Here is a 72,089-nt window from a genome sequence, read left to right on the forward strand (position 1 = left end):
CCCAGAGGGGTATCAGTGGGCTTTTGGCATAGCTGCTGTGGAGACGGAAGAAATTAAACAGCTGTCCATTTTGCCTGGTCTCTCGGAGGATCCTTCCGTTGTGGGGTTGCTGAGGGTTGAAGAACAACAGGTGCCAATCGCGACCACAACGGTGCACCGGCGACAGTATCGTACCAACCGAGACTCCCTTCTCCCCATTCATCAGCTGATCCGCCAGCTGGAGAGTCAAGGAGTGATCACCAAAACTCGCTCACCCTTTAATAGTCCCATATGGCCAGTAAGAAAATCTACTGGAGAGTGGAGACTGACAATAGACTACCGTGGCCTGAATGAAGTCACACCACCACTGAGTGCTGCCGTGCCAGACATGCTAGAACTTCAATATCAGCTGGAGTCAAAGGCAGCCAAGTGGTACGCTACAATTGACATTGCTAATGCATTCTTCTCCATCCCTTTGGCAGCAGAGTGCAGGCCACAGTTTGCTTTCACCTGGAGGGGCATCCGGTACACCTGGAATCGACTGCCCCAGGGGTGGAAACACAGTCCCACCATTTGCCATGGACTAATCCAGACTGCACTGGAAAAGGGTGAAGCCCCAGAACATCTGCAGTACATCGATGACATCATTATATGGGGCGACACAGCGGAGGAGGTTTTTGAGAAAGGGGAGAAAATAGTTCAGATCCTTCTGAAAGCCGGTTTCGCCATTAAGCGAAGTAAAGTCAAGGGACCTGCGCAAGAGATCCAGTTTTTGGGAATAAAATGGCAGGATGGGCGCCGTCAAATCCCAATGGATGTCATCAACAAAATAGCAGCTATGTCTCCACCAACCAGCAAAAAGGAAGCACAGGCCTTCCTGGGTGTTGTGGGTTTTTGGAGGATGCACATCCCAAATTACAGCCAGATTGTGAGTCCTCTGTACCACGTGACCCGGAAGAAGAATGATTTTGAATGGGGCCCTGAGCAACGACAGGCATTTGAACAGATTAAACGGGAGATAGTTCATGCCGTAGCCCTTGGTCCAGTCCGGTCAGGGCAAGATGTTAAAAACGTGCTCTACACCGCAGCCGGGGAGAATGGCCCAACCTGGAGTCTCTGGCAGAAAGCACCAGGGGAGACTCGAGGTCGACCCCTGGGGTTCTGGAGCCGGGGATACAAAGGATCTGAGGCCCGCTATACTTCCACTGAAAAAGAGATTCTGGCAGCATATGAAGGTGTTCGAGCTGCTTCAGAAGTGGTCGGCACTGAAGCACAGCTCTTCCTAGCTCCACGATTGCCGGTCCTGGGCTGGATGTTCAAAGAGAGGGTCCCCTCTACGCATCATGCCACCGATGCTACTTGGAGTAAGTGGGTCGCTCTGATCACCCAGCGTGCCCGAATGGGAAACCCCAGTAGCCCAGGAATTCTGGAGGTCATCATGGACTGGCCAGAAGGCAAAGATTTTGGAGCATCGCCAGAGGAGGAGGTGACACGTGCTGAAGAGGCCCCACTGTATAACCAGCTGCCAGAAGATAAGAAACAGTATGCCCTGTTCACGGATGGGTCCTGTCGCATTGTGGGGAAGCAGCGGAGGTGGAAGGCTGCTGTATGGAGCCCTACACGACAAGTCGCGGAAACTGCCGAGGGAGAAGGTGAGTCCAGCCAGTTTGCAGAGGTGAAAGCCATCCAGCTGGCTTTAGACATTGCCAGTCGAGAGAAGTGGCCAGTGCTCTATCTTTACACTGACTCTTGGATGGTGGCCAATGCCTTGTGGGGGTGGCTGCAGCAATGGAAGAAGAACAACTGGCAGCGCAGAGGCAAACCTATCTGGGCTGCCCCATTGTGGCAAGATATTGCTGCCCGGCTGGAGCAGTTGGCTGTAAAAGTCTGTCACGTGGACGCCCACGTCCCTAAGAGTCTGGCCACTGAAGAACATCAAAACAACCACCAGGTAGATCAGGCTGCTAAGATTGAAGTGGCTCAGGTGGATCTGGACTGGCAACATAAGGGTGAACTGTTTATAGCTCGGTGGGCCCATGACACCTCGGGCCACCAAGGAAGAGACGCGACATACCGATGGGCTCGTGACCGAGGGGTGGACTTGGCTATGGATACCATCACACAGGTTATCCATGAATGTGAAACATGCGCTGCAATCAAGCAAGCCAAGCGGGTAAAGCCTCAGTGGTATGGAGGACGATGGCTAAAATATAAATACGGGAAGGCTTGGCAGATTGACTACATCACACTGCCACAAACCCGCCAGGGCAAGCGCTATGCGCTCACAATGGTGGAGGCCACCACCGGATGGCTGGAAACCTACCCTGTGCCCCATGCCACTGCCCGGAATACCATCCTGGGCCTGGAAAAACAAGTCCTGTGGCGACATGGCACTCCTGAAAGAATTGAGTCGGACAACGGGACTCATTTTCGCAACAGCCTCATAGACACCTGGGCCAAAGAACACGGTATTGAGTGGGTGTATCACATCCCCTACCATGCACCAGCCTCTGGAAAGATCGAACGTTACAATGGGCTGCTAAAAACCACTTTGAGGGCAATGGGGGGTGGGACTTTCAAAAATTGGGATACCCATTTAGCAAAGGCCACCTGGTTGGTTAACACCAGAGGGTCCACCAACCGGGCTGGTCCTGCCCAGTCAAAACCTCAGCGCCCCGTAGAAGGGGATAAAGTCCCTGTAGTGCACATGCGGAACATGTTAGGGAAGACGGTTTGGGTTAGTCCTGCCTCAGGCAAAGGCAAGCCCGTCCGCGGGATTGCTTTTGCTCAAGGACCTGGGTGTACCTGGTGGGTAATGCGGAAGGATGGGGAAGTCCGATGTGTACCTCATGGGGATTTAATTTTGGGCGAGAATAGTCCATAAATAAATTGTATAAAGTTAATTGTTAAATAACCCTGTCACTGTCTGTTATCACTGTTATAATTGTTATATTTTGTACCAGTAGTAGCATAGTAAGAATCGTCCAGATTAAAGAAGGATGGACTTTTTCGATGAAAACCTAGCAGAGCACAGTGATGATGGAACTGGACCTGGTTTTCAACAACTGGTATTCAGCAACTTCATCAAGATCAACATCTCCTGCAGACTGTGGGCACGGGCCGCACCAGATACATCAGCCGTGAGCTCCGGATGCAGCAAGTGACCGCCCATCACCACACATCACCTCCCCTGCCACGGAAGACCATAACGACAGATGGAGCCTGAAGTCATGGATTAAATGAACTCAATGGACACTTTAGAGTGATGATCCATAGACTAAAGGAATGATATCTGGAGACAGGAGAAGTGGTGGTGATCAACTGGACAATGGGGGACCTGGGCATGACGTAGATGGTATGGAATAAGGGGTGGATAATGTCCTGGGTTTGGCCAGAACAGGGTTTATTTTCACCGGAATCCAGGAAGGGGCACAGCCGGGGGGGTGGGGGCTGACCCCACCTGGCCAAACAGAGCCCGGTGTTCCATACCATGTGACGTCACGCTGGGTTCCGGTGGGGGGGGGAGCGGCGCGGCGGGAACGCACTCGCAGCTTGGGCGGGCGCAGCGCCGGTCCGGTTTCGGGAGAGCGGCTGTTGTACGGTTCGTGGTTGTGTTTTCTCCTTATTTGTATCGTTGTTGTTCCTGTTTTCCCTCTGTTTGCTGTTCTGTTAAACTGCCCTTATCCCGACCCACCAGTTTCTGCCTCTTTCTTTCCATTCCCCTCCGCACGCCGGCGGGGGGAGGGGCGGCCGCGTGGCGCTTTTGTTGCCGGCGGCAGCCGAAACCAAGACACTCAGCCTCATCTGCCCATGGCACTGCTCGCACAGAGGCACAGAGACTGGGGCTGCTTGCTTGTCTTGCCACCTCAAACTTCAAAAGTATCTTAGGTGGTCCGTGCAGGGCACCTCCGGCAGCCCTGCTCCGAAAATGCGAACGTCTGCAGATAGCTCGCAGCCAGAAAAAGGTACCCTGGAAAGTTTTTGCTCCGCCTCATCTGCCCATGGCACTGCTCGCACAGAGGCACAGAGACTGGGGCTGCTTGCTTGTCTTGCCCCCTCAAACTTCAAACGTAGCTTAGGTGGTCCGTGCCGGGCGCCCGCGACAGCCCTACTCCCAAAATGCGAACGTCTGCAGATAGCTCGCAGCCAGAAAGGGCTAGCCTTGAAAGCTGTTGCTCAGCCTCATCTGACATGGCACTGCTCGCACAGAGGCACAGAGACTGGGGCTGCTTGCTTGTCTTGGCACCTCAAACTTCAAACGTAGTTTTGGGGGTCCGTGCAGGGGCCCTCCGTCAGCCCTGCTCTGAAAATGAGAACGTCTTCAGATAGCTGGCAGCCAGAAGGAGCTAGCCTGGAAAGCTGTTGCTCAGCCTCATCTGCCCATGGCACTGCTCGCACAGAGGCACAGAGACTGGGGCTGCTTGCTTGTCTTGCCACCTCAAACTTGAAACGTAGCTTAGATGTTCCGTGCCGGGGGCCTCCCGCAGCCCTGCTCTGAAAATGCGAACGTCTGCAGATAGCTCACAGCTTAACAGGAAGAATGATGTGGGGTGTTGGAAACGTAAGAATGGGTCATTCCTCCCTTTTCCCCACCGCTGTTTGAGCAGGAGCGGAGTGTAATTCCGCAGGCATTTGTGACCAGCTGCAGTTCGCTTAACGCACTTTCCATGGGTCTCGCACCACAGATGGGGAAGATACTGCGGAAAAGTCACCTGCTGTGCTTACACGTGACAGGTAGTGATGGTCTGGGGCTGTGACTGCCCTGAGGTAGGGGTTCTCGCTGCTGCAGAAAGCCAGCAGCAGGCAGTTAATACAGAGTTGTTGCAAAGTGTTTCCTCCTCATCCCTCCCAAATGAATAGAGACAGTGTTTATTAGGGAACTCGGTCACCAAGATGTGTGGGTTTTTTATTCTTTCAACCCTCAGACTTACGGCAAGAGCTAGCAGTACGGGAGAGGCAACAAGAAGTCACCCGAAAGTCAGCGCCCAGTTCTCCGACTCTAGACTGTGAAAAGATGGATTCGGCTGTCCAGGCATCTCTCTCCTTGCCAGCTACACCTGTTGGAAAAGGATTGGAAAATAGTTTTCCTTCCCCAAAATGTATAATTTGTAGAAACTGTGTCTAGTTGTTAGGCAGTACCTGCAGCTTGTTAACAAACAATTTCAGGCCAGGTGCTTGTTGGTGAACTTGAAGTAAGTGTAGGTAGGTGTGGATCCCACCTGCATTGGATCAGGTGTGTTTAAATCCTGGGGCAGTATCAGGTGCATTTAAGGAGTATAATCAGTAAGCAGCATGGAGAAGCAGGACGGTGAAGCTTAGATACTGCTTTTACCAGGGCAAGGGTTTGTGCTCTGCAGTGGATGCCTGCAGCAGAGCTCTGAAGACCTTTGAGATCGCAGGGAAGTGCAGTGGCTGATATTTCTGCTTAAATGTGGAGCAGCAGTGGTGAGTAAATGGTGGGCAATAATTCAAACAGTCTAGACTGCCCCTGTTACAACACATACTTTTTGGGGGTCTTGTTTTCTCTATGAGGCAGCAGGGTGTTAGTCCAGTCTGCTTCCCTGTCTGGAAGGCTCTGGACAACTGCAAGGATTAATAAGTTATTTTTCAAATTAGAAAGAATAGATTCCATGGGAAGCTCTGGCTGGATTAGATGGATTGCGGGCAATAGCCTTGCAGATGGAGAGTGCGAGAACTCTGTGTGTAGTTCTAATGGGAAAGAGGGCAGTGGACAGGAATTAAGCTTTTTCGTTTTTCCATGGCTAGTCATCATGTAGTCTGCGTGTTATTGTGGGGTAATTGTGTGAATAGCCTGCAGTAGGATTTTAGATTTACTTTTTTACGTTGGAGTTGATTTATTGAAATTGAAACAAACAAACAAAAAAAAAATAAAAAAACCTGTGGAGAAGTGGAGCAGGTAATAAAATGTGTCTGTGTTTGCAGCTATACCAAATGGATTTGGTACCAGCCCCCTTACTCCTTCAGCTAGAATATCTGCGCTCAACATTGTGGGAGATCTGTTGCGGAAAGTGGGGGTGAGTGCTCTGAACTGAAGTATTCCTGTCTCGGTGGGGTTGTCACTGAGCTTTCATCCTTGTGCACAATCACAAGGTCTTGGCCTGTGCTGTAGTTTCCAAAGCATCCATATTCAGTGTTTAGTATGTGATAATGTATTTTTTTTAATGATCTTGATTTGTAAAGCATATTACTAAGGTTCCGATTCCAACTTTGGGTGATGAAATTCATATTTGGAGTAAGAAGTTTCTCAAGCACTTTGGTGTATGGGGTTAGACACTGTCAGCCACTTGTTCTTACCTCAGTTGTGGCCTGTGGCTTCCTCTCTAGTGAGACCCAGATGCAGAACTGGCACTCAGACTCTGGGTGCCTGCTGCACAGTAACTGTGTGTCATGGGAGGGGAGCTGAGATCATGCCTGGGGAGATATGCAACAGGTGCTGAAAACAGAAAAAAAAGTAGAAGCCTGTGCTAAGAAAGTGAGAAAATAAATCAGGAGAAAGCCAAATGTTCCCATCTGTAGTTGATGGGGAAGTGAAATGCGTGAGCCTTTAAAGGGATTACCACAATAAGCAAGGAAGAAGTGGTTTAAACATCTGTTACAGTGTTGTTTAGGATGCCAGGCTTTCCAGTTGAATGAAGGCGACTCTTGAGTTATGAGAAGCTTGTTGACGTGCCTCAGTGGCTGGTGTTCTGAGTGGAAGCATGGGTAGCCTCCGTGTCTCGCCGCCGGTGCTGGCTTTCCTCTGTCTCTTGTGGTTAGCACTGAGAACAGCAATAGCTGCAGTACAGAGAGTTGTTTTAGCAAAGTTTGAAATTAAAAATTAACTCATTGTTCATGTTTGGAGTCGGTGAGCTCGTAGCTGGTTTGAAAGGGCAGCAGGATAACTCGGGGTTATGGAGTGACATGTTTAAAATGGGATCATTGTGAGTAAGAGTCTGCAGGGGATTTAGAGAGCTTAAGCACAATCCCGTGTGATTACTCTGCAAGGACAGGAAATGCCAAATAAGCATGGTTGTTCCCAGCCTGCTCCGAGACACACGCTCTGCCAGTGGTACAAAATTCCAGCTCATGCATTTGTTCAGTAATGATTAGAGGATGTTTAGCATTTCTGTGGCTTTGGCTACTCATAAGATGCCTCATCCTGAGCCTCAGACTCCATTTCTCTGCAAGAAGTTTCCCCTCAGCTTTCTTGCATGCAGCTGAGATAGTCACTTGGCACAGATCACACAGGCTATTTCCAGCTGATAGGTGCTTTGAGACCAAGAGGTAGGTAGTTATCTATATCTCACAGGGTCACAGAATGGTGGGGGTTGGAAGGGACCTCTGTGGGTCACCCGGTCCAGCCCCCTGCCGAAGCAGGGTCACCCAGAGCAGGCTGCACAGGACCTTGTCCAGGAGGGTTTGAGTATCTCTAGAGAAGGAGACTCCACAGCCTCTCTGGGTAGCCTGTTCTAGTGCTCTGTCACCCTCAGAGTGAAGAAGTTGTTCTTCATGTTCAGCTGGAACTTCCTATTCTTCAATTTGTGCCTGTTGCCCCTTGTCGCTGGGCACCACTGAAAAGAATCTGACCACATCCTCTTGACACCGACCCTGAAGATGTTTCTAGGCAGTTATAAGGTCTCCTCTCTGCCTTCTCTTCTCCAGGCTGAACAAGCCCAGCTCCCTTAGCCTCTCCTCGTAGGAGAGATGCTCCCGTCCCCTCACCATCTTTGCAGCCCTCCGCTGGACTCTCTCCAGTAGCTCCTCATCTTTCTTGAACTGGGGAGCCCAGAACTGGACAGAGTACTGCAGATGGGGCCTCACTAGGACCAAGTAGAGGGGAAGGAGAACCTCCCTCGACCTGCTGACCACAATATATCTGCCTATATAGCCACTGAGTAAGCTTGCATGGATTTCTAGAACACTGTGTAGTGTTCACTTACTTGTGATAGCATGCCAGTGTCTTATCAGTGGAATATTTTTCTACGTGGAATGGGACCAAGCCCCGTGTTTGGGGAGATGAGGTTTTGTCTCCGCTGTATGCATTTGCAAGTGTATGAATGCTCCCATGCACAGGGTGGATGTAATAAATTGTTGCAAGGACTTTCTGCTAGACCGGACTGCTATTGAAGCAAAGCCTCAGTTTGTGACAGACAGCAGAAAGGGCAGGGGGTGTGCTGCAGTGAAGGAGAGAATCAGGATTTTGGCCTCCCTTCTGGCAGGAGTCAGCAGATGAGGCAGAGACTGTCACCTTGTACAGGGGAACAAGATCTCACCAGGCTTGCTGCGAAGTAGTACAGGTGAGGTACAGACCACAGAGACAGGCTTAGTTGCTGCCTTGGGTTCCTCACCTGATGCTGTAGCACTTCTTGTTCTGAAGCATACCAATGGCACTTAAGAAACTGGCTTTGTTTTGCAGGCCAAAATTAAGAAAGAAATGCTAGAAGGCATTGCCCTGGAGAAAAAAATTCGAATTTCCAAATACAAAGTCCCAAATACAAAGTCCCTCGCAAAACTTGAGGATTCTGCTTTAGGCTCTGTCTTAGACTTCTGATTAGCTTATGCCAGCCTTACTGCAGCTGCTGAAGCAGGAAGTTTTGATAACTTCTGCTAGGAATTGGCTTCCTTATTTTAGGTAATTAATTGAGTGTTGATATGTTGTAAAATTTGAGCCCTGATGGAACTGAGTCACGCGTGGCAGTCTGCGTCAGCGTCTCGTTGTGTGGGTTTCCTTTGTGGTTGGATGACAGAGAAAATGACAGCTTTGTTCCCATTCAGTTCAGCTTTCGCCAAAGGTGATCACACTGGGTTCCTGATCGTGGTGATCTTGGGGTCATGACAAAGCCTGAACTTGAGCAGCAAAATACTTCCTCTTAAAGGTATTACTTTTTTGACGTCATTTTTTTTTTCCCCTTTCACAGGCCTTAGAATCCAAATTAGCTGCTTGCAGAAATTTTGCAAAGGACCAGGCATCACGGAAATCCTACATTTCAGGGAATGTTAACAGCGGCGTGATGAACAGCAATGGCACAAAGTACCCTCATCCGGGACATACTTCTTTCTTTGACAAAGGGTAAGTAAGGATATGCTTTTATCCTGAAAGGGAGTGTGTTTCAGGATGCTACTTGGAGCAGAAGTTATTCTTGGTTTGTCTTTAGCCCACCACAGCTTTCATCCTATAGGACAAATAAATTGTGGAGCCAGTCTCAAGGGGATGGGGAGGGTGACAGTGCTGATTTCTGTAAAGCACAGAGCAAAGCAAGCGTGATTGTCTCGTAGCTGGCAGGGTGTCAGTGCCTGTCCTGTCCCTCTGCTGCCGAATCTCTTGGCAGCTGCATCTCAGGTAATTAAAAAATCAACCGAGGCAGCAAACCTGCTGGTGAAGTGAATGTGCACTTCGAAAGGATCTCAAGTAAGTAGCGGTGCAGTTGCCATAGCTACTGGTGTGCTCACACGGGGGAAGTACGTGATGGCAAATCTGGAGGTTCCCTTGGTGAGAACAGCTGAGTGCAGGCAGCAAATGCTCGCTTGGAGGGTGGTGCCCTGTTTGCTCTACTTCCCCCTCTATGAGGGGAAAAAGAAAACGTCATTAAGGGCATAGTTCTGGCTGATCGAGGGAGCAACTGCTTCCATGCTGTCTGTGCTGTGCGTCAGCCGTGAAGCCAGAAACTGCTTTCACAGGAGAAACGACCCCGTGTGTCTCCCGTGACTCGCCCGTGGTCAGGTCTTTCCGCACATCCTCAATACAGAATTCATTTTGGAGAAGTAAATGAGCAGTTGCCGACCTGAAGAGTGCCGTATACAGAGCAGACAAGCTGAGCTTCCTACGATCATTCTTCTTTGAGCTGAATTGTGTTGCTACGTGGGTAGCGGGGCAAGTTGCATCTTAGAAACTGGTATTCAGAGTTTTTTTAGAGTCACTGTTGTTTGCTGGTTTTGGAATAGAAGAGTTTGGAGACATAACAAAGTCAGTGTCCTGTGCAAATCGGACAGACTTTTGGGTCGTCTGTGCACTGCAAGGCTGGCTGGGGTCTGTGCATCACCACGGCAGCTCACACTTGCAGGGCACGGGCGAAATTTCAGGTACAAGCTGTCAGGGTAGTTGCTAGGGAGAGATTATAGCTGTTCTTAGGAGGCAGCATGGCTATATCGAGTTGTGGTGTGACAAATAAGCTGATTGCTGTGTGGGGTGGGGTCACTTTTAATTATCTGGATTGTCATCACACTTGCTATCTGGGCTGGCTGCCTGGAGTTACCAGCAGGTGGTAGCTGAAAAAGATTTAGAAACCCACCCTCCTGAAAACTAACTTCTACAGCAGAGCTGGAGGATGTTAGTGGGCTAGAAAAGGGGGTGGAAATGACTGACGTCCTTATCGGCAGGTTGTTAGAGATCCCTGCCGTCCTGTCCTCCTCCTCTGCGCGCCCACATGCTGTTGACAGCGGATGGCCTGTGCCTCTTCCCCGCATCGGCTCCTGCTCAATCTTGCTGCCCCTGTGGAGGTCTCTGAGTGCTGGGGCTGATCGCAGTGTCTGTGCTGGGCACGCGTCTCCGCGGCTGCCGTGTAAAACCTGTACAACTTTGCACGTGTAAGCTGAACCGAGCTCTGAACTGCAACGTGGTCAGCCCCATCACGCCCGCACGCTGCAGCAGCCACCCAGCTCCAGCTGCGCTGGCAGGAGTCGGACCTGGAGCATGCGGCGGTGGCTGGGCACGAGGGGCTGAGGCAAGGCATGCCTTGCTTATCCCCTCTCCTCCTCTCTCCCCAGCCCCTGTACTCTCCTCCCTGCCCCTCATTGTTGCTGGAGCCTGAAACAGCCACATGTGATTGTAGATGCCATCCCATCTGCAGCCGCTGCCTAAAGAGCAGCCCGTGGTTGGGTGGTGGGAATGGGACAGAGGTAACTCAGCTGTAGCATTACATTTCCACTTACTTTCCTTCCTCTGCCATTTTGTTGGTTAAAGTGTTTGGCCAGTCTCCATCTCCTGTCAAACATCTGCTCTTTGCTTGCTGAGCGGAGCTGAGCAGGCAGCCGAAGACAGCGATGGGCAGGAGCTGACATAGGGGAGCGTCACTTTAGCAGAGGCCTGGAGGACAGCTGGGCCTGCAGCGAGGCTTTGCTGGGGAATTGGAAGAGTCAGGACTTGCCTACTTTTTCAAAACTCAGTGTCTGCTGTGAGATTAGATTCCTGCAGACTTGTTCCTTCAGGAATGTGCTGTTACTGTTCGGATGCCCGGGCATGGCCGAACAGCACCTGAGGATGTTCTCGAATAGATACTTGTTTTTTTTGGTGTTGTAATATTTCTTAATTGGTTATTAACTTCGATCCAGTTGGGGAACAAAATGGCTCTGACTTTGATGGGCTCTGCAGAGCCTTGGCACTTGAACAGCAGAGCTGAGGCAGCATGTGAGCCAGCATGTAGTGTTTGTTGCTTGAGGCATGAACTCCGTGTTCACTGCTCCCCCACTCCCCTGTCTGCACTCTTATCAAAGTCCTTGTAGATGGTGTTTATGCTTAGGTTATTTTGGTCAATCTGCTGGGCTTTGTTTTATTCAAACAAGCTCAGGTTTGAATGTGAGAAGCACCTCTGCTTGCACACTTGTAGCAGTCCCGTGAAGCACGTAGGGATATTTACACAGTGCACACAGTTACCCCAACCCTGATCGTAATACATCAGGCAGTGAAAGCAGGGCGGTCTTCCCGTTCCCTAGTCCGCCTTATGAAAAAGTTTTCCTGGAAAAGAGGGACGTGTGGGTACCTTGGATGCAGGTGAGTAATCCCATGTCCTGTAACGTGCTTTGCAATGCTCCAGGCTTTTATCTGGGTCACGCACTTGCGGCCGTGGAGTATGGTGGGAGTGCTGGTTGTCGCTGAAATAGGACCCCTCGTCTGCCCGGGCAGAGGTGGAAGGGGAGAGGTCTGGTGAGGTTCAGCTGAACACCTTTGCTTTGCCCCATTCCTTGTGTTCAGGGCTATGGCCAAGAATGTCTTTATCGTGTGCATAAACTGTTTCAATTTTTCTCCACTAGGCGTGAAAAGGTCGTATTCCCCACCTTGGTCATGGGTAAATGAATTCATTTGCAATGATAAGCTGCATGCGTTTTAACTCGGTGCTTGGAGGTGCAGAGTCGGTGGTTGTGCTAACTGCATGGGGTAGTTCTCTCAGCGTTACAAACTAATGGTCCATGATCAAAGCCTGAGGCCGCAATCCCTCTCTTTCTCCTTACTTTAGATAAACTCCTCTGCTGCTGTGACCTGTTGCAAACATAAGATTGAGTGCTGCTTGCTTTCTTGATCTAATCAATAGTTCTTCAAATACATGCATGGTTCTGATTGAATCAGTCACATCAGAGATAGAGGATGAAGTATCCCTGCTGTTAATTTAGTGAATTTTGAAAGTTAGTTTGCCCTTTGGTCGTGTTTTTCCTTCGACGTTTCGTTGCTGTCGTCTTGTCGATGCTCGGTTGCCGTGGTTCTGGCCGATGGGAAAGCCAACAAAGGCACAGATGTGCTGGGAGCCGGCCAGGGTTGCAGAGCAGGGGCGGAGGACGGTGTGATCAGCAGCGTGCGCGTCGAGACAGCAGTGCTCCGGCTCGGTGCCACCGTCCCTGCCCGCCACAGCCGTGCCAGCTGGAAGCAGCCTGCGCAGACCCCGGGGTCCCGGGCTCTGTGGGGGGATCCTGGGCACAGGGGCTCGGTGCAGGCACCACCTCCAGCATCCAAGGGTCTGGCTCGTCTCCCTCATCTGCCTCTCGAGGGAGCGCGGAGGGTTCCCTGTGCTGTCGAAAGGTGCAGGTCCCTGCCAGCTTCATCTGCCACAGCCTTGTCCCCATCTTCCTCCTTGCATCTCCGTGCTGGACGTTCCTCTGCCTCCTTGTGCTGTTACTGCTGCTTGGGTGTGTTTCAAAGCACTGCCCTGCCTGAAAACTCCCTTTTCCTTTTGTTTTATTGGGGGGCTGGTCTCCAAGCATGCTTTGAGCCCATCCATTTACTCCTCAGCCTGGGCTATTCAGCAACAGGAGAATTTTCTGCTGAGGCTTTGTTGGATACTTAGAGTTGAGAGAGTCTTGGAGATAAGGTGCCAAGCACAAAATACAGCTTGGAATAAAGATTAATATGTAAAAATCTGTCTTTAGCAATCACAGGGCAGAGAGAGCAGTTGGAAACGGGCACAAGGTCCACGCCACTGCACGGGCAGGCAGTCAGGAGCATCCATCAGAAACCACTGCTGGGGCTGTTCCCAGCAGGGACTGGGGCTTCGGCTCCCTGTGAAGCACCCCTGAGCCCAGTTTCTTAGGAAGCCCAGAGCAAGGGCGCAGCGCGGGCCCCACAGAGTGGGTCGGGTCTGAGGGATGGCAAAATGAGGCAGAAGCAGCAGGCAAGTGATCTGTCTGGGATTAATGGCTGTGGGCAGGTCTCCAGGCTGTCGGGCAGCGTCAGCTGCATGCAGGAGCCCCGCGCCTGTGTCAGGCCTGGGCAGAGCGGCTGAAGGCTGGAGCGATGCGTGTGCTCCTCCCGGCACTGTCGGAGACCTTGGAGACCGGGCGCAAGGACTTCTCTTCCCCGCTCTCCTCTGGGAGGTTAGCCAGGAGTCATCCAGCATACTTTATTTGTTATTTTTCACAGTTCCTCTGTTTAATGTATTTTAATTTCAGAGAATCACAGAATGGTAGGGGTTGCAAGGGACCTCTGTGGGTCTCCAGCCCAACCCCCTGCCCAAGCAGGGTCACCCAGAGCAGGCTGCACAGCACCGCATCCAGGCGGGTCTGGAATATCTCCAGAGAAGGAGACTCCACAGCCTCCCTGGGCAGCCTGGGCCAGGGCTCCGTCACCCTCAGAGTGAAGAAGTTCTTCCTCGTGTTCAGCTGGAGCTTCCTCTGCTTCAGTTTGTGCCCATTGCCCCTTGTCCTGTCGCTGGGCACCTACTTACTGCAGGGGGTTGGGCTAGATGGCCTCTGAAGGTCCCTTCCAACCCAAACCATTCTGTGAAAGAGCAGCCCGGAGTTTAGTGCAGGAAACGTGACAGAGCTGTAGAGCTGGGTTTGAACGCAGCTCATCAGACCTGAGCACACCCAGGCTGCTGACGTGGAATGCCACTTTTCTCTGATCCCTTCAGAAGGGAGCAAAGTACCACGTTTTAATCCAGTTTGGGTTGGTTTTTTTTGTTGTTGTTTGGTTTTGTTTCCCCCCCCCGTCCTACTTGTCAGAGGTGCTTCCGAGCTGTTAACTAATTTGCAGAGTCGTGTCGGGATCAGGTTGGCTTCATGGCCCGTCATCCAAATGTAGACAGTGAGATACGTCTGCCCCTGAGCTTCTTCCAGCAGCTTTTTACTGCGTGCAGCCAGGGAGGCACCTCCCTGTGTCAAGGCAATGCTCGAATGGGAGCTGAAGTTTCCAGCTCAATGGGGAGGAGGTGGGAAAGGTGGTTTCTCCCTGCTCTGAGCCAGGCTGTGCTAGTGTGGGTGTTTAACAGCGAGGCTTTCGACACGGTTTCCCATAACATCCTTATAGGGAAGCTCAGGAAGTGTGGACTGGAGAAGTGCTCGGTGCGGTGGATTGAGAACTGGCTGAATGGCAGAGCTCAGCGGGTTGTCATCAGTGGTGCTGAGTCTAGTTGAAGGCCAGTAACTAGTGGTGTCCCCCAGGGGTCAGTACTGGGCCCAGCCTTGTTCAACTTCTTCATCAATGACCTGTATGAAGAGACTGAGGGTACCCTCAGCAAGTTTGCTGATGACACCAAACTGGGAGGTGTGATAGACACACCGGAAGGCTGTGCTGCCATTCAGTGTGACCTGGACAGGCTGGAGAGCTGGGCAGAGAGGAACCTGATGAGGTTCAACAAGGGCAAGTGCAGGGTCCTGCACCTGGGGAGGAATAACCCCACGCACCAGTACAGGCTGGGGCGGACCTGCTGGAGAGCAGCTCTGCAGAGAGGGACCTGGGTGTCCTGGTGGATGCAGGGTGACCATGAGCCAACAGTGTGCCCTGGCTGCCAAGAAGGTCAATGGGCTCCTGGGGTGCATTAGGAGGAGTGTGGGCAGCAGGGCGAGGGAGGTTCTCCTTCCCCTCTACTCTGCCCTGGTGAGGCCCCATCTGGAGTGCTGTGTCCAGTTCTGGGCTCACCAGTTCAAGAAAGATGAAGAGCTACTGGAGAGAGTCCAGCGGAGGGTTACGAGGATGGTGAGGGGACTGGAGCATCTCTCCTACGAGGAGAGGCTGAGGGAGCTGGGCTTGTTCAGCCTGAAGAAGAGAAGGCTGTGAGGGGACCTTAGAAATGCTGATAAATATCTGCAGGGTGGGTGTCAGGAGGATGGGGCCAGACTCTTTCCAGTGGTGCCCAGCGACAGGACAAGGGGCAATGGGCACAAACTGAAGCTGAGGAAGTTCCAGTTGAACACGAGGAAGAACTTCTTCCCTCTGAGGGTGACGGAGCCCTGGCCCAGGCTGCCCAGGGAGGCTGTGGAGTCTCCTTCTCTGGAGATATTCCAGCCCCGCCTGGACGCGGTACTGTGCAGCCTGCTCTGGGTGACCCTGCTTGGGCAAGGGGTTGGGCTGGGTGACCCACAGAGGTCCCTTCCAACCCCCACCATTCTGAGATTCTATGGGGAAAGGAAACAGCCTGACTCCCTGCGGCAGCGAGCTGCGTTACCATGGGAATCTGTTCTTGCTAGCGACAGTCGGGATTTTAGCTCTTCATGGAAGGAGCTTGTGACTGCCCAGTGCAACGGCAGCAGCCTCTGGGGTTGCTGGCGGGGTTTTTTCATCCCTGACGCAGGAGCTGCAAGGTCACCGGTGAATGTGCGCAGCACAGGAACAGGAGTGCGGAAACCGCGCTGCTCTGCCCGGGGATGCAGTCGTGAGCCACCGCGCGTGGGCTGGTGGCATCTCGGTCCCGTGGGCAGTGACGGTAGCGAGTGGGATGTGCTCCGCGGAGTGGGCACAGCCTGGGACCCCGGAGCTGCCGGCTCCTGGCTTGGCTTTGAGCTCGTCAGGAGAGCCCTCGGCTTCTCTTCCTTCTTGCTTCTACTCACCGCAGCTCGCAGCTCTGGGCAACAGAGGCTGTCTCCTCAGGTGTCCCCTCTCCCAAACGTAGCTCTGCCAGGAGGGATCTCAATGGCATCTTCTGGGGTGCCGGTGGTTCGGGCGAAGCTGGTGAAGGGCTGCAGAGGCAGCACTTGGGAGCCAGCAGAAGTCGAGGTAGGGACCTTGCAGGGCTGGGGGAGTTCTCCCTCGCCTTTGTTATTACAAACCCGACTGTGAGGGCAGGGTGCTGGTTCTGGGACAACAGTGGGGGTGGACGTGCTGTCCTGATATGGGGATGCCATCGCTTCTGGTTGTCAAGGCTGTGGTGGTGGTGATGATCAGCAGATGGTGAGCCTGGGCAGACGCTGTGTGTTGAGCCTGATCACAGAAGATCTGCCAAAGCCAGAACGGAGTAGAGATGGAAAAGCTGTCAGACCCATGTTCTCCTCTCACAGCCCACCAGCATCCGTGAAGAGGGGAGGGGAGCTGGCCGTGGGGAGCGAGCCTGCAGCGCTGCTGTGCCCGGCCCCTCAGCTGCCCAGATCCCGACGTGGGGGCCTGGGGTCTGCGCAGGAGCTGCTTGTCCTCCTGGGGTGGTCATCAGGCAGCACCCACCACCTCCAGGCAGCGGGGTGAGCACCCACCTGCGCCTGTCCCTGGCTGCGGGTGGGTGCAGCCATGGGAGCCCTGTTGTGGTCACAGTGGCCTTGCAGCCATCGTACAGCCAGGGTGAGGTGAGAGGGGAGGAGAGGGGTCTGTTCTCCAGCTGCTGGGGCCGGGAGGGCTGAGCGGTGCCATCTCCTGGGGCTCATCACTTACCGGCCTGTCTCTTCTTGCTCCTCAGGGCAGTAAACGGCTTTGATCAAGGTCCCCCCGGACTGGGAGCCTCTCGACCGTCCTCAGCGCCTGGCATGCTCCCCCAGAGCGTATGAGCCCGCAGGAGGTCGTGTTCGGACTTGAGGATGCTTTTCTCAGCCCACCACGAGAAGAACTGCTCCCGATTGCTGCCCATTCCTGCCCCGCTGGAACACGACCTGCACCCTGCTGCCCGAGGAGTCCCTGAGCTCATGGCCCTCCATGTCACATTAATAGAGTTTGTTTTCTCCTGTCGCTGTAGCGGACGTTCTCTGCCTTGGCCCCATACCCCGCGCTGCCAAGCTGCCACCCGCAGTGCTCTGTTTCACGGGCTGCAGGAGTCTTGCTCGGCCTGGCGGTCCTCAGCCCCTCACCGTATCTCTACTCTAACTTAGGTTTGGCAGCGTTTCTCCCTGCCTGCTCCAGCATCTTGCTGCTCAGGACGGGCAGCTGCTGCCCTCCCGGTAAGGCTCAGACCTCAGACCCCTGGCTGAGGCTGCGCCGCGGCTCTTTGGACAGGAATCAGGTCCATGACTCAGTTACCACAGCTTAATAAATCACTGCGGGGCCAGCGCGTGGCCGTGGGTTGGAGTGGGCATGGGAGGCTGAGCTGCGTGGCCCTACGGGGGGGAGGGATGGAGGGGCTGGGGGCGCGGGGGTGACGGTCCCGTGCCCAGCACTCGTCAGTCAGAACATCGCCTGCCTTGCTGGGTGCTGGCGCGGCTGAGCCGTGCTGAAGCGGCCCCTCGGCGCTCCCCCACCTGTGCAGCAACGCAGCGAGCGGCTGGAGCGTGCTCCCGGTGCCTTCGTCAGGCAAACATCCACGCAACGCCACACTGGGAACTCCGCCAGAGCGTTAGGAAGCCACAAATCCACAAAGCCCCCTCCTGGGACCCCGCCACCACCCCACCCCTGTTCCGATCCGTGTAATATAGGACTGGATCTCACAGCGTCACCTGCGTGCTTCTGCGACAGTGTTGGGTGACTGCGTGTACCTCGTGGGTCTTTCGAGCAACGTGTTTGTGCGAGTTCTCTGTCCGTGTGCCTCGGAGTCGGTGGATTTTATACAAAGAACCAGCAAACCCAGCCGGGGTTTGATCTGTGGGCTTAGAAATCTTCATTCCCGCTTGGGGCCGTCGCGTTCACTTGGCTCTGCAGCTCCAAGCTGGTTTATTTACAAGTGCTGAGAAAAAAACCATCGGCCCCAGCAGAGGGGAGGCGGGAAGCCCCCCCCTCACCGTCAGGGTTTGTATGGTCGTCCTTTCCTGTGCATCCTCTGCTGCATTTGACTGTTTACATTTGTTTTATTGTACATAGGTTTGTAAACATAATTATCTTTGCCGAAGATCTTTGTACATAACTTGGGCTTTGTAGCTTTATTTATTTGAAATCTATATGGCATGTTGCAGTAGGACAGTGTACCATACCACCGTGGTGACACAGATCGTGAAGGGTTTTTAAAAAAAAAACCCAAACCCAAATTACCGCCATCTTCCAAAAATAAAGGTCTTTTAATGTGAAATCAGTGGATTTTGCAGAACCGGTGGCAGTGGCCGTGGTTTTGTCACGTAGCTATGCTGCTGTGCGCCGCTGCGAAGCGCTTGCTGCCTTTCCCTTGCAGTGTTACCTCCCCCTTCCCTCTGCGCAGAGAGGGGAGCGGCGGCTGAGCAAGCGCCTTCCCTCTATGGCACCGACTGTCTTGGACCTCAAGATCTGATTTTTGGGAAGAGCCTGCAAAGCGACGGAGGCCTCCAGTTCCCGCCAGAGCCCCAGTGCCATGCCGGGGGAGGCCACACAGCTCCCCCCACCCTGGGACCAGCTCCCTCCTCGGGGGAGCAGGAACACCCTCCCCTTAAAAAATCCCCAGTAAGAGGATGCTGTTCTTGCACAGAGCCTGGGCCTTCTGCATGTTCATGGAACCATAGGATGGTCTGGGTTGGAAGGGGCCTTACAGGTCATCCAGGTCCAGCCCCCCATGTCATGGGCAGGGATCCCTTCCACCAGCCTGGGGTGCTCCAAGCCCCCTCCAACCTGGCCTTGAACCCTGCCAGGGAGGAGGCAGCCACAGCTTCTCTGGGCAGCCTGGGCCAGGGCCTCACAACCCACAGAGTGGAGAATTTCTTTCTCAGGTTCAATCAAACCCTCCCTTCTTGCAGCTTGAAGCCATCACTCCTTGGCCTATCACTCCATGCCCTTGTCACAAGACCCTCTCCAGCTCTCTCGCAGGTCCCTTCAGGCTGCTCTAAGGTGTCCCCGGAGCCTTCCCTTCCCCAGGCTAAACAGCCCCAGCTCTCCCAGCCTTTCCTCCCAGCAGAGGGGTTCCAGCCCTCAGATCATTGCTGGGGCCTCCTCTGGCCCCGCTCCACCAGCTCCAGGTCTGTCCTGTGCCGAGGGCTCCAGAGCTGGATGCAGGGCTCCCACGGAATCACAGAGTGGTGGGGGTTGGAAGGGACCTCTGTGGGTCATCTGGTCCAACCCCCCCCCCCCGCCGAAGCAGGGTCTGTAGCCATCCATGACAGCATGCCAGTCATGCGAGCTGTCCCACCACATTTCTGTGATGACGACCTAGCTGTCCTGCTGTACAATGGCTTCCAGCTCCTCCTGTTTATTGCCCATGCTACGTGCACTAGTGTAGATGCACTTGAGCTGGGCTGTCGATCTCCCCCTGACCCTGCCATGACACACCTGGGCTCATCCCTAGCGATGTGATCCCCCTTGGAACCTTGTTTAAAGCCCTCTCAGTGAATCCTTTTTCCCCTTTGAGACAGCTGTACTCCGTCTGTCCCCAGCAGGCCCGGTGCTGTGTGCACCTCCCCATGATCAAAGAAGCCAAAATTCAACCGAAGGCACCAGTCCCTGAGCCACCTGTTAACCAGGTGAGCTTTCCTCCCCTTTCAGTGCTGTTCCCTGCCACTGATGGGATGGAGGAAAACACCACCTGTGCCCCCGATCCCTTGACCAGTGCCCTGAAGTCCCCTTTGATGGCCTTGGGACTTCTCTCCGCGATCTTGTCCCCACCAACCTGCATTACCAAGAGGGGGTAACAGTCAGAGGATCACACCAGACCAGGGAGTTTCCAAGCAACATCCCTGACCCGGGCCCCAGGGAGGCAGCAGACTTCCCTTGGGATGGGTCCTGTCAGCAGATCGGGCCCTCTGTTCCCCTCCGCAGGGAATCACCTGTGACAGTTACCCTCCTTTTTTTTCTTAGCTGAGGCAGCCGTAATGCATGGGGCTGACCGACTCACACTGGGCAACCTCTTGGTTGGAGCTTCACCCGCATCCTCATCAGCCGGGCCCTCACATTCCCAAGCCCCGTACCCCGGGGGGTCTCACCAGCATGGGGCAGAGAGGCAGAATCCCCCCCTTGCCCTGTGAGCACACACGGCTGGGTCGTGTCCAGCTTCTCACCCAGCAGCACCCCAAGCCTTTCTCCTCAGGGCCGCTCTCGCTCCCATTCTCTGCCCAGCCTGTGTTTGTGCCTGGTAGTGGCCCAAACCCTGCCCTGAGGTATGGAAGCCATGAGAGAGGCAGGGAAAAGCCCTTCAGCAGCCCCTGCCCCCTCCCCAGTATGGTCCTCACAGCAGGAGGAGCAGCAGCCACTGCCTTGAAGGAGACACCTGAGGTAACGGTACCCCTGACTGAACTGGGTTCCAGGAGCGGGTGCCTGGGATCAGCTCTGGTCCCCAGCAGCCCTTCGGTGCTGGAGGCTCCCTCAGCCCAGGCTTGCTGGGACCAGAGGGACCACTGACAGCAGCCCTGGACTGTAGAGCCCAGGCAGAGGCTTCCTGCTCTCCCCCACCCCTCTCCTCTCACTCCAGTTTTAAGCCCACCATTTCCCTGCTCCTATCAGCTCCCCACGCTGGTCCACCTTCTCTGTGCAGGGACCAGCCCCAGGGCACCAGTGACAGCCTTGGCCTTACCCAACACCATCACTACCTTGGGCCAGGGGAGCAGGTATTGCACACTGGGACTTCCGAAACAGGAGATTCCACCGCCCAGCAGAAAGCCCAGACTCCGCTGAAGGCAGCCATGGGGCCTCTGCCTGGGTCCCAGCCCTGCAGGTCAGCAGGAGGGGACTTTGGACTCTAATGGCAACACAAAGGCTCAGCCCTGACCAGGCCATTTACACTGTGTTTAGGTCAAAAGAGAAAAAAAACCCTGAGCAAACAAAAGAGGAAGAAGGGTAAATGCAGCTTCCAGTCATATTCTTGTTTATTAAGGTCTACGCCAGCCTCAGGAGATAGCTCTTCCTGTAAGTAAACAGAGCAGGCGGCCACATCTATAATGAATAAATTTATTGTCTTACAAAAATCATTGTCTAGAAATATGGGTATACAAGAAAACAAGATATTTGCAGTCAGATGCCTGGTGGTCAACAGCCACTTTTATTAAAAGTATCCAAACACACACACCAAAACCTTTGTGACAGATGTTAAAGCTTTTAACCAAAAAAGGAAATCCACGGTTTTTGAGTATGTGGCAGAGGAAGGTTCCTGGTTAACACTGATTCATTGTCACTAATATCAATAATACCACTTGGACTAGAGAGGTACGTGATATGAAGCACAGTCAAAATTAATACATTAAATCATTGTTATATAGGCAAATTATATATGTAACCTTGTCTTAGTACTGTAGTGTCTAAGGCACTTTCTGTAATGTTAGTTTTTCAGCTATTTAAACAAAAAGAATGCTAACTACTCGCTGTAATACTGTTCAAAATAAAAAAAAACCCAAAACACAACAACAACAAAAAGGATTCACATCCACTGGCATGTCAAATCCTAGGCAGGCAACATCCGTCGCTGAACCCCTGTCACCGCCGGCTCCGCACCCGCCCCGCGCGGCCCCGGAGCCGCTCCCGCCGGAGCCGCCGCACCGCCTCGGCCTCCACGCACCGTGCAGCCGCTCGGCTCTGCGGCTTGAAGGCTAACTCACTCGGCCCTAAATTAATAAATTAATTTTGCCTGCGTTGTCTGTTTATTTTCCACTGGTGTTCACATTATAGTAGCCTTAATATATACACAGATCTGTCGGGCGTGGTGATAGCGGGTCTCTACAAACGCAGAAGTACTGTACAGATGAGGAACGGCGACGCTGTTTCAGTTTGCCTGTACCGCAGGAACGCTAACTGATGAAGCAGGTGCTGAGAACACTTCAAAAGGGTATTGCAGGTTAAAAATGGACGCTACTCATTCATCCCTACATCTCCCTCTAACACTTCCCAAGGCCTTTTCACAGTTCACTCGCTGATTGTGTGCTGATCACAACAATTAGGAGAAAAGAAAAAAAAAAATACAGGTGCAGTTTGGTCTTCAATGATCCACCAGACTCGATACAGCCACGGGCCACCTGAGCACAGGAGAAACGGAAGGATGCTGTCTGTACAACAAAGCATGCATAGTCATGACGACGGGTCTGCCCCAACCACCTACCCTCTGGGAATGAAGTTTCCGTGTTGATAAAAAAAAAAGTTCCGTCCTTCACATGATGCTTTATAAAATGGCTATACAATGAGTATCTGGAAAATAGATGCACTGAACAGAGACAATTCCATTTTATTTACTACAGGAAAAAAGCAGTTGTAACTATATCTGAAGCAGGGTACAGACGGGGCTCTACTCGGCGGGCGCCGGCTGCGCTTCGTTCACGTCGCTGCCTTTGCTCTCCGCGTTGTCGTCCGAGAGCTCCAGCGAGGCCCCTTCGAAGTGCAGCTGGCGTCTCCCGGATCGGCTCGAGGAGAAGGTGATGGGGCCCCCCCTCCTGCGAACAGCAACCAGACAATCCATGAAGGGTCGTGGTTCGCCCACAGCCCACGGCCCCATGCTGGTGGCTGCTCCGGGAAGACCTCCGCACTGAACCATGGGGGAACAGTTTGCCCCCAGCCACGAGGCAAATTTCACACACAGGGCCTTGAAACCCCTTCTCTGACCAAGGAGAAGACAGGCTGTGCGCAAACATTCCGGTATTCTGGTATTCCTGCTTAGCGCTTACCATTATCTTAATTTTGCAAGTCCCAAGCAACCTAAAATATTGCCTCTGTACAAGCACCGAGCACAGACCAAGTCCTAAACAGAGCAGGGTCTCTAAAATAATACCAACTACTCGTTTGTGCAGCGCTGCGCTGCACCCCTCCTGCTGCTCCTATAAGCCTCTCTCTACCCCCGAGATGGTTTTGTTCTGCAGCAACCTCACCACTGCTGTCTCCCATCTGTATTCGGTAGAGACCTTGATCTCCAAGAGCTGCTCTCAAGGAAAATGCTGAGACATTCCCACTGGAGTGGGTATGGGAAAAAAAGGGATTGGTACCAGCCACTGGAAAAATCACAGAATGACAGAATGGTGGGGGTTGGAAGAGAGCTCTGTGGGTCACCCAGCCCAACCCCCTGCCCAAGCAGGGTCACCCAGAGCAGGCTGCACAGCACCGCGTCCAGGCGGGGCTGGAATATCTCCAGAGAAGGAGACTCCACAGCCTCCCTGGGCAGCCTGGGCCAGGGCTCCGTCACCCTCAGAGTGAAGAAGTTCTTCCTCGTGTTCAGCTGGAACTTTCTCTGCTTCAGTTTGTGCCCGTTGTCCCTTGTCCTGTCACTGGGCACCACTGGAAAGAGTCTGGCCCCGTCCTCCTGACCCCCACCCTGCAGATATTTATCAGCATTTCTAAGGTCCCCTCTCAGCCTTCTCTTCTTCAGGCTGAACAAGCCCAGCTCCCTCAGCCTTTCCTCGTAGGAGAGATGCTCCAGTCCCCTCGCCATCCTCATAGCCCTGCGCTGGACTCTCTCCAGTAGCTCCTCATCTTTCTTGAACTGGGGAGCCCAGCACTGGACACAGCACTCCAGATGGGGCCTCACTAGGGCAGTGTAGAGGGGAAGGAGAACCTCCCTCGCCCTGCTGCCCACACTCCTCTTGATGCACCCCAGGATCCCATTGGCCTTCTTGGCACCCAGGGCACGCTGCTGGCTCATGGTCAACCTGTCGTCTGCCAGAACACCCAGGTCCCTCTCCACAGAGCTGCTCTCCAGCAGGTCCGCCCCAGCCTGTACTAGTTCCTGGGGTTGTTCCTCCCCAGGTGCAGGACCCTGCACTTGCCCTTGTTGAACCTCATCAGGTTCCTCTCTGCCCAGCTCTCCAGCCTGTCCAGGTCTCGCTGAATGGCAGCACAGCCTGCTGGTGTATCTACCACTCCTCCCAGGTTGGTGTCATCAGCAAACTTGCTGAGGGTACACTCCGTCTCTTCATCCAGGTCACTGATGAAGTTAAACAAGACTGGGCCCAGTACTGACCCCTGAGGCACACCACTAGTTACCGGCCTCCAACCAGACTCGGCGCCGCTGATGACAGCCCTCTGAGCTCTGCCATTCAGCCGGTTCTCAATCCACCACACCGAGCACTCATCCAGCCCACACTTCCTGAGCTGAACATCCCTAACACCAGCAGCGCCACAGCTGGATACTCCCCAAGGATGCACTGCGGAGAGTCTGTGGGCAAACGAGGGCTCAGACAAACCCTGCCCACCGCCACTGGCACCACCTACCTTAGCCCGTTCTTCAGGGTGCTGACCTCCCGGCTCAGGCCCTCGTTAGCCTCTGTGGCATCGTTCAGCTCACGCTGAAGTTTACGTCGGGAAGCATTTGCACGTGTGGCTTCCTCTTCAGCCTCCTCCAGCTGGCGTTTGAGCTGCTTCATTCTGGCATTTGCCTTTTCCATCTGAAATATAAACCCAGGCACTCAGGATCAAACTAGACAGCTGCAACGCCACGACCAGGAGTTAGCCAATGTCCTGTCCACCCAACCACTCCAGCTGGAGATGAACCAACACAGCCTCACTGCAGACTCCAGCCCGGGCTCCTGGAAACACTGCAGAGCTCCTGGGTCTGGGAGACCAGGATGCGTAACGGACCGTCACATCAGAGCTATCACGGGAAGGTTTTGACCACTGGGAACTACTCTAGTGGTTTAGTCATCAAGATAGATTCCCCAACATCTTTTCATTAACATGCTTCTTAGCAAGCCCTTTCTACTTAAAGTATGGTTTTATTTACCTTTTCTGAGAAATAGGCCTCAAAATCTAAGCCCTTCCACCTACCTGCTCCTTGTACTGGTCTGCGTGTCGACGCTCATCCTCCACCTGCATGAAGACTTCCTTCAATTTCTTCTCCGTACGACGGACCAGTTTGTTAGCAGCTGCTCTTTCCCTAGAATAATCAAAAGCCGTCATTTGTCCCAGTACTTGAAGGCCAGGAAGACAAAATCTGTTCCTTCTGAAAGGCTCTCGCCTCATGGTGTAACTGATACTTGAGTTCTCCTAACACGCCTGCCACCATCAACAGCAGCAACAGTTTTAACGTGCTGGCGGTTGGCTGGGATGCAGATTTGAAAACATGAAGCCTTAGCACTGGAGCAATACCAGTATGGTATGCAGGCTCAAAAGAGGGATATCAAGGTGCTTCTTACAGAGTTATTGCTAACCAGTAACATGTTCCTCCCATAGAGCCAAAAGCACAAAAAGAACAAAGATTGTTATAAGACCTTCAGATTCTGGGAGGAACTAGCTTAAAACAAATACATATATTTGGAGGACCAAGATGACAAGGATAGACAGGAAGAGCTCACTGCAGAAAGACTTCTGCAGAGTACAGGATTCATCTCAACCAACTAAAGCTGTCACACCTAAGCTCTTCAACTGGCTTCCTCTAACCAAAGAGACCAGGTGTCTCAAGGCGATGTTTCATCTTGTCTCAAGAAACTTCTGCATCACCTTGTGCATCCTGGGACTACCAGTCAACATATTCACCTGGTTAATGTACAGAGTTAATTCAGCAGCTTTAGTTACGGAGCAAATAGTTTCTGAAAATTTCAACCCCAGTTACTTTGCAGCTCTCTTGTCAAAATGTGTCCCCCAAACAGTAGGTTTCCTGATCAGAAACCCCAATGCCTTTGCCGGAAGCTCATATCTCAGCCCTACAAAAACCTAAGGCACAGAGGTTTCAGACATGGCAAACACAAGCAAACAGATTTTTTTTTCCTTTTTCTCCTTACTTGGCTTCCTGCTCAAGCTGTTCTTCTAGCTGCACAATCTTGGCTTCTAGAGTAGAAATTGTTGCCTTGAACTTCGACTTCACGGATCCCTCCAGTTCCCGCAACTTGGCTTTCAGCTCTTTGTTCTGCCTTTCTAGCTGCTGCCGTGCATTTTCACTCTTCTGGGCAGCACTCCGCTCCCCAGCTAGCTCAGAATTCAGCGTGTCAACCTTTCAGAGGAGAAGGATAGAAGATCATTTGGTGCTATTGAGATCCTCCACTTATCTGCACACTGAAACATAGATTGCCCCTACAGCATTGCCACCAATGGACTCACCTGCAACGTGGTCTTTCGGAACCGCTCATTGAGAAGCTCCATGTTGCTCTGCTCTTCCTCGAGCTCTTCCTCCAATTGTGCAATCCAAGCTTCCAGCCGGCGCTTCTCATCCAGCAGCGCTGACCTAGAAAAGAAGTATTTGGGTCAAGACACGCTCAGATCTGATACAAAGCAATTGGCTATTTTGCTTTTGATACTTTAGACATTCCAAACTGTAATGAGAAGCTACTGTGTAAGCAATTCTCTTCGTAACAAGAAGGAATTTTTATCGGGACAACAGGTCAATACAGAAATTGCAAGCAGGCTACCAAGAACTGCAGCTGCTGGTGCCTGAAGTTCTTCAGATGCACAATTAATACATTTGATGACTCACTTTCCCAAAGCGCTGTTTGCAATCTCATCAGCCAACTCATCCCTTTCTTGCTCAGCATGACGACGAGCTCTTTCAGACGCAGCAAACTCCTGTGAAGGTTTAGGAAATATTCATTACAGCATTAGGAATCTCAAAACTTCTGCAAACGATTATGCCTTCTAATAACTTCTGGGAGATGCTGTGAAGTGTGATATCGCCGAGGTCTTTTAATGGATAAACAGAACCAACAGCTGTAAAAGCTAGCAGGACGCATCACCTTGATCTTTCCCTCCCGTAACTGCCACATGACTACTATGAATTTACTTCTCCCCGTCCCCTGAAAAGGCCAGTAACATTCAAGCCCTAAGCAGGAGGAGAAAACCGTTCTGTCACATGCTCTAATTCATTAAGTATAACGTGGGCACTAAATTAAGCAAATTTTTTAGGTTCCTACAGAGTATGTAGCATGACTGAAAGCAAAGTATAGAAAATGAATTTTTAGCACAAAAGTATAACAGCGCTGAATCTTGTATTGTGAAATTGTATTGAGTGGTAGAAACACCCAGACATTCACCAAGAAGGACACAATCTAATGCACTGCAAGTGCAAGACTAACAAGTTTGAAGTCTGTGAAAGAATGACATGGAGAAGCTCTAGTAAGTTGTAGGTAAAAGTCTCAAACATTAAGTGCAGTGTAAGCTGAGTGATTGCTTCAACCTTTGCAGCTAACAGGGCAAAAAGAGGCCGTCTCTCACACAAGGCAATTCTGTTGCCTTCAAACCTCAAACGTTTAACCTTGTGGCAGACAACGGAGATAATCAGAGATAAGTGACAGCGATATGTAGCACGACTTGGAGCTCTTACATGAATTGCCAACAATGAGGGAACAGATGCCCGTAAAAGAAAGGGATGAGGATCTCAGACAGCAGAGAGATAAATCTCCACAGACTTAAATGGTCCACTGAGGTACTGGAGAGATTGTTAGGTTTTTATATACTTCCAGTGACCAGTTTTAGTACTGACACTGTGCACCACAGCTTCCAGAGACTCTCAAACCACCTTGCAAATTTTAGTGAGGCTTGAAATCTGTTTAAGCAGTAGTAAGGCTTCCCTGCTACCCAGGCAGGGAAAGGAAGTCCAGACTACTAGAAGGATTCCTACAAAGCTATAAGAAGCTCACTAATGACCTGGGGCAGTGAGGAAGAGAAACATCTCCAGGCTCCCACTTTTCTGTTCAACTCACTGGATGGCTTTTTACTTTTTTTTTAAAAAAAAAAAAAACAAACACACTCTGGCCTTCCCCTTTTCTCTAGAAAGAAAAACAGATTTCTTGGATTTCAATCTCACCTCTTGGAGCTGGAGTATTTCTGCTTCAAGACCTTTGAGCTTCTTTTCACTTTCTTTGGACTGTGCAAAGATCTCATCTCTGGATGCACGGGCTTCTTCTAGCTCCCGCTGGTAGTCTTTCATTTGAGCCTGCAGTTGGAGAGCAGAGGAAAGAATAAGCCATGATACAGCAGGACAACCACAAGATTTATTAGTAGCTCTGAAGCTTTTTTGCCCTTAGGAGGCAAGACCTTCCTCCTAAAGTGGCTTCATTCCACTTAAATATATTTATTTTCAGTTCTTATTTTCATAGAATTATAGAATGGTTTGGGTTGGACAGGACCTTTAAAGATCAGAGTTCTATCCCTCTGCCATGGGCAGAGACACCTTCCAGGCTGCTCAAAGCCCCATCCAACCTGGCCTTGAACACTGCCAGGGAGGGGGCAGCCACAGCTTCTCTGGGCAACCTGGGCCAGTGCCTCATCACCCTCAGAGTGAAGAATTTCTTTCTTATATCCAATTTAAATCTACCCTCTTTCAGTCTAAACCCTTCATTTTCTCATCTTTCCATCACTCACTCCTCATCAGAAATATCCCATTAGAAGACTTCACTTCATTTATTAGTATATTTCTTGTAGGAAAAAACCTCTAGTCGAGGTAGTAGAGATACCTTTGTAGTAGATAGGTAATGCTCTTGCAATTGTCTTGGAAAAAAACAAACCTATTTACTTAAATTGACTGATAAAACCTATTACAAGTACTCAAGGTAAGAAACTTCTCAGTGTAGAAGTACCACAATTCACCATTTTGCACATATAACGTAGAAGCACATACTTATCCTTCCCGTAAGACACTTAACACAGACTGATATCTTAATTCACACAAGTTTGACTTCAGATGCTAAAAGAATAAGGCTGGAGAAACTGCATTTAAGTTGTACCTGCATCTTCGCAATACCACTAATCATGAGATCACTTATTTCAGGTGCTTGCATGAAAGTGTACAGAGATCAGGTATGAACTCTGTAACTGACTCAGCCTCTGGGAATAGAGAAGCCGCTACTGCTAGGTACCAGCATTTCTTGCTTTAATCTCCATTCCCTTCTCATCCAGCGCCTGGACCAAGTTCCAAAATTGCCCTCATTCAGTTGAAGTAGGATTGCCAAGGAATAGAGTGGACAGGGCAGAAAGGCAATGCAGTTTGCTCTATGCTTTACATGGTCTTGCCATGGCCTCATACTCCTGCAGCTTTGGGCCATGGCACTGAAAGCCTTGGGAAAACTGACCTCTACTAAAGACGGAGTATTTCTCTGGGAATGGGAAATAAATCCTTGACACAAGTACTGGATTCTTCTTGCCAATCTAAAAAGAATAGGCATCTTGGAGCTTTTTCAAAGCAACTAAAATTTACTCCTCCTATTTCTCTGCAGGATTTTTGGCTTCCTCAACTAGAGGAAGTAGCAATCAGCAAGAGCTGAGCTGAAATCAGTAAATTCAAAGATACAAACAACCATAAATTTTAAAGATTCAGCCTCAAAAGCAATCCTCAGTAAATCCTTACGCAAAGCGTTGAAAATGATGACTATAGAATAGAAGTATGTGGGGGACAATCTTAACTCCTTAGCAACAAAAGGATGAGAGGAGTTTTGAGCGTCTGATAAGTTCAGGCCAGATACTGTGACGTGTGCCAGCATAGCTGAGTCTGATACTCCTTCTTGCCTTCACACTACAAATGCATGTAACGAAAAGCAGCACCCTTGACAGACTGTCAGCAGGAGGGAAAGCAGCTCAGCTGATTTGCTGTGCCTACCTGGAGCTTACGGAGCTGTTTGATTGCTTCATCTCGAGCCTTGTTTGCAGCTTCTATCTGACCTTCCAGGTCTTTCATATCCATCTCCATTTCCTTCTTGGCTGCCACAGCAAGAGCCCTCTGTTTGCACTCATCTTCCAGTTCTGCCTCCAGCTCTCGCACCTGTGAAATCAAGGGATTTAACAGGCTCAAGCTCCAGGAACAGAGCAAACACAAAATCCTAACAAAATGGCTGATGAATCCAAAAGGCCTTTGCAGATCAGAATTAGCATTACTCGATTCGAAGAGCCTACAGAACTCAAGCTACATGGGAAGACACTGCAGACGGCAAAAAAATCCACAAACTGGAAGCAGAGATCTCTGAACTGACAAAAGGAAAATAAAGAAAAGAGCTCAGCATCTGAAGCATTTCCATTTCATCTGTTCAGCTACTTCATGATCAGCTTCTGGCCCAGTACATCTGTCTACATTTAGGTATGACTTGGGGGCAGATGTTGCTAATTCTGATCGAACCACTAAGAGGAAAATACGACATAGAATCACCACACATTCTCAAGAAAAAAAAAAAGAAATAATTCTCTTTGAAACAGATGTGCTACTAGAATGTATACACCAACAACTTTTCTTTTTTTCAAAAGAAAACAGAGAAGCAAAGTATCTAAGAAAGCAGCTAACAAGAACTAAGATGAACTCATACAATAATAAAAGTGAGCCAGAAGTGCCACAGGTTGCCAACATGAAGGAATATGTTTCTTTTGAATCAAGCCTCCCTCCTCAGGCCAGGTCAGGAGCTCTTGTCCAGTGCAAGACAATAGCAATTCAGCATTGCAGGGAACTTCAAAAGCCTTCCAGGTCAATGCTTTTATTTATTTCTAGGAGATCTCTATACAGGTGATTCTCAGTAAGTTTTTGTTTTCTTGTGATAAATCTTGAAATATTACGTGCTTTTTCCTTAAAGCTTTAGAAATGTTAATTTAGATCTATCTTCTCCTACAAGCATGAAATTTTAAAGGCATTTCTTTAGAATTCTAGTATCATAAGGCAGATCTGAAGAGACTCAAGTCTGGCAAATCTGGAATCTTTGCTACGTTTTTCATTTAAGAAACTGTTCACTTAATTACAGTCTTTCAGTCTATGTCGGCATCCATGGATTCGTTGCTGTACACCAAACAGGACGGGCTTGAAGGACACCCATGCAGCAACAGCCCAATCTACTTGCATGTTGAGTGCTTTTGAGGCAAGGTACAGTTGAATTGGAGGACCATCACTGGCAGACTAACATTAACAGTAGCTAATCCACAACAAGACCTATTGTATTGTTGGTAAAGATCCGTGCTTGGGACTTCTATAGGATGGGATCTTTAAGCACAGAGTTTTATTTTCCTGGTAGCAAGTTCTCAAAGCCATAGAGCTTTGTCAAAAGATCATCACGCCCTTCCCACTGTGAAGCACAGTAAGATACACACTTGTTTAACCAGCATCCTCTTTTTCTCTTCATTCTGTTCATCTCTGGCTTGCAGATCTCTCTCAAACTGGGCTTTCATAGCTTGCATGTTCACCTCCAAACAAAGTTCAGCATCTTCTGTGGCCTGCAGTTCATCTTCCAGTTCCTCAGGCTGAGTCCTCATCTCTTCAACCTGTTGCTCTAAAGTTCTTTTTGATTTCTCCAGTTCATGGACCTAAGCCACAAACATTAATCAGACCCTCTCAAAATCAGCAGTTAACAGCAAAAGTAGACATTATATGAACTCAGTACACTACACTTTGTGATGCTCCAAACTGGACAGTCAGAACAGGGAGAGCAGCATCTCTAAGATACAGATTAGAGAACCAAACAAACATCCGTGCAGATGAATGGAGAGATGAGCTGTGCAATATTCACAGAGAAAAAGTAGTAGTAGTAAGACAAGCTCTTAAATCCAGCACAAGTGCCATTAGGCATTGGGCCAGCAACTGCTGCTCTCCAAGTCTTCACATCTTTTGAACAGGCCTCATCTTAATAGAGACCACCCTCGTGTTCTGAGCATTAATTCCTCCAGAATTTTGGGTTACAAATCAGCCTCAAAACGTTCCATATTTGTGTCAAAAACACTTCTCCAACCAGGGAATTTTCCTGTGTTGTTCCCTGTGCAGTTCATAACAAAATAGGGTCTGGAAAGTTACTTACATTTTTGCCCACATCATCTTTCGAGCTCATTAAGTCTTCCATATCTGCCCGCAACTGTTTGTTCTGTCTTTCAAACTCTTCCTTAGCTTCCAGGGCTTCTTCCAAAGCCCGAGCCAGAGACAGTGCTTTGGTTTCCTTCTCCCTTGCCTCTGCTTCAGCACGATCTCTTTCCTCTGCATATCTGGCAGAAATGTTCTTTTCTTCTGCCAGCATCTGAATATAAGAAACAATTAATCCATCTCATCAGTTCTATAATCAGGTCCTTCCTGCCTCAGAGGTGTTTTAGTCACTGAAGTGGTTAATGCTCTAAGTTTAACTGGCATTCAGAAGCTGTCTAGTCTCTCAGTCTTGATCCAAAGGCTAGTAAGAAAACAGCTACAGCTACTCTGGAATGAGGTGAGGAAAGCAAGCTACTAATAAAGATGAAATACTTTTCCTATTATTTCCATCGTTCAGTCTTCACACCCTTTCTTAGTCTATCCTGAGGGATTACAATAATAGTCTGAAGTTTTTGTTCCAATAGAATTTCTTTTTTGTATAGAAAGAGCTTATTACTTGATCTAACAAGACTCCAAGATGGCATTTAGCTCACTGAAATTAGAAGCAACAAGTTACTCCTAACAAAGGCCAAGCTGCTCCCAAAAGATTTATCAATCAACACAAACAAGATGCCATTCAAAATCATAGAAATCAGCAAGATGACAGGAAAGTAGACTACCTGATTAAACTTCCCGTAACTGCCACATGACTACTATGAATTTACTTCTCCCCGTCCCCTGAAAAGGCCAGTAACATTCAAGCCCTAAGCAGGAGGAGAAAACCGTTCTGTCACATGCTCTAATTCATTAAGTATAACGTGGGCACTAAATTAAGCAAATTTTTTAGGTTCCTACAGAGTACGTAGCATGACTGAAAGCAAAGTATAGAAAATGAATTTTTAGCACAAAAATATAACAGCGCTGAATCTTGTATTGTGAAATTGTATTGAGTGGTAGAAACACCCAGACATTCACCAAGAAGGACACAATCTAATGCACTGCAAGTGCAAGACTGACTAGTTTGAAGTCTGTGAAAGAATGACATGGAGAAGCTCTAGTAAGTTGTAGGTAAAAGTCTCAAACATTAAGTGCAGTGTAAGCTGAGTGATTGCTTCAACCTTTGCAGCTAACAGGGCAAAAAGAGGCCGTCTCTCACACAAGGCAATTCTGTTGCCTTCAAACCTCAAACGTTTAACCTTATGGCAGACAACGGAGATAATCGGAGATAAGTGACAGCGATATGTAGCACGACTTGGAGCTCTTACATGAATTGCCAACAATGAGGGAACAAATGCCCGTAAAAGAAAGGGATGAGGACCTCAGACAGCAGAGAGATAAACCTCCACAGACTTACATGGTCCACTGAGGTACTGGAGAGATTGTTAGGTTTTTATATACTTCCAGTGACCAGTTTTAGTACTGACAACTGTGCACCACAGCTTCCAGAGACTCTCAAACCACCTTGCAAATTTTAGTGAGGCTTGAAATCTGTTTAAGCAGTAGTAAGGCTTCCCTGCTACCCAGGCAGGGAAAGGAAGTCCAGACTACTAGAAGGATTCCTACAAAGCTATAAGAAGCTCACTAATGACCTGGGGCAGTGAGGAAGAGAAACATCTCCAGGCTCCCACTTTTCTGTTCAACTCACTGGATGGCTTTTTATTTTTTTTTATTTTTTTTTAAAAAACAAACACACTCTGGCCTTCCCCTTTTCTCTAGAAAGAAAAACAGATTTCTTGGATTTCAATCTCACCTCTTGGAGCTGGAGTATTTCTGCTTCAAGACCTTTGAGCTTCTTTTCACTTTCTTTGGACTGTGCAAAGATCTCATCTCTGGATGCACGGGCTTCTTCTAGCTCCCGCTGGTAGTCTTCCATTTGAGCCTGCAGTTGGAGAGCAGAGGAAAGAATAAGCCATGATACAGCAGGACAACCACAAGATTTATTAGTAGCTCTGAAGATTTTTTGCCCTTAGGAGGCATGACCTTCCTCCTAAAGTGGCTTCATTCCACTTAAATATATTTATTTTCAGTTCTTATTTTCATAGAATTATAGAATGGTTTGGGTTGGACAGGACCTTTAAAGATCTGAGATCTATCCCTCTGCCACGGGCAGAGACACCTTCCAGGCTGCTCAAAGCCCCATCCAACCTGGCCTTGAACACTGCCAGGGAGGGGGCAGCCACAGCTTCTCTGGGCAACCTGGACCAGTGCCTCATCACCCTCAGAGTGAAGAATTTCTTTCTTATATCCAATTTAAATCTACCCTCTTTCAGTCTAAACCCTTCATTTTCTCATCTTTCCATCACTCACTCCTCATCAGAAATATCCCATTAGAAGACTTCACTTCATTTATTAGTATATTTCTTGTAGGAAAAAACCTCTAGTCGAGGTAGTAGAGATACCTTTGTAGTAGATAGGTAATGCTCTTGCAATTGTCTTGGAAAAAAACAAACCTATTTACTTAAATTGACTGATAAAACCTATTACAAGTACTCAAGGTAAGAAACTTCTCAGTGTAGAAGTACCACAATTCACCATTTTGCACATATAACGTAGAAGCACATACTTATCCTTCCCGTAAGACACTTAACACAGACTGATATCTTAATTCACACAAGTTTGACTTCAGATGCTAAAAGAATAAGGCTGGAGAAACTGCATTGAAGTTGTACCTGCATCTTCGCAATACCACCAGTCATGAGACCACTTATTTCAGGTGCTTGCATGAAAGTGTACAGAGATCAGGTATGAACTCTGTAACTGACTCAGCCTCTGGGAATAGAGAAGTCGCTACTGCTAGGTACCAGCATTTCTTGCTTTAATCTCCATTCCCTTCTCATCCAGCGCCTGGACCAAGTTCCAAAATTGCCCTCATTCAGTTGAAGTAGGATTGCCAAGGAATAGAGTGGACAGGGCAGAAAGGCAATGCAGTTTGCTCTATGCTTTACATGGTCTTGCCACGGCCTCATACTCCTGCAGCTTTGGGCCATGGCACTGAAAGCCTTGGGAAAACTGACCTCTACTAAAGACGGAGTATTTCTCTGGGAATGGGAAATAAATCCTTGACACAAGTACTGGATTCTTCTTGCCAATCTAAAAAGAATAGGCATCTTGGAGCTTTTTCAAAGCAACTAAAATTTACTCCTCCTATTTCTCTGGAACATTTTTGGCTTCCTCAACTAGAGGAAGTAGCAATCAGGAAGAGCTGAGCTGAAATCAGTAAATTCAAAGATACAAACAACCATAAATTTTAAAGATTCAGCCTCAAAAGCAATCCTCAGTAAATCCTTACGCAAAGCGTTGAAAATGATGACTATTGAATAGAAGCACGTGGGCGACAATCTTAACTCCTTAGCAACAAAAGGATGAGAGGAGTTTTGAGCGTCTGATAAGTTCAGGCCAGATACTGTGACGTATGCCAGCATAGCTGAGTCTGATACTCCTTCTTGCCTTCACACTACAAATGCATGTAACGAAAAGCAGCACCCTTGACAGACTGTCAGCAGCAGGGAAAGCAGCTCAGCTGATTTGCTGTGCCTACCTGGAGCTTACGGAGCTGTTTGATTGCTTCATCTCGAGCCTTGTTTGCAGCTTCTATCTGACCTTCCAGGTCTTTCATATCCATCTCCATTTTCTTCTTGGCTGCCACAGCAAGAGCCCTCTGTTTGCGCTCATCTTCCAGTTCTGCCTCCAGCTCTCGCACCTGTGAAATCAAGGGATTTAACAGGCTCAAGCTCCAGGAACAGAGCAAACACAAAATCCTAACAAAACGGCTGATGAATCCAAAAGGCCTTTGCAGATCAGAATTAGCATTACTCGATTCGAAGAGCCTACAGAACTCAAGCTACATGGGAAGACATTGCAGACAGCAAAAAAATCCACAAACTGGAAGCAGAGATCTCTGAACTGACAAAAGGAAAATAAAGAAAAGAGCTCAGCGTCTGAAGCATTTCCATTTCATCTGTTCAGCTACTTCATAATCAGCTTCTGGCCCAGTACATCTGTCTACATTTAGGTATGACTTGCGGGCAGATGTTGCTAATTCTGATCGAACCACTAAGAGGAAAATACGACATAGAATCACCACACATTCTCAAGAAAAAAAAAAGAAATAATTCTCTTTGAAACAGATGTGCTACTAGAATGTATACACCAACAACTTTTCTTTTTTTCAAAAGAAAACAGAGAAGCAAAGTATCTAGGAAAGCAGCTAAGAAGAACTAAGATGAAATCATACAACAATAAAAGTGAGCCAGAAGTGCCACAGGTTGCCAACATGAAGGAATATGTTTCTTTTGAATCAAGCCTCCCTCCTCATGCCAGGTCAGGAGCTCTTGTCCAGTGCAAGACAACAGCAATTCAGCATTGCAGGGAACTTCAAAAGCCTTCCAGGTCAATGCTTTTATTTATTTCTAGGAGATCTCTATACAGGTGATTCTCAGTAAGTTTTTGTTTTCTTGTGATAAATCTTGAAATATTACGTGCTTTTTCCTTAAAGCTTTAGAAATGTTAATTTAGATCTATCTTCTCCTACAAGCATGAAATTTTAAAGGCATTTCTTTAGAATTCTAGTATCATAAAGCAGATCTGAAGAGACTCAAGTCTGGCAAATCTGGAATCTTTGCTACGTTTTTCATTTAAGAAACTGTTCGCTTAATTACAGTCTTTCAGTCTATGTCGGCATCCATGGATTCGTTGCTGTACACCAAACAGGACGGGCTTGAAGGACACCCATGCAGCAACAGCCCAATCTACTTGCATGTTGAGTGCTTTTGAGGCAAGGTACAGTTGAATTGGAGGACCATCACTGGCAGACTAACATGAACAGTGGCTAATCCACAACAAGACCTATTGTATTGTTGGTAAAGATCCGTGCTTGGGACTTCTATAGGATGGGATCTTTAAGCACAGAGTTTTATTTTCCTGGTAGCAAGTTCTCAAAGCCATAGAGCTTTGTCAAAAGATCATCACGCCCTTCCCACTGTGAAGCACAGTAAGATACACACTTGTTTAACCAGCATCCTCTTTTTCTCTTCATTCTGTTCATCTCTGGCTTGCAGATCTCTCTCAAACTGGGCTTTCATAGCTTGCATGTTCACCTCCAAACAAAGTTCAGCATCTTCTGTGGCCTGCAGTTCATCTTCCAGTTCCTCAGGCTGAGTCCTCATCTCTTCAACCTGTTGCTCTAAAGTTCTTTTTGATTTCTCCAGTTCATGGACCTAAGCCACAAACATTAATCAGACCCTCTCAAAATCAGCAGTTAACAGCAAAAGTAGACATTATATGAACTCAGTACACTACACTTTGTGATGCTCCAAACTGGACAGTCAGAACAGGGAGAGCAGCATCTCTAAGATACAGATTAGAGAACCAAACAAACATCCGTGCAGATGAATGGAGAGATGAGCTGTGCAATATTCACAGAGAAAAAGTAGTAGTAGTAAGACAAGCTCTTAAATCCAGCACAAGTGCCATTAGGCATTGGGCCAGCAACTGCTGCTCTCCAAGTCTTCACATCTTTTGAACAGGCCTCATCTTAATAGAGACCACCCTCTTGTTCTGAGCATTAATTCCTCCAGAATTTTGGGTTACAAATCAGCCTCAAAACGTTCCATATTTGTGTCAAAAACACTTCTCCAACCAGGGAATTTTCCTGTGTTGTTCCCTGTGCAGTTCATAACAAAATAGGGTCTGGAAAGTTACTTACATTTTTGCCCACATCATCTTTCGAGCTCATTAAGTCTTCCATATCTGCCCGCAACTGTTTGTTCTGTCTTTCAAACTCTTCCTTAGCTTCCAGGGCTTCTTCCAAAGCCCGAGCCAGAGACAGTGCTTTGGTTTCCTTCTCCCTTGCCTCTGCTTCAGCACGATCTCTTTCCTCTGCATATCTGGCAGAAATGTTCTTTTCTTCTGCCAGCATCTGAATATAAGAAACAATTAATCCATCTCATCAGTTCTATAATCAGGTCCTTCCTGCCTCAGAGGTGTTTTAGTCACTGAAGTTGTTAATGCTCTAAGTTTAACTGGCATTCAGAAGCTGTCTAGTCCCTCAGTCTTGATCCAAAGACTAGTAAGAAAACAGCTACAGCTACTCTGGAATGAGGTGAGGAAAGCAAGCTACTAATAAAGATGAAATAATTTTCCTATTATTTCCATCGTTCGGTCTTCACACCCTTTCTTAGTCTATCCTGAGGGATTACAATAATATCTGAAGTTTTTGTTCCAATAGAATTTCTTTTTTGTATAGAAAGAGCTTATTACTTGATCTAACACGATTCCAAGATGGCATTTATTCACTGAAATCAGAAGCAACAAGTTACTCCTAACAAAGGCCAAGCTGCTCCCAAAAGATTTATCAATCAACACAAACAAGATGCCATTCAAAATCATAGAAATCAGCAAGATGACAGGAAGCTAGACTACCTGATCAAACTTCTTCAGCTTTTTCTTCAGGCTATAAACAATCTGGCGCTGATGATCTACGTCTACCACCACGTAATCCAGCTCTTGCTGCAGGCGATTCTTTGTCTTTTCCAGTTTGTCATAAGCCATTGCCTTCTCCTCTAGGCGTTGGCTTAAAGACTCCGCGTCCTTCAGTAATATCTTTTTGTTTTCCTCCAAGCCTTCAATGGTTCCCAAGTCATCATCTACCTTTTTCTTAGCATCAGCCAACTGAAATTAAATAAAAGAAAATAATGTTCCTTGGTACATCATGAAAAGGAAAGAAAGGCAACAAGTCAAAAATACAAAACTAGGTGTTATTGCTAGCTAGAGTAACACAAAAATTATGAGCTAACAGGATTCCAAGTAGGGGAAAGTCCTGTCCACTGCAGTTAGTTGTTTTTTGAAATGCAAAGATGGTAGTTTTCAAAAAGAACAATAAACAAATGATAAAATATCCCAACTTACAGGAATATTATGGTCCTTTCTTCCTTTATGGGAGGAAGCAACATGAGCAAGGTATGGAAAAACCTTCTTTGTGTTTTCAGTCTTCCCAGCACCAGATTCACCTCTGCAAAACATTTCAGACATTTTCCTCAAAACTGATTTTCAACAACTTATGAAACCTTTGTTTAAAGCAACCTCATTTCATTCCATTTACGGCTTTGACTACACAACAGACCTTCACTGTCTAGAACAAAAAGCACTGATGTTGCAGGGAACTACATGGTGTTTGTTTGAAATACTTTCTTCATCCTAAAGATCATCTTAGCATTAAGATGTTGATACAATGCATCACATTAGTGTGATTAAAAGCTTTTTGCTATGTGCCTGAATTCCTGTGTTACCTTAAGTAACAAGAAACAGCTCTGTCCTCTTCCTTGATCACAAGTCCAGAGACAGATTTATTCAGAGTGCAGAGACATATATATTAGTTTTCTTAAAATCATTATACACACACACTTTTATATTTAGCATCATTTTAATATATTGTATATACCAGGAGCTGGTTATGAGTATTACCAAGTTGATGGAAACATTCAGTATCTTTAGAAGCCAGTTTCAAAGTACAGTAAAACATATTTTAAAGAAACAGATTCTTTGCACTGCTTATCACAGACTCTTAGCTAGTTAAAAAATATATTTCTGGCCATACGGCTACATGAATTCATTAAGAAATGAATTTATTAGTGCAGAGTGGTACAGTACAGAGATAAATAAAGACAGCAAATGCACATTTACTTCTTAAGACAGAGGTAGAGTTAAAGCAGAACGTGTTTAGACAGAATTTATTGTAGTGTTTACATACATGATATTGTAGGCAGGAAGCGTGACCAAGTTCATATCACTATAATTACGAATGATGTTACTACAGCTCTTTTTAAAAAAATAAAAATTAGGTCTTGTCTTCAGATAAGTCCAGGCACATCAATGGGATTACCAGGTCTCACTTAGCCATGATTAACTGGCAGTAAATTACTGGAGAAAGATCCCATTTCAAGCGAGAGAGTGACTGCCACTGGCAACTCTGATGGGTGTGAAGCAGAAACGCATTTCATTAGAGGGATTTGTGTGGAAAAAGTCAAAGTAGTTCCATCATTCAACAGTCCTTCAGAAATTAAAGGTTGGAAACCAACTACTTTAAGAATGACAAGTGTACATTTTGCATGCTTGCATATTTCTCAGCTAAGATACTCAGAACAGCAATGTTAATTTAGCAGGGGGAGTTTAAGCACATTCTTACAGTCTTCACCTTCCTCCACCATGCTGCATACGTCAGTGTTGCAGCTAGTCTGCATTCACTTGGGTATTTAGTACCTTCAGACCTGCACTTCTTGATCAGATAGGCAGCTTAGAAGCATCCCTATCCTCACATCACACTTAACCTCTGCAAAAATGAGACAATATAGCACTTGAAATTTTAACTTTGCATATACAGAAAGGATATCACCCCAGAAAGGATATCACCCCAGAAAGGATATCACCCCAGATGTTCAAAGAGAATGGACTCTAAAACCATCTCATTTCTTCTTACCTTCCAACCCTCTCAAATGACGGAAAGCCCACGGGACAGCTGCGCTAGCAGAGGTGACCTCTCGCTATGAGGTGGCCATATGTGCACTCCTCCACCCATGATCACGCAGCAATGGAGACTGAGGAAGTGCACTCACAGCAGCTTAGCAAACCCATCACGGAAAAGTAGCCTACAAGAGTTAGGTACAAACTTCAGGTGAAACAGCTTATCTGTTTGACCTGACAGAACAGTATCAGTCCCTAGGTTTTGAAGGAGAAAACTTTTAACTGAAAACACTAAAAAAAAAAGTTGATTCTGCAGACAAGCTATGGGATATTTATCACAGCCTCAGTTACCAAGTTGTGACCTGCAATACTAGAGGGTTAATCAAGGCACCTGATTTTATTGATGGCATACATCAATAAAACAGACCCGCTCTCTCGGACCGCACCGGCGCCGCACGCTCCCGAATTCTCAGAAGCAACTACATCAACCTGTCCAAAACCATTTTGTTCCATTGTTCCTCATAAGACAAACATCACTGAAAAATAATACAGAATACCAGAGATTAAAAATCACTGTGCTCAATTAGTCAAAACTTTCCAGTGATTGAGAGAGTAGTTCCTTGAAACTTGTTGACTATGCTAGCTTTACTCATTGCATGGGAAAACTTGGAAGGTATTACTTGAAGAGCTGTTTACAAAGAAGATTACTCTGAGAATTAGCTAATGGATAACTCGGTTTCCTTTTTGCCAAGATACCATCGATGTGCAACACAAACTGGGTGTACTTTGGACTGCTACAAGTGGAAGAACACACTTTGACTCTTAATGAACAATCCCATTTCTACCCAGGCCAGAGTCTCCACATACAAGACAAACGTGAAGACTGACAAGCAGGAATAAAAGACCTCAGGTGCCAATACAGTCTCCCTTTTACTACAGTGTTTACATTAACATAATTAATGACTTCAAGCAATATAATAATATAATAAAAGCAGTCTTGCCTGTTTCTAGATGTGTATTAAAATATGCTCAATGCTAAAACTATTCTAGCAGATAAGAGAAGCAAGAAGAGTAGTACAGCAAAATATACATTTATGTTTTAAAACAATACCGTTTGTTCTAACTGTCATCAGAGCTTGGGAACGCATTATTAGTTGTGCCTTTAAAATTGCACAAAATCTTTTCTGCCAAATCATAGAAACAAAGTTTATCAAAATTTAAAGGAGGAAAATCTACTCTGACTCATCCAGTGACGAGAAAATAGTAGAATAAATACAGTCCAGATGTCGACTTTCTAGAAGGGCAGCACACATTGGAAGAGTCCAGTAATCAACAGGATTTTCTGGCATACGTACCAGTAAAGCTTCATACAGCACAGGAAGGTCGAAAGCTTGCAATACATTCCTTTTGCTAAAAAGCCTTTAAATCTAATAGTGATTTTCTTTTTTTTCCTCGAGAAAGTCTTTATGCAAGTTCTCATTCAAAAACAACGTTAATGGATATTATCATCCTAGTTCTCCTCTCCCTGGAGCTTACAAGTATGCCAAATATTTCCTGCAGGACAGAGTGTTAGATAGCTCTGCTGCCATATACTATAAAACAACTAGAAGATTTAGGATTAAGTCCTTTTCATTTACAGAAATAATGACATCTGCGTACTTTAGTTCTTTCCTAGGAGTGCAAACACACAGATTATAAAAATAAATTAAAATCTACCTCTATCAACCTGCCCAAAAAAGGTAAACTTTTAGTAACACTATGTACAATATTTATGGAATGGAGATTGTATCACGAAGCTAAAGATAAACTTTTTCAAAACCTTGTTTTAATATAACTCAATTAATATGTTACCATAAATTAAACAACCAAAACGCTTGGCTGAGATCCTAGCCTTATTTCAGTCAATGGCAGCTTTGCTAATGACTTCAGTAAGGTCGTAATTTCACCTGCTTTATTTCAGTCTCAATTCCACTACCAGTAGAAACAAAACCTTACCAGCCCGAATTCAAATGCTGTATCAACTCCAGCCAGGGGCTACGGCAAACAGCGCATCCAAGCAAGCAAACCGTCCTTAGCAATAGCCTCAAGCTGGAGGTACAAGGTTATTCCATCAATTAACTGAAGGATCTCTCCATTACAAACGACGTTACACAGACAGGTCAAGGAAAGTCTAACAGTCGCTGGTAAATTGATGCAGTATCTAGAATTAAAGCTTTTTTCCCTAGAGCAGCAAAAGCTTCTGCTCTGAAGCAGCTTCAAACACATTTAAAATACAAAAAGCTCAGCTGGCATAAGCACTTTGAAGTTTCTACATGGTTTTAAATTCATTGCGTGTAAAGTCATAGAGTCCTTTCCAATAAAGGAAAGTACTTTTCAGGCAAATTTATCTCAGCTACACTTTGGTTAGCAAAAATTAGTGACTGACTTCTCAACCAGCTGCAATTTCCCCCCCAAGCAACTTGAGCCCAGATCTTGCACAGAAGTAAAAGGCATTTCCTCTGCTGAACAGATCGCCATCGAGAAAACAAGTAAAGCAAACATAGCGGGAGAGGACTCGCAGGTCATAAAGCAAATCAGCAACACGCAGGAACGGAAGCCAGTCTTCTGACTTCCAGGAGAACAGCATGCTCTTCCCATGCAGCCCACTTCTAGTGGCAGTTTTTATTCCACGAACAGGTCAAATGCCTGCCTGGGAAAGACGCTGTTCTAAAGGAAAACGGTAGCAAAACAGTTGCTTTTCTTATTGTCAGGCAGGTTTGAACATCTGCACATCTTCTTGTGACAGCTACAGTGTTTTGGTTTTGGTTGCCGCCTGCAACAAAAGCGCCACGTGGCCGACCCTCCCCCCCGCCGCGGTGCGGAGGAGAATGGAAAGAAAACAGGCAGAAAACCGGTGGGTCGGGATAAGGGCAGTTTAACAGAACAACAAACAGATGGAACAGGAACAACAACGATACAGATAAGGAGAAAACACGACAAAAAACAGACAGCTGCTCTCTCGGACCGGCGCCGCACGCTCCCGAGCCACGAGAGGGTTCTAGCCGAGCCGCCCCCCCAGCGGAACCCAGCGTGACGTCACAGGGTATGGAATACCGGGCTCTGTTCGGCCAGGTGGGGTCAGCCCTCACCCCCCGGCTGTGCCCCTTCCTGGAGTCCGGTGAAAATTAACCCTGTCCTGGCCGAACCCAGGACATACAGCATTCAGCACTGGCAGGACAAGGCAACACCACCACCTCTTCCTGAACTGGTAAATGAGTTTCTGGATTTTAGGGAAGTCTAACTAGTTTGAAATTCCTTACTGAAATCGCACTGCGAGAACTGGCACCCTTCCACCACCACCCAGCTAGCCGTTAATGTCACTAGCAGATCAGGGGCTCCGCAGAACGTGCAGTGTAGTGCTGCGAGTCACGTAGACAGAAGGACACAAAATGACACATGCAAAGAAAGCTTTAAAATTCAAAGGCAGACTTCTCTTCCTCTTGCTACCTTTGCACAAAGTCTACTGCAAGCTAACAATATTTGCAAAGATAAACATCTGAAGTATATTAGGATGGTCAGATGCAGTTAGTGTCATCTGTCCCATTACAGATCGTATCTGTGACTTAAATTGCTGAAAAACTGTTTCGGTTTCGGCTGCCGCCGGCAACAAAAGCGCCACGCAGCCGCCCCTCCCCCTGCCGGCGTGCGGAGGAGGAGAATGAAAAGCAAGAGGCAGAAACAGGTGGGTCGGGATAAGGGCAGTTTAACAGAACAGCAAACAGAGGGAAAACAGGAACAACAACGATACAAATAAGGAGAAAACACAACAACGAACCGTACAACCCAGACAGCTGCTCTGCCGAAACAGGACCGGTGCTGCGTCCCCCCAAGCCGCGAGTGCCTTCCCGCCACCCCGCCCTCCCCACCGGAACCCAGCGTGATGTCACAGGGTATGGAACACCGGGCTCTGTTCGGCCAGGTGGGGTCAGCCCCCCCCCCCCCCCGGCTGCGCCCCTTCCTGGAGTCCGGTGAAAATGAGAACACATCAGAACACATCAGAACCAAACAGAACACAGCAGAACACTACACATGTGAAGACAAGAGAACACAACAGAACAAAACAGAACACTACACACTTGAAGAGAACAGAACACAACAGAACACTTCACATGTGAACACATCAGAACACAATAGAACGAAACAGAACACTACACATCAGAACATCACAGAACCCAAGAGAATACAACAGAACACAACAGAAGACTACGGAACACAGTAGAACACTACACAGGAGAACACATCATAACAAAACAGAACACAACAGAACACTACACTTGAAAACACAACAGAAGACAACGCAATAGTACACATGAGAACACATCAGAACACAACAGAACACATAAGAACATCACTGCACACAACTCAACACTACATATGTGAACAGAACACAGTAGAACACAACAGAACACAACAGAACAGAAAAATACACGAGAACACAAGAGAACACATCAGAACACAACAGAACACTACACATGAGAACACATGAAAACACATGAGAACACAACAGAACACAACAGAACACTGCACATCAGAATATAACAGAACACATCATAACACAACGAAAAACGACAGAACACTAAAAATGAGAACACAGCAGAACACATCAGAACAAAACAGAACAGAACAGAACAGAACAGAACACATTAGAACACAACAGAACACAGCAGAACACAACAGAACACAAAAGACCACAACAGAACACAAAAGTACACAACAGAACAGAACACTACACATGAGAACACAACAGAACACAACCGAACACAACAGAAAACAACAGAACAGTACACATGAGAACACATCACAACACAACAGAACACAAAAGATCACTACACATCAGAACACAACAGAACACATAAGAATACAACAGAACACATCAGAACACAACAGAAGACAACAGAACACTACACATGAGAACACATGAGAACACAAGAGAACACAACAGAACACAACAGAACACTGCACATCAGAATATAACAGAACACATCAGAGCACAACAAAAAACAACAGAACACTGAAAATGAGAACACAGCAGAACACATCAGAACAAAACAGAACACAACAGAACACAACAGAACACAACACGTTAGAACACAACAGAACACAGCAGAACACATCAGAACAAAACAGAACACAACAGAACACAACACAATATTACACATCACAGAACACTACAGGTAAACACAACAGAGCACAAGAGATCACAACACAACACAACAGAACACTACACATGAGAACACAACAGACCACAACAGAACACATCAGAACACAGCAGAACACAACAGAAAAGACAACAGAAAACAACAGAACACTACACATGAGAACACATCAGAACACAACAGAACACAACAGAACACCACTGAACACAACAGAACACAACAGAACACAACAGAACACAACAGAACACAAAAGAACACTGCACACGACAACACATCAGAACACAAGAGAACACAAGAGAATACAACACATCAGAACACAACAGAACACATCAGAACACATCATAACACAGCAGAACACAACAGAACACTACACAGCACTACAAAATGCTACATGTGAAGTAATCAGAACACAACAGAACACAACAGAACACTATACATGAGTACACATCAGAACACAACAGAACACAAGAGAACACAACAGAACACCACAGAACACTACACATGAGAACACAACAGAACACAACAGAACACAAAAGAACACTGCACCTGAGAACACATCAGAACACAACAGAACACAACAGAACACAACAGAACACAAAAGAACACTGCACCTGAGAACACATCAGAACAAAACAGAACACAACACAACACATGAAGACACAACAGAACACAAAAGAACACAATAGAACACAACACAATACTACACATGAGAACACATCAGAACACAACAGAACACACAAGAACACAACAGAACATGAGAACACTACACATGTGAACAGAATTGAACACAATAGAACACAACAGAACAAAACAGAAGAGAACAGAACAGAACACTACACATGAGAACACAACAGAACACAACAGAACACAAAAGAACACAACAGAACAGTACACATGAGAATACATCAGAACATCAGAGAACACAACAGAACACAACATAACACAGCAGAACACATCAGAACACAGGAGAATACTATAAATGAGAACACAAGAAAACATATCAGAACACAATAGAACACTACACATCAGAACACAATAGAACACATCAGAACAAAACAGAAAAAAACAGAACAGAACCAAAAAGAATACAATACATCAGAACACAAAAGAACACATCAGAACACAGCAGAACACAACAGAACACAACAGAACACAACAAAAAACAACAGAACACTAAAAATGAGTACACATCAGAACACAGGAGAACACAACACAATATTACAGAACGCAAGAGAATACTAAATGTGAACACAACAGAACAGAAGAAAGAAAGAAAACAGAATTAATTGCTTGGACAGGTTGCAAAAAAAATATATACATATTCCCTGAGGGATAGGTTCTTAGCTATGTAAACTTTTCCTATGTCCAAACAAATAATTAATTCAAATAGTGTTACATGTCATTACAGAAATTGTATATCTGATGTTTCCTTCTTCAGTAGTTATCCCTAAACAAACTGTATACTGTGCTAACCACATATGCTTCTAGTATTAGAGCATGTAGCTCGCAGCCAGAAGAGGCTAGCCTGGAAAGCTGTTGCTCAGCCTCATCTGCTCATGGCACAGCTCGCATAGAAACACAGAGACGGGGGCTGCTTGCTTGTCTTCCCACCTCAAACTTCAAACGTAGATTTGGGGGTTCGTGCAGGGGACCTCCGGCAGCCCTGCTCCGAAAATGCGAACGTCTGAAGATAGCTCGCAGCCACAAAGAGCTAGCCTGGAAAGCTGTTGCTCAGCCTCATCTGCCCATGGCACTGCTCGCACAGAGGCACAGAGACTGGGGCTGCTTTCTTGTCTTGCCACCTCAAACTTCAAACGTAGATTAGGTGGTCAATGCATGGGGCCTGCTGGAGCCCTGCTCTGAAAATGTGAACGTCTGCAGATAGCTCGCAGGCAGAAAGATCTAGCCTGGAAAGCTGTTGCTCAGCCTCATCTGCCCATGGCACTGCTCGCACAGAGGCACAGAGACTGGGGCTGCTTGCTTGTCTTGCCCCCTCAGACTTCAAACGTAACTTTGAGAGTTCGTGCAGGGGGCCTCCGGCAGCGCTGCTATGAAAATGCGAACGTCTGCACATAGCTCGCAGCCAGAAAGAGCTAGCCTGGAAAGCTGTTGCTCAGCCTCGTCTGCTCATGGCACTGCTCGCACAGAGCAGTCACTAGCAGATCAGGGGCTCCGCAGAACGTGCAGTGTAGTGCTGTGAGTCACGTAGACAGAAGGACACAAAATGACACATGCAAAGAAAGCTTTAAAATTCAAAGACAGGCTTCTCTTCCTCTTGCTACCTTTGCACAAAGTCTACTGCAAGCTAACAATATTTGCAAAGGTAAACATCTGGAGTATATTAGGATGGTCAGATGCAGTTAGTGTCATCTGTCCCATTACAGATCATATCTGTGACTTAAATTGCTGAAAAACTGTTTCGGTTTCGGCTGCCGCCTGCAACAAAAGCGCCACGCAGCCGCCCCTCCCCCCCCTGGCGTGCGGAGGAGAATGAAAAGAAAGAGGCAGAAACAGGTGGGTCGGGATAAGGGCAGTTTAACAGAACAGCAAACAGAGGGAAAACAGGAACAACAACGATACAAATAAGGAGAAAACACAACAACGAACCGTACAACCCAGACAGCTGCTCTGCCGAAACAGGACCGGCGCTGCGTCCCCCCAAGCCGCGAGTGCCTTCCCGCCGCCCCGCCCTCCCCACCGGAACCCAGCGTGACGTCACAGGGTATGGAACACTGGGCTCTGTTTGGCCAGGTGGGGTCAGCCCCCCCCCCCCCGGCTGCGCCCCTTCTTGGAGTCCGGTGAAAATGAGAACACATCAGAACACATCAGAACCAAACAGAACACAGCAGAACACTACACATGTGAAGACAAGAGAACACAACAGAACAAAACAGAACACTACACACTTGAAGAGAACAGAACACAACAGAACACTTCACATGTGAACACATCAGAACACAATAGAACGAAACAGAACACTACACATCAGAACATCACAGAACCCAAGAGAATACAACAGAACACAACAGAAGACTACGGAACACAGTAGAACACTACACAGGAGAACACATCATAACAAAACAGAACACAACAGAACACTACACTTGAAAACACAACAGAAGACAACGCAATAGTACACATGAGAACACATCAGAACACAACAGAACACATAAGAACATCACTGCACACAACTCAACACTACATATGTGAACAGAACACAGTAGAACACAACAGAACACAACAGAACAGAAAAATACACGAGAACACAAGAGAACACATCAGAACACAACAGAACACTACACATGAGAACACATGAAAACACATGAGAACACAACAGAACACAACAGAACACTGCACATCAGAATATAACAGAACACATCATAACACAACGAAAAACGACAGAACACTAAAAATGAGAACACAGCAGAACACATCAGAACAAAACAGAACAGAACAGAACAGAACAGAACAGAACACATTAGAACACAACAGAACACAGCAGAACACAACAGAACACAAAAGACCACAACAGAACACAAAAGTACACAACAGAACAGAACACTACACATGAGAACACAACAGAACACAACCGAACACAACAGAAAACAACAGAACAGTACACATGAGAACACATCACAACACAACAGAACACAAAAGATCACTACACATCAGAACACAACAGAACACATAAGAATACAACAGAACACATCAGAACACAACAGAAGACAACAGAACACTACACATGAGAACACATGAGAACACAAGAGAACACAACAGAACACAACAGAACACTGCACATCAGAATATAACAGAACACATCAGAGCACAACAAAAAACAACAGAACACTGAAAATGAGAACACAGCAGAACACATCAGAAGAAAACAGAACACAACAGAACACAACAGAACACAACACATCAGAACACAACAGAACACAGCAGAACACATCAGAACACAGCAGAACACAACAGAAAAGACAACAGAAAACAACAGAACACTACACATGAGAACACATCAGAACACAACAGAACACACAGAACACAACAGAACACCACTGAACACAACAGAACACAACAGAACACAACAGAACACAACAGAACACAAAAGAACACTGCACACGACAACACATCAGAACACAAGAGAACACAAGAGAATACAACACATCAGAACACAACAGAACACATCAGAACACATCATAACACAGCAGAACACAACAGAACACTACACAGCACTACAAAATGCTACATGTGAAGTAATCAGAACACAACAGAACACAACAGAACACTATACATGAGTACACATCAGAACACAACAGAACACAAGAGAACACAACAGAACACCACAGAACACTACACATGAGAACACAACAGAACACAACAGAACACAAAAGAACACTGCACCTGAGAACACATCAGAACACAACAGAACACAACAGAACACAACAGAACACAAAAGAACACTGCACCTGAGAACACATCAGAACAAAACAGAACACAACACAACACATGAAGACACAACAGAACACAAAAGAACACAATAGAACACAACACAATACTACACATGAGAACACATCAGAACACAACAGAACACACAAGAACACAACAGAACATGAGAACACTACACATGTGAACAGAATTGAACACAATAGAACACAACAGAACAAAACAGAAGAGAACAGAACAGAACACTACACATGAGAACACAACAGAACACAACAGAACACAAAAGAACACAACAGAACAGTACACATGAGAATACATCAGAACATCAGAGAACACAACAGAACACAACATAACACAGCAGAACACATCAGAACACAGGAGAATACTATAAATGAGAACACAAGAAAACATATCAGAACACAATAGAACACTACACATCAGAACACAATAGAACACATCAGAACAAAACAGAAAAAAACAGAACAGAACCAAAAAGAATACAATACATCAGAACACAAAAGAACACATCAGAACACAGCAGAACACAACAGAACACAACAGAACACAACAAAAAACAACAGAACACTAAAAATGAGTACACATCAGAACACAGGAGAACACAACACAATATTACAGAACGCAAGAGAATACTAAATGTGAACACAACAGAACAGAAGAAAGAAAGAAAACAGAATTAATTGCTTGGACAGGTTGCAAAAAAAATATATACATATTCCCTGAGGGATAGGTTCTTAGCTATGTAAACTTTTCCTATGTCCAAACAAATAATTAATTCAAATAGTGTTACATGTCATTACAGAAATTGTATATCTGATGTTTCCTTCTTCAGTAGTTATCCCTAAACAAACTGTATACTGTGCTAACCACATATGCTTCTAGTATTAGAGCATGTAGCTCGCAGCCAGAAGAGGCTAGCCTGGAAAGCTGTTGCTCAGCCTCATCTGCTCATGGCACAGCTCGCATAGAAACACAGAGACGGGGGCTGCTTGCTTGTCTTCCCACCTCAAACTTCAAACGTAGATTTGGGGGTTCGTGCAGGGGACCTCCGGCAGCCCTGCTCCGAAAATGCGAACGTCTGAAGATAGCTCGCAGCCACAAAGAGCTAGCCTGGAAAGCTGTTGCTCAGCCTCATCTGCCCATGGCACTGCTCGCACAGAGGCACAGAGACTGGGGCTGCTTTCTTGTCTTGCCACCTCAAACTTCAAACGTAGATTAGGTGGTCAATGCATGGGGCCTGCTGGAGCCCTGCTCTGAAAATGTGAACGTCTGCAGATAGCTCGCAGGCAGAAAGATCTAGCCTGGAAAGCTGTTGCTCAGCCTCATCTGCCCATGGCACTGCTCGCACAGAGGCACAGAGACTGGGGCTGCTTGCTTGTCTTGCCCCCTCAGACTTCAAACGTAACTTTGAGAGTTCGTGCAGGGGGCCTCCGGCAGCGCTGCTATGAAAATGCGAACGTCTGCACATAGCTCGCAGCCAGAAAGAGCTAGCCTGGAAAGCTGTTGCTCAGCCTCGTCTGCTCATGGCACTGCTCGCACAGAGCAGTCACTAGCAGATCAGGGGCTCCGCAGAACGTGCAGTGTAGTGCTGTGAGTCACGTAGACAGAAGGACACAAAATGACACATGCAAAGAAAGCTTTAAAATTCAAAGACAGGCTTCTCTTCCTCTTGCTACCTTTGCACAAAGTCTACTGCAAGCTAACAATATTTGCAAAGGTAAACATCTGGAGTATATTAGGATGGTCAGATGCAGTTAGTGTCATCTGTCCCATTACAGATCATATCTGTGACTTAAATTGCTGAAAAACTGTTTCGGTTTCGGCTGCCGCCTGCAACAAAAGCGCCACGCAGCCGCCCCTCCCCCCCCTGGCGTGCGGAGGAGAATGAAAAGAAAGAGGCAGAAACAGGTGGGTCGGGATAAGGGCAGTTTAACAGAACAGCAAACAGAGGGAAAACAGGAACAACAACGATACAAATAAGGAGAAAACACAACAACGAACCGTACAACCCAGACAGCTGCTCTGCCGAAACAGGACCGGCGCTGCGTCCCCCCAAGCCGCGAGTGCCTTCCCGCCGCCCCGCCCTCCCCACCGGAACCCAGCGTGACGTCACAGGGTATGGAACACTGGGCTCTGTTTGGCCAGGTGGGGTCAGCCCCCCCCCCCCCGGCTGCGCCCCTTCTTGGAGTCCGGTGAAAATGAGAACACATCAGAACACATCAGAACCAAACAGAACACAGCAGAACACTACACATGTGAAGACAAGAGAACACAACAGAACAAAACAGAACACTACACACTTGAAGAGAACAGAACACAACAGAACACTTCACATGTGAACACATCAGAACACAATAGAACGAAACAGAACACTACACATCAGAACATCACAGAACCCAAGAGAATACAACAGAACACAACAGAAGACTACGGAACACAGTAGAACACTACACAGGAGAACACATCATAACAAAACAGAACACAACAGAACACTACACTTGAAAACACAACAGAAGACAACGCAATAGTACACATGAGAACACATCAGAACACAACAGAACACATAAGAACATCACTGCACACAACTCAACACTACATATGTGAACAGAACACAGTAGAACACAACAGAACACAACAGAACAGAAAAATACACGAGAACACAAGAGAACACATCAGAACACAACAGAACACTACACATGAGAACACATGAAAACACATGAGAACACAACAGAACACAACAGAACACTGCACATCAGAATATAACAGAACACATCATAACACAACGAAAAACGACAGAACACTAAAAATGAGAACACAGCAGAACACATCAGAACAAAACAGAACAGAACAGAACAGAACAGAACACATTAGAACACAACAGAACACAGCAGAACACAACAGAACACAAAAGACCACAACAGAACACAAAAGTACACAACAGAACAGAACACTACACATGAGAACACAACAGAACACAACCGAACACAACAGAAAACAACAGAACAGTACACATGAGAACACATCACAACACAACAGAACACAAAAGATCACTACACATCAGAACACAACAGAACACATAAGAATACAACAGAACACATCAGAACACAACAGAAGACAACAGAACACTACACATGAGAACACATGAGAACACAAGAGAACACAACAGAACACAACAGAACACTGCACATCAGAATATAACAGAACACATCAGAGCACAACAAAAAACAACAGAACACTGAAAATGAGAACACAGCAGAACACATCAGAAGAAAACAGAACACAACAGAACACAACAGAACACAACACATCAGAACACAACAGAACACAGCAGAACACATCAGAACACAGCAGAACACAACAGAAAAGACAACAGAAAACAACAGAACACTACACATGAGAACACATCAGAACACAACAGAACACACAGAACACAACAGAACACCACTGAACACAACAGAACACAACAGAACACAACAGAACACAACAGAACACAAAAGAACACTGCACACGAGAACACATCAGAACACAAGAGAACACAAGAGAATACAACACATCAGAACACAACAGAACAGATCAGAACACATCATAACACAGCAGAACACAACAGAACACTACACAGCACTACAAAATGCTACATGTGAAGTAATCAGAACACAACAGAACACAACAGAACACTATACATGAGTACACATCAGAACACAACAGAACACAAGAGAACACAACAGAACACCACAGAACACTACACATGAGAACACAATAGAACACAACAGAACACAACAGAACACAAAAGAACACTGCACCTGAGAACACATCAGAACAAAACAGAACACAACACAACACATGAAGACACAACAGAACACAAAAGAACACAATAGAACACAACACAATACTACACATGAGAACACATCAGCACACAACAGAACACACAAGAACACAACAGAACATGAGAACACTACACATGTGAACAGAATTGAACACAATAGAACACAACAGAACAAAACAGAAGAGAACAGAACAGAACACTACACATGAGAACACAACAGAACACAACAGAACACAAAAGAACACAACAGAACAGTACACATGAGAATACATCAGAACATCAGAGAACACAACAGAACACAACATAACACAGCAGAACACATCAGAACACAGGAGAATACTATAAATGAGAACACAAGAAAACATATCAGAACACAATAGAACACTACACATCAGAACACAATAGAACACATCAGAACAAAACAGAAAAAAACAGAACAGAACCAAAAAGAATACAATACATCAGAACACAAAAGAACACATCAGAACACAGCAGAACACAACAGAACACAACAAAAAACAACAGAACACTAAAAATGAGTACACATCAGAACACAGGAGAACACAACACAATATTACAGAACGCAAGAGAATACTAAATGTGAACACAACAGAACAGAAGAAAGAAAGAAAACAGAATTAATTGCTTGGACAGGTTGCAAAAAAAATATATACATATTCCCTGAGGGATAGGTTCTTAGCTATGTAAACTTTTCCTATGTCCAAACAAATAATTAATTCAAATAGTGTTACATGTCATTACAGAAATTGTATATCTGATGTTTCCTTCTTCAGTAGTTATCCCTAAACAAACTGTATACTGTGCTAACCACATATGCTTCTAGTATTAGAGCATGTAGCTCGCAGCCAGAAGAGGCTAGCCTGGAAAGCTGTTGCTCAGCCTCATCTGCTCATGGCACAGCTCGCACAGAGGCACAGAGACGGGGGCTGCTTGCTTGTCTTTCCACCTCAAACTTCAAACGTAGATTTGGGGGTTCGTGCAGGGGACCTCCGGCAGCCCTGCTCGCAAAATGCGAACGTCTGAAGATAGCTCGCAGCCACAAAGAGCTAGCCTGGAAAGCTGTTGCTCAGCCTCATCTGCCCATGGCACTGCTCGCACAGAGGCACAGAGACTGGGGCTGCTTGCTTGTCTTGCCACCTCAAACTTCAAACGTAACTTTGGGGGTCCGTGCAGGTGGCCTGCTGGAGCCCTGCTCCAAAAATGCGAACGTCTGCAGATAGCTCGCAGCCACAAAGAGCTAGCCTGGAAAGCTGTTGCTCAGCCTAATCTGCCCATGGCACTGCTCGCACAGAGGCACAGAGACAGGGTCTGCTTTCTTGTCTTGCCACCTCAAACTTCAAACGTAGATTAGGTGGTCAATGCATGGGGCCTGCTGGAGCCCTGCTCCGAAAATGCGAACGTCTGCAGATAGCTCGCAGGCAGAAAGATCTAGCCTGGAAAGCTGTTGCTCAGCCTCATCTGCCCATGGCACTGCTCGCACAGAGGCACAGAGACTGGGACTGCTTGCTTGTCTTGCCCCCTCAGACTTCAAACGTAACTTTGAGAGTTCGTGCAGGGGGCCTCCGGCAGCGCTGCTATGAAAATGCGAACGTCTGCACATAGCTCGCAGCCAGAAAGAGCTAGCCTGGAAAGCTGTTGCTCAGCCTCGTCTGCTCATGGCACTGCTCGCACAGAGCAGTCACTAGCAGATCAGGGGCTCCGCAGAACGTGCAGTGTAGTGCTGTGAGTCACGTAGACAGAAGGACACAAAATGACACATGCAAAGAAAGCTTTAAAATTCAAAGACAGGCTTCTCTTCCTCTTGCTACCTTTGCACAAAGTCTACTGCAAGCTAACAATATTTGCAAAGATAAACATCTGGAGTATATTAGGATGGTCAGATGCAGTTAGTGTCATCTGTCCCATTACAGATCATATCTGTGACTTAAATTGCTGAAAAACTGTTTCAGTTTCGGCTGCCGCCGGCAAAAAAAGCGCCACGCGGCCGCCCCTCCCCCCGCCGGCGTGCGGAGGAGAATGAAAAGAAAGAGGCAGAAACAGGTGGGTCGGGATAAGGGCAGTTTAACAGAACAGCAAACAGAGGGAAAACAGGAACAACAACGATACAAATAAGGAGAAAGCACAACAACGAACTGTACAACCCAGACAGCTGCTCTCCCGAAACAGGACCGGCGCTGCGTCCCCCCAAGCCGCGAGTGCCTTCCCGCCGCCCCGCCCCCCCCACCGGAACCCAGCGTGATGTCACAGGGTATGGAACACCGGGCTCTGTTCGGCCAGGTGGGGTCAGCCCCCCCCCCCCGGCTGCCCCCCTTCCTGGAGTCCGGTGAAAATTAACCCTGTCCTGGCCGAACCCAGGACATACAGCATTCAGCACTGGCAGGACAAGGCAACACCACCACCTCTTCCTGAACTGGTAAACGAGTTTCTGGATTTTAGGGAAGTCTAACTAGTTTGAAATTCCTTACTGAAATCGCACTGCGAGAACTGGCACCCTTCCACCACCACCCAGCTAGCCGTTAATGTCACTAGCAGATCAGGGGCTCCGCAGAACGTGCAGTGTAGTGCTGCGAGTCACGTAGACAGAAGGACACAAAATGACACATGCAAAGAAAGCTTTAAAATTCAAAGGCAGACTTCTCTTCCTCTTGCTACCTTTGCACAAAGTCTACTGCAAGCTAACAATATTTGCAAAGATAAACATCTGGAGTATATTAGGATGGTCAGATGCAGTTAGTGTCATCTGTCCCATTACAGATCATATCTGTGACTTAAATTGCTGAAAAACTGTTTCGGTTTCGGCTACCGCCGGCAACAAAAGCGCCACGCAGCTGCCCCTCCCCCTGCCGGCGTGCGGAGGAGGAGAATGAAAAGAAAGAGGCAGAAACAGGTGGGTCGGGATAAGGGCAGTTTAACAGAACAGCAAACAGAGGGAAAACAGGAACAACAACGATACAAATAAGGAGAAAACACAACAACGAACCGTACAACCCAGACAGCTGCTCTGCCGAAACAGGACCGGTGCTGCGTCCCCCCAAGCCGCGAGTGCCTTCCCGCCGCCCCGCCCTCCCCACCGGAACCCAGCGTGATGTCACAGGGTATGGAACACCGGGCTCTGTTCGGCCAGGTGGGGTCAGCCCCCCCCCCCCCCGGCTGCGCCCCTTCCTGGAGTCCGGTGAAAATGAGAACACATCAGAACACATCAGAACCAAACAGAACACAGCAGAACACTACACATGTGAAGACAAGAGAACACAACAGAACAAAACAGAACACTACACACTTGAAGAGAACAGAACACAACAGAACACTTCACATGTGAACACATCAGAACACAATAGAACGAAACAGAACACTACACATCAGAACGTCACAGAACCCAAGAGAATACAACAGAACACAACAGAAGACTACGGAACACAGTAGAACACTACACATGAGAACACATCAGAACACAACAGAACACACAGAACACAACAGAACACCACTGAACACAACAGAACACAACAGAACACAACAGAACACAAAAGAACACTGCACACGAGAACACATCAGAACACAAGAGAACACAAGAGAACACAACACTTCAGAACACAACAGAACACATCAGAACACATCATAACACAGCAGAACACAACAGAACACTACACAGCACTACAAAATGCTACATGTGAAGTAATCAGAACACAACAGAACACAACAGAACTCTATACATGAGTACACATCAGAACACAACAGAACACCACAGAACACTACACGAGAACACAATAGAACACAACAGAACACAACAGAACACAAAAGAACACTGCACCTGAGAACACATCAGAACACAACAGAACACAACAGAACACAACAGAACACAAAAGAACACTACACGAGAACACATCAGTACAAAACAGAACACAACACAACACATGAAGACACAACAGAACACAAAAGAACACAATAGAACACAACACAATACTACACATGAGAACACATCAGAACACAACAGAACACACAAGAACACAACAGAACATGAGAACACTACACATGTGAACAGAATTGAACACAATAGAACACAACAGAACAAAACAGAAGAGAACAGAACAGAACACTACACATGAGAACACAACAGAACACAACAGAACACAAAAGAACACAACAGAACAGTACACATGAGAATACATCAGAACATCAGAGAACACAACAGAACACAACATAACACAGCAGAACACATCAGAACACAGGAGAGTACTATAAATGAGAACACAAGAAAACATATCAGAACACAATAGAACACTACACATCAGAACACAATAGAACACATCAGAACAAAACAGAAAAAAACAGAACAGAACCAAAAAGAATACAATACATCAGAACACAAAAGAACACATCAGAACACAGCAGAACACAACAGAACACAACAGAACACAACAAAAAACAACAGAACACTAAAAATGAGTACACATCAGAACACAGGAGAACACAACACAATATTACAGAACGCAAGAGAATACTAAATGTGAACACAACAGAACAGAAGAAAGAAAGAAAACAGAATTAATTGCTTGGACAGGTTGCAAAAAAAATATATACATATTCCCTGAGGGATAGGTTCTTAGCTATGTAAACTTTTCCTATGTCCAAACAAATAATTAATTCAAATAGTGTTACATGTCATTACAGAAATTGTATATCTGATGTTTCCTTCTTCAGTAGTTATCCCTAAACAAACTGTATACTGTGCTAACCACATATGCTTCTAGTATTAGAGCATGTAGCTCGCAGCCAGAAGAGGCTAGCCTGGAAAGCTGTTGCTCAGCCTCATCTGCCCATGGCACTGCTCGCACAGAGGCACAGAGACTGGGGCTGCTTGCTTGTCTTGCCACCTCAAACTTCAAACGTAACTTTGAGGGTCCGTGCAGGTGGCCTGCTGGAGCCCTGCTCCAAAAATGCGAACGTCTGCAGATAGCTCGCAGCCACAAAGAGCTAGCCTGGAAAGCTGTTGCTCAGCCTAATCTGCCCATGGCACTGCTCGCACAGAGGCACAGAGACAGGGTCTGCTTTCTTGTCTTGCCACCTCAAACTTCAAACGTAGATTAGGTGGTCAATGCATGGGGCCTGCTGGAGCCCTGCTCCGAAAATGCGAACGTCTGCAGATAGCTCGCAGGCAGAAAGATCTAGCCTGGAAAGCTGTTGCTCAGCCTCATCTGCCCATGGCACTGCTCGCACAGAGGCACAGAGACTGGGACTGCTTGCTTGTCTTGCCCCCTCAGACTTCAAACGTAACTTTGAGAGTTCGTGCAGGGGGCCTCCGGCAGCGCTGCTATGAAAATGTGAACGTCTGCACATAGCTCGCAGCCAGAAAGAGCTAGCCTGGAAAGCTGTTGCTCAGCCTCGTCTGCTCATGGCACTGCTCGCACAGAGCAGTCACTAGCAGATCAGGGGCTCCGCAGAACGTGCAGTGTAGTGCTGCGAGTCACGTAGACAGAAGGACACAAAATGACACATGCAAAGAAAGCTTTAAAATTCAAAGACAGGCTTCTCTTCCTCTTGCTACCTTTGCACAAAGTCTACTGCAAGCTAACAATATTTGCAAAGATAAACATCTGGAGTATATTAGGATGGTCAGATGCAGTTAGTGTCATCTGTCCCATTACAGATCATATCTGTGACTTAAATTGCTGAAAAACTGTTTCGGTTTCGGCTGTCGCCGGCAAAAAAAGCGCCACGCGGCCGCCCCTCCCCCCGCCGGCGTGCGGAGGAGAATGAAAAGAAAGAGGCAGAAACAGGTGGGTCGGGATAAGGGCAGTTTAACAGAACAGCAAACAGAGGGAAAACAGGAACAACAACGATACAAATAAGGAGAAAGCACAACAACGAACCGTACAACCCAGACAGCTGCTCTCCCGAAACAGGACCGGCGCTGCGTCCCCCCAAGCCGCGAGTGCCTTCCCGCCGCCCCGCCCCCCCCACCGGAACCCAGCGTGATGTCACAGGGTATGGAACACCGGGCTCTGTTCGGCCAGGTGGGGTCAGCCCCCCCCCCCCGGCTGCGCCCCTTCCTGGAGTCCGGTGAAAATGAGAACACATCAGAACACATCAGAACCAAACAGAACACAGCAGAACACTACACATGTGAAGACAAGAGAACACAACAGAACAAAACAGAACACTACACACTTGAAGAGAACAGAACACAACAGAACACTTCACATGTGAACACATCAGAACACAATAGAACGAAACAGAACACTACACATCAGAACGTCACAGAACCCAAGAGAATACAACAGAACACAACAGAAGACTACGGAACACAGTAGAACACTACACATGAGAACACATCAGAACACAACAGAACACACAGAACACAACAGAACACCACTGAACACAACAGAACACAACAGAACACAACAGAACACAAAAGAACACTGCACACGAGAACACATCAGAACACAAGAGAACACAAGAGAACACAACACTTCAGAACACAACAGAACACATCAGAACACATCATAACACAGCAGAACACAACAGAACACTACACAGCACTACAAAATGCTACATGTGAAGTAATCAGAACACAACAGAACACAACAGAACACTATACATGAGTACACATCAGAACACAACAGAACACCACAGAACACTACACGAGAACACAATAGAACACAACAGAACACAACAGAACACAAAAGAACACTGCACCTGAGAACACATCAGAACACAACAGAACACAACAGAACACAACAGAACACAAAAGAACACTACACGAGAACACATCAGTACAAAACAGAACACAACACAACACATGAAGACACAACAGAACACAAAAGAACACAATAGAACACAACACAATACTACACATGAGAACACATCAGAACACAACAGAACACACAAGAACACAACAGAACATGAGAACACTACACATGTGAACAGAATTGAACACAATAGAACACAACAGAACAAAACAGAAGAGAACAGAACAGAACACTACACATGAGAACACAACAGAACACAACAGAACACAAAAGAACACAACAGAACAGTACACATGAGAATACATCAGAACATCAGAGAACACAACAGAACACAACATAACACAGCAGAACACATCAGAACACAGGAGAATACTATAAATGAGAACACAAGAAAACATATCAGAACACAATAGAACACTACACATCAGAACACAATAGAACACATCAGAACAAAACAGAAAAAAACAGAACAGAACCAAAAAGAATACAATACATCAGAACACAAAAGAACACATCAGAACACAGCAGAACACAACAGAACACAACAGAACACAACAAAAAACAACAGAACACTAAAAATGAGTACACATCAGAACACAGGAGAACACAACACAATATTACAGAACGCAAGAGAATACTAAATGTGAACACAACAGAACAGAAGAAAGAAAGAAAACAGAATTAATTGCTTGGACAGGTTGCAAAAAAAATATATACATATTCCCTGAGGGATAGGTTCTTAGCTATGTAAACTTTTCCTATGTCCAAACAAATAATTAATTCAAATAGTGTTACATGTCATTACAGAAATTGTATATCTGATGTTTCCTTCTTCAGTAGTTATCCCTAAACAAACTGTATACTGTGCTAACCACATATGCTTCTAGTATTAGAGCATGTAGCTCGCAGCCAGAAGAGGCTAGCCTGGAAAGCTGTTGCTCAGCCTCATCTGCTCATGGCACAGCTCGCACAGAGGCACAGAGACGGGGGCTGCTTGCTTGTCTTCCCACCTCAAACTTCAAACGTAGATTTGGGGGTTCGTGCAGGGGACCTCCGGCAGCCCTGCTCACAAAATGCGAACGTCTGAAGATAGCTCGCAGCCACAAAGAGCTAGCCTGGAAAGCAGTTGCTCAGCCTCATCTGCCCATGGCACTGCTCGCACAGAGGCACAGAGACTGGGGCTGCTTGCTTGTCTTGCCACCTCAAACTTCAAACGTAACTTTGGGGGTCCGTGCAGGTGGCCTGCTGGAGCCCTGCTCCAAAAATGCGAACGTCTGCAGATAGCTCGCAGCCACAAAGAGCTAGCCTGGAAAGCTGTTGCTCAGCCTAATCTGCCCATGGCACTGCTCGCACAGAGGCACAGAGACAGGGTCTGCTTTCTTGTCTTGCCACCTCAAACTTCAAACGTAGATTAGGTGGTCAATGCATGGGGCCTGCTGGAGCCCTGCTCCGAAAATGCGAACGTCTGCAGATAGCTCGCAGGCAGAAAGATCTAGCCTGGAAAGCTGTTGCTCAGCCTCATCTGCCCATGGCACTGCTCGCACAGAGGCACAGAGACTGGGACTGCTTGCTTGTCTTGCCCCCTCAGACTTCAAACGTAACTTTGAGAGTTCGTGCAGGGGGCCTCCGGCAGCGCTGCTATGAAAATGCGAACGTCTGCACATAGCTCGCAGCCAGAAAGAGCTAGCCTGGAAAGCTGTTGCTCAGCCTCGTCTGCTCATGGCACTGCTCGCACAGAGCAGTCACTAGCAGATCAGGGGCTCCGCAGAACGTGCAGTGTAGTGCTGCGAGTCACGTAGACAGAAGGACACAAAATGACACATGCAAAGAAAGCTTTAAAATTCAAAGACAGGCTTCTCTTCCTCTTTCTACCTTTGCACAAAGTCTACTGCAAGCTAACAATATTTGCAAAGATAAACATCTGGAGTATATTAGGATGGTCAGATGCAGTTAGTGTCATCTGTCCCATTACAGATCATATCTGTGACTTAAATTGCTGAAAAACTGTTTCGGTTTCGGCTGCCGCCGGCAAAAAAAGCGCCACGCGGCCGCCCCTCCCCCCGCCGGCGTGCGGAGGAGAATGAAAAGAAAGAGGCAGAAACAGGTGGGTCGGGATAAGGGCAGTTTAACAGAACAGCAAACAGAGGGAAAACAGGAACAACAACGATACAAATAAGGAGAAAGCACAACAACGAACCGTACAACCCAGACAGCTGCTCTCCCGAAACAGGACCGGCGCTGCGTCCCCCCAAGCCGCGAGTGCCTTCCCGCCGCCCCGCCCCCCCCACCGGAACCCAGCGTGATGTCACAGGGTATGGAACACCGGGCTCTGTTCGGCCAGGTGGGGTCAGCCCCCCCCCCCCCGGCTGCCCCCCTTCCTGGAGTCCGGTGAAAATTAACCCTGTCCTGGCCGAACCCAGGACATACAGCATTCAGCACTGGCAGGACAAGGCAACACCACCACCTCTTCCTGAACTGGTAAACGAGTTTCTGGATTTTAGGGAAGTCTAACTAGTTTGAAATTCCTTACTGAAATCGCACTGCGAGAACTGGCACCCTTCCACCACCACCCAGCTAGCCGTTAATGTCACTAGCAGATCAGGGGCTCCGCAGAACGTGCAGTGTAGTGCTGCGAGTCACGTAGACAGAAGGACACAAAATGACACATGCAAAGAAAGCTTTAAAATTCAAAGGCAGACTTCTCTTCCTCTTGCTACCTTTGCACAAAGTCTACTGCAAGCTAACAATATTTGCAAAGATAAACATCTGGAGTATATTAGGATGGTCAGATGCAGTTAGTGTCATCTGTCCCATTACAGATCATATCTGTGACTTAAATTGCTGAAAAACTGTTTCGGTTTCGGCTGCCGCCGGCAACAAAAGCGCCACGCAGCCGCCTCTCCCCCTGCCGGCGTGCGGAGGAGGAGAATGAAAAGAAAGAGGCAGAAACAGGTGGGTCGGGATAAGGGCAGTTTAACAGAACAGCAAACAGAGGGAAAACAGGAACAACAACGATACAAATAAGGAGAAAACACAACAACGAACCGTACAACCCAGACAGCTGCTCTGCCGAAACAGGACCGGTGCTGCGTCCCCCCAAGCCGCGAGTGCCTTCCCGCCGCCCCGCCCTCCCCACCGGAACCCAGCGTGACGTCACAGGGTATGGAACACTGGGCTCTGTTTGGCCAGGTGGGGTCAGCCCCTCCCCCCGGCTGCGCCCCTTCCTGGAGTCCGGTGAAAATGAGAACACATCAGAACCAAACAGAACACAGCAGAACACTACACATGTGAAGACAAGAGAACACAACAGAACAAAACAGAACACTACACACTTGAAGAGAACAGAACACAACAGAACACTTCACATGTGAACACATCAGAACACAATAGAACGAAACAGAACACTACACATCAGAACATCACAGAACCCAAGAGAATACAACAGAACACAACAGAAGACTATGGAACACAGTAGAACACTACACATGAGAACACATCAGAACACAACAGAACACACAGAACACAACAGAACACCACTGAACACAACAGAACACAACAGAACACAACAGAACACAAAAGAACACTGCACACGAGAACACATCAGAACACAAGAGAACACAAGAGAACACACTTCAGAACACAACAGAACACATCAGAACACATCATAACACAGCAGAACACAACAGAACACTACACAGCACTACAAAATGCTACATGTGAAGTAATCAGAACACAACAGAACACAACAGAACACTATACATGAGTACACATCAGAACACAACAGAACACCACAGAACACTACACGAGAACACAATAGAACACAACAGAACACAACAGAACACAAAAGAACACTGCACCTGAGAACACATCAGAACACAACAGAACACAACAGAACACAACAGAACACAAAAGAACACTACACGAGAACACATCAGTACAAAACAGAACACAACACAACACATGAAGACACAACAGAACACAAAAGAACACAATAGAACACAACACAATACTACACATGAGAACACATCAGAACACAACAGAACACACAAGAACACAACAGAACATGAGAACACTACACATGTGAACAGAATTGAACACAATAGAACACAACAGAACAAAACAGAAGAGAACAGAACAGAACACTACACATGAGAACACAACAGAACACAACAGAACACAAAAGAACACAACAGAACAGTACACATGAGAATACATCAGAACATCAGAGAACACAACAGAACACAACATAACACAGCAGAACACATCAGAACACAGGAGAATACTATAAATGAGAACACAAGAAAACATATCAGAACACAATAGAACACTACACATCAGAACACAATAGAACACATCAGAACAAAACAGAAAAAAACAGAACAGAACCAAAAAGAATACAATACATCAGAACACAAAAGAACACATCAGAACACATCAGAACACAGCAGAACACAACAGAACACAACAAAAAACAACAGAACACTAAAAATGAGTACACATCAGAACACAGGAGAACACAACACAATATTACAGAACGCAAGAGAATACTAAATGTGAACACAACAGAACAGAAGAAAGAAAGAAAACAGAATTAATTGCTTGGACAGGTTGCAAAAAAAATATATACATATTCCCTGAGGGATAGGTTCTTAGCTATGTAAACTTTTCCTATGTCCAAACAAATAATTAATTCAAATAGTGTTACATGTCATTACAGAAATTGTATATCTGATGTTTCCTTCTTCAGTAGTTATCCCTAAACAAACTGTATACTGTGCTAACCACATATGCTTCTAGTATTAGAGCATGTAGCTCGCAGCCAGAAGAGGCTAGCCTGGAAAGCTGTTGCTCAGCCTCATCTGTCCATGGCACTGCTCGCACAGAGGCACAGAGACTGGGGGTGCTTGCTTGTCTTGCCACATCAAATGTCAGACGTATCTTTGGGGGTCCGTGCTGGGGGCCTCCAGCAGCCCTGCTTTGAAAATGCGAACGTCTGCAGATAAATGGCAGGCAGAAGAGTCTAGCCTGGAAAGCTGTTGCTCAGCCTCATCTGCCCATGGCACTGCTCGCACAGAGGCACAGAGTCTGGGGCTGCTTGCTTGTCTTGCCACATCAAATGTCAGACGTATCTTTGGGGGTCCGTGCAGGGGGCCTCCAGCAGCCCTGCTTTGAAAATGCGAACGTCTGCAGATAGCTCGCAGCCACAAAGAGCTAGCCTGGAAAGCTGTAGCTCGGCTTCATCTGCCCATTGTACTGCTCGCACAGAGGCACAGAGACTGGGGCTGCTTGCTTGTACTGCCACCTAAAACTTCAAACATATCTGTAGGGGTACATGAAGGGGTCCTCCGCAGCCCTGCTCTGAAAATGCAAACGTCTGCAGATAAGTGGCCGCCAGAATGAGCTAGGCTGGAAAGCTGTTCCTCAGCCTCATCTGCCCATGGCACTGCTCGCACAGAGGCACAGAGACTGGGGCTGCTTGCTTGTCTTGCCTCCTTAAACTTCAAAAGTAGCTTTGGGTGTTCGTGATTTGGGCCTCCGGCAGCCCTGCTCCCTAAATGCGAACGTCTGCAGATAGCTCGCAGTCAGAAAGAGCTAGCCTGGAAAGCTGTTGCTCAGCCTCATCTGCCCATGGCACTGCTCGCACAGAGGCACAGAGACTGGAGCTGCTTGCTTGTCTTGCCCCCTCAAACTTCAAACGTACCACAGATGATTCGTGACGGGCTCCTCCAGCAGCCCTGCTCTGAAAATGCGAAAGTCTGCAGATAGCTCGCAGGCAGAAAGAGCTAGCCTGAAAGCTGTTGCTCAGCCTCATCTGCCCATGGCACTGCTCACGCAGAGGCACAGAGACTGGGGCTGCTTCCTTGTACTGCCACCTAAAACTTCAAGCATATCTTTAGTGGTACATGCAGGGGGCCTCCGCAGCCCTGCTCTGAAATTGCGAACGTCTGCAGATAACTGGCAGCCAGAAAGAGCTAGCCTGGAAAGCTGTTGCTCAGCCTCGTCTGCCCATGGCACTGCTCGCACAGAGGCACAGAGACTGGGGCTGCTTGCTTGTCTTGCCCCCTCAAAATTCAAACGTTGCTTACGTGGTCCGTGCAGGTGGCCTCCGGCAGCCCTGCTCTGAAAATGCGAACGTCTGCATGTAGCTCACAGCTTAACAGGAAGAATGATGTGGGGAGTTTGAATCGTAAGAATGGGTCATTCCTCCCTTTTCGCCACCGCTGTTTGAGCAAGAGCGAAGTGTAGTTCCGCAGGCATTTGTGACCAGCTGCAGTTCGCGTAACGCACTTTCCATGGGTCTCGCACCACAGATGGGGAAGATACTGCGGAAAAGTCACCTGCTGTGCTTACACGTGACAGGTAGTGATGGTCTGGGGCTGTGACTGCCCTGAGGTAGGGGTTCTCGCTGCTGCAGAAAGCCAGCAGCAGGCAGTTAATACAGAGTTGTTGCAAAGTGTTTCCTCCTCATCCCTCCCAAATGAATAGAGACAGTGTTTATTAGGGAACTCGGTCACCAAGATGTGTGGGTTTTTTATTCTTTCAACCCTCAGACTTACGGCAAGAGCTAGCAGTACGGGAGAGGCAACAAGAAGTCACCCGAAAGTCAGCGCCCAGTTCTCCGACTCTAGACTGTGAAAAGATGGATTCGGCTGTCCAGGCATCTCTCTCCTTGCCAGCTACACCTGCTGGAAAAGGATCAGAAAATAGTTTTCCTTCCCCAAAATGTATAATTTGTAGAAACTGTGTCTAGTTGTTAGGCAGTACCTGCAGCTTGTTAACAAACAATTTCAGGCCAGGTGCTTGTTGGTGAACTTGAAGTAAGTGTAGGTAGGTGTGGATCCCACCTGCATTGGATCAGGTGTGTTTAAATCCTGGGGCAGTATCAGGTGCATTTAAGGAGTATAATCAGTAAGCAGCATGGAGAAGCAGGACGGTGAAGCTTAGATACTGCTTTTACCGGGGCAAGGGTTTGTGCTCTGCAGTGGATGCCTGCAGCAGAGCTCTGAAGACCTTTGAGATCGCAGGGAAGTGCAGTGGCTGATATTTCTGCTTAAATGTGGAGCAGCAGTGGTGAGTAAATGGTGGGCAGTAATTCAAACAGTCTAGACTGCCCCTGTTACAACACATACTTTTTGGGGGTCTTGTTTTCTCTATGAGGCAGCAGGGTGTTAGTCCAGTCTGCCTCCCTGTCTGGAAGGCTCTGGACAACTGCAAGGATTAATAAGTTATTTTTCAAATTAGAAAGAATAGATTTCATGGGAAGCTCTGGCTGGATTAGATGGATTGCGGGCAATAGCCTTGCAGATGGAGAGTGCGAGAACTCTGTGTGTAGTTCTAATGGGAAAGAGGGCAGTGGACAGGAATTAAGCTTTTTCATTTTTCCATGGCTAGTGATCATGTAGTCTGCGTGTTATTGTGGGGTAATTGTGTGAATAGCCTGCAGTAGGATTTTAGATTTACTTTTTTACGTTGGAGTTGATTTATTGAAATTGAAACAAACAAAAAAAAAACAAATAAAAAAACCTGTGGAGAAGTGGAGCAGGTAATAAAATGTGTCTGTGTTTGCAGCTATACCAAATGGATTTGGTACCAGCCCCCTTACTCCTTCAGCTAGAATATCTGCGCTCAACATTGTGGGAGATCTGTTGCGGAAAGTGGGGGTGAGTGCTCTGAACTGAAGTATTCCTGTCTCGGTGGGGTTGTCACTGAGCTTTCATCCTTGTGCACAATCACAAGGTCTTGGCCTGTGCTGTAGTTTCCAAAGCATCCATATTCAGTGTTTAGTATGTGATAATGTATTTTTTTTAATGATCTTGATTTGTAAAGCATATTACTAAGGTTCCGATTCCAACTTTGGGTGATGAAATTCATATTTGGAGTAAGAAGTTTCTCAAGCACTTTGGTGTATGGGGTTAGACACTGTCAGCCACTTGTTCTTACCTCAGTTGTGGCCTGTGGCTTCCTCTCTAGTGAGACCCAGATGCAGAACTGGCACTCAGACTCTGGGTGCCTGCTGCACAGTAACTGTGTGTCATGGGAGGGGAGCTGAGATCATGCCTGGGGAGATATGCAACAGGTGCTGAAAACAGAAAAAAAAGTAGAAGCCTGTGCTAAGAAAGTGAGAAAATAAATCAGGAGAAAGCCAAATGTTCCCATCTGTAGTTGATGGGGAAGTGAAATGCGTGAGCCTTTAAAGGGATTACCACAATAAGCAAGGAAGAAGTGGTTTAAACATCTGTTACAGTGTTGTTTAGGATGCCAGGCTTTCCAGTTGAATGAAGGCGACTCTTGAGTTATGAGAAGCTTGTTGACGTGCCTCAGTGGCTGGTGTTCTGAGTGGAAGCATGGGTAGCCTCCGTGTCTCGCCGCCGGTGCTGGCTTTCCTCTGTCTCTTGTGGTTAGCACTGAGAACAGCAATAGCTGCAGTACAGAGAGTTGTTTTAGCAAAGTTTGAAATTAAAAATTAACTCATTGTTCATGTTTGGAGTCGGTGAGCTCGTAGCTGGTTTGAAAGGGCAGCAGGATAACTCGGGGTTATGGAGTGACATGTTTAAAATGGGATCATTGTGAGTAAGAGTCTGCAGGGGATTTAGAGAGCTTAAGCACAATCCCGTGTGATTACTCTGCAAGAACAGGAAATGTCAAATAAGCATGGTTGTTCCCAGCCTGCTCCGAGACACACGCTCTGCCACTGGTACAAAATTCCAGCTCATGCATTTGTTCAGTAATGATTAGAGGATGTTTAGCATTTCTGTGGCTTTGGCTACTCATAAGATGCCTCATCCTGAGCCTCAGACTCCATTTCTCTGCAAGAAGTTTCCCCTCAGCTTTCTTGCATGCAGCTGAGATAGAGTCACTTGGCACAGATCACACAGGCTATTTCCAGCTGATAGGTGCTTTGAGACCAAGAGGTAGGTAGTTATCTATATCTCACAGGGTCACAGAATGGTGGGGGTTGGAAGGGACCTCTGTGGGTCACCCGGTCCAGCCCCCTGCCGAAGCAGGGTCACCCAGAGCAGGCTGCACAGGACCTTGTCCAGGAGGGTTTGAGTATCTCTAGAGAAGGAGACTCCACAGCCTCTCTGGGTAGCCTGTTCTAGTGCTCTGTCACCCTCAGAGTGAAGAAGTTGTTCTTCCTGTTCAGCTGGAACTTCGTATTCTTCAATTTGTGCCTGTTGCCCCTGGTCGCTGGGCACCACTGAAAAGAATCTGACCACATCCTCTTGACACCGACCCTGAAGATGTTTCTAGGCAGTTATAAGGTCCCCTCTCTGCCTTCTCTTCTCCAGGCTGAACAAGCCCAGCTCCCTTAGCCTTTCCTCGTAGGAGAGATGCTCCAGTCCCCTCACCATCCTCATAGCCCTCCGCTGGACTCTCTCCAGTAGCTCCTCATCTTTCTTGAACTGGGGAGCCCAGAACTGGACAGAGTACTGCAGATGGGGCCTCACTAGGACCAAGTAGAGGGGAAGGAGAACCTCCCTCGACCTGCTGACCACAATATATCTGCCTATATAGCCACTGAGTAAGCTTGCATGGATTTCTAGAACACTGTGTAGTGTTCACTTACTTGTGATAGCATGCCAGTGTCTTATCAGTGGAATATTTTTCTACGTGGAATGGGACCAAGCCCCGTGTTTGGGGAGATGAGGTTTTGTCTCCGCTGTATGCATTTGCAAGTGTATGAATGCTCCCATGCGCAGGGTGGATGTAATAAATTGTTGCAAGGACTTTCTGCTAGACCGGACTGCTATTGAAGCAAAGCCTCAGTTTGTGACAGACAGCAGAAAGGGCAGGGGGTGTGCTGCAGTGAAGGAGAGAATCAGGATTTTGGCCTCCCTTCTGGCAGGAGTCAGCAGATGAGGCAGAGACTGTCACCTTGTACAGGGGAACAAGATCTCACCAGGCTTGCTGCGAAGTAGTACAGGTGAGGTACAGACCACAGAGACAGGCTTAGTTGCTGCCTTGGGTTCCTCACCTGATGCTGTAGCACTTCTTGTTCTGAAGCATACCAATGGCACTTAAGAAACTGGCTTTGTTTTGCAGGCCAAAATTAAGAAAGAAATGCTAGAAGGCATTGCCCTGGAGAAAAAAATTCGAATTTCCAAATACAAAGTCCCAAATACAAAGTCCCTCGCAAAACTTGAGGATTCTGCTTTAGGCTCTGTCTTAGACTTCTGATTAGCTTATGCCAGCCTTACTGCAGCTGCTGAAGCAGGAAGTTTTGGTAACTTCTGCTAGGAATTGGCTTCCTTATTTTAGGTAATTAATTGAGTGTTGATATGTTGTAAAATCTGAGCCCGGATGGAACTGAGTCACGCGTGGCAGTCTGCGTCAGCGTCTCGTTGTGTGGGTTTCCTTTGTGGTTGGATGACAGAGGAAATGACAGCTTTGTTCCCATTTAGTTCAGCTTTCGCCAAAGGTGATCACACTGGGTTCCTGATCGTGGTGATCTTGGGGTCATGACAAAGCCTGAACTTGAGCAGCAAAATACTTCCTCTTAAAGGTATTACTTTTTTGACGTCATTTTTTTTTTCCCCTTTCACAGGCCTTAGAATCCAAATTAGCTGCTTGCAGAAATTTTGCAAAGGACCAGGCATCACGGAAATCCTACATTTCAGGGAATGTTAACAGCGGCGTGATGAACAGCAAAGGCACAAAGTACCCTCATCCAGGACATACTTCTTTCTTTGACAAAGGGTAAGTAAGGATATGCTTTTATCCTGAAAGGGAGTGTGTTTCAGGACGCTACTTGGAGCAGAAGTTATTCTTGGTTTGTCTTTAGCCCACCACAGCTTTCATCCTATAGGACAAATAAATTGTGGAGCCAGTCTCAAGGGGATGGGGAGGGTGACAGTGCTGATTTCTGTAAAGCAAAGAGCAAAGCAAGCGTGATTGTCTCGTAGCTGACAGGGTGCCAGTGCCTGTCCTGTCCCTCTGCTGCCGAATCTCTTGGCAGCTGCATCTCAGGTAATAAAAAAATCAACCCAGGCAGCAAACCTGCTGGTGAAGTGAACGTGCCCTTCGAAAGGATCTCAAGTAAGTAGCGGTGGAGTTGCCATAGCTACTGGTGTGCTCACACGGGGGAAGTACGTGATGGCAAATCTGGAGGTTCCCTTGGTGAGAACAGCTGAGTGCAGGCAGCAAATGCTCGCTTGGAGGGTGGTGCCCTGTTTGCTCTACTTCCCCCTCTATGAGGGGAAAAAGAAAACGTCATTAAGGGCATAGTTCTGGCTGATCGAGGGAGCAACTGCTTCCATGCTGTCTGTGCTGTGCGTCAGCCGTGAAGCCAGAAACTGCTTTCACAGGAGAAACGACCCCGTGTGTCTCCCGTGACTCGCCCATGGTCAGGGCTTTCTGCACATCCTCAATACAGAATTCATTTTGGAGAAGTAAATGAGCAGTTGCCGACCTGAAGAGTGCCGTATACAGAGCAGACAAGCTGAGCTTCCTACGATCATTCTTCTTTGAGCTGAATTGTGTTGCT

The sequence above is a fragment of the Opisthocomus hoazin genome, chromosome 10 (genome assembly GCF_030867145.1).
Source record: "Opisthocomus hoazin isolate bOpiHoa1 chromosome 10, bOpiHoa1.hap1, whole genome shotgun sequence".
Taxonomy (NCBI): domain Eukaryota; kingdom Metazoa; phylum Chordata; class Aves; order Opisthocomiformes; family Opisthocomidae; genus Opisthocomus; species Opisthocomus hoazin.